A 71,683-nucleotide genomic window follows, 5' to 3' on the forward strand; every position below is an offset into this window, starting at 1 on the left:
ATACGTGCAGGTTTTAGACTTTGAAGCTCCACAACCCCTCTTGTACATGACCTCCTGAGGTTACCAAGGGAACAGGAAGTCAATCAATCATTTCCTGACACTGTCTTATTGCGGTGCTTTTTTCCTATGTCTCCTCTACAGTTTGTAATCTTCTAGTTACACAGGGACAGATTCTTACCTGGAGTTAAGTGTGCAGGTCAAAAAGCTGACATAAAGGAATGATGGTTAACCCAAGCAGAGTATCTAGCTTGTTTTACTGCACATTAATGAGAGACATGGCTAAGGAATTTCTGCTACCTCTCCCTTCTTAACTGTGGAATAGCTTTTTTCCAACAAATAAATCTAATCATAGGATTTTTTGTTTCTTTCAAAGAATTGAACTACAGATAGAATTACTGAATTTATTTGAAGTCTTCTTACATGTGCAGCTAACAAATATTCTGTTGTTGCTATACAAAGCTAGCAACTCACATTATTAATTAGTTTATCTGCTTAAGTACTTCCCCAAGGATAAGGGAAATGGTAAAGCCTTTACTGTATGTTCCCCTGGTATCATAAAAAAGACATGTAACACTTCATTCTTAGCAGTATGTATCAATGGTTATATGAAAATAGTAGTAATTAAATAGACCTAGTGAGAACAAATTTGGACATTAAAGCTGTCTAGAATGCTACAGAGTTTGCAATTAATTAAAAACAGAAGCTTCTAGATAGCCTTTTCATAAATCCGGTCTTCAGGAAAATGTAATTCTTCTCCAAACCATCTAATTTAATAGAGTATTATAAAGATTTTATTCTTCTGGTAGAGGTATATTAAGGCATTGCATGTCCTTATATATTTTGCAAGCTGTAACTAACAACCGAGGCAGAGATCTGTTGGTATGTTTGAAAGCATAAATCAGAAGCTGTCACACAAAGCTGACTTAAAGCTTGTGCTTACACTGCCTTGATCCCAGGGTTTCTTTGAAGATTTCTTTGTAAGGCTGCAAGAGAGCATTCTGGGGGTTAGTCAAATGCACGTAATGGCTACAGATGATGGTAACTCCAGTGCAGAATTAAGTAGCAAAATTTGTCATTTCTCAAACTCCTTTTTGTGTAACTACATTTCCTTTTCCTTTTTAGCAGGCAGAGAGCAGCAGTTTAGCTTGCAAGAAGAGCTTTGGCACCAGTGGTGTGTGTGCTTTTGCAGCATGGGCTGCGCAGCCTCCCCATCATTTGCAGGCGAGACAGCAGCAGTCAGACCATGCAGTGCAGCTGCTTTGTGAAGAAGTGTCTGACCTCAGTGTTGAACTTCCAGTGACGGTGATCATCTTGATAATTGCCATACTCTTTTTCACAGCACCCTTCTTTTTTTTTTTTAAGGTTTAAATCATCTTAAAAATAGCAGCACTGCAGGAGCAGAGGCTTTTATTTCATCTGTTCTTCTTGAATTCTGAACAATTTGGAGACTCTTCTACTTGAGCAATTACCTAACAGGAGGAATCAACACCGATCCTTGTCGACTGACAGGTTCCTCTGGGAGATTTCTGCTTCTCCCAGCCCCAGACCACCTGTCAGTGCAATGGGCTCACTACAGACAGTGCTCTGAACCTACAGGCAAAGCCTGAGGGTACGGTCCGTGTTAATTAAAAGAACTTTATTACCATTTCACATCTATATATTTATTTTGAAAAATAAGCTCTCTAAAGGACTTCTACCAAATATTGAGTCTCTGCACAGTCCAGTCCTGCACTTGGCAGCAATACAAATCCAACCAAAAAGATGGGGAGAGAGACAAAGGGGTGGTAAGACGCAGCGCGTGGCTATTTAGGGATGCTGGCATTGCAATAACCTTAATGTGATGGCAGGGAAATTATCTTCTCCTCAGGGGACAGGTTTCCTTGCCCGGCCTTGATTCTGAACCCACAGAGTGATGGGTTCTGTTAACTGGATCTGATCCCTGTGCTTTTTTTTATTCATTTTTATTGTTAGATGCTATATTTTATATTCATTTAATTAAAAGGAGAAAAAAAATAAAAGGACAAATGGAAGTGTAACACTGGGGCTGGAAACGGAGGATACTGACATGGATTATGTCATGAAGGATATAATCTTTTGCCAAACTGAGACAAAGCTAGTGATTCCAAGCCAAAAAAGAAAAGTGAGATCTCTTACCAGCACTCCTGAGTGCTGCACCTTTACTAAATCCATCATTCTCTTCCTTACCTAGAGTAATATGGAAACTAGGAAAAGGGGACTTGAAAGGTTTTTCATGAAGATCTCTTACATCAGAGTATTTCATAATGAAAACGTAGTGAGCTGATACGGACTACCTTTTAAGTCAAATTTGCAGCTGTTTTGAATATTTATGTACCCATGTCTCTGTGTGGGTATGTGTGCATATATAGCTGTGAGCAGTGAAATACGCTTTATATTACACACAGAGAAGGCATTCTTCTTAAGGACTCATTACCTTTGTATGCTTTTTTCTGACAGAAGGTTGGTTTATTCATTCGCTACTTCTATTACATCTGAAAAAAGCAGGACACCTGCAATCTCCTTTTTTTTTCTCCTGATGCCACAGTGCTGCACATTCACCCTTTCCCCTTCGTTTGTCAGAGATAATGCCTGTAAGTCAAATTCTGATCTCAAAGTAAATCTAGAGGAATTTATGAAAGAGATTTAAAGTGAGAAAAATTGAATGGCACTTTTGATCCAAAGGTGGCTTATGGCACTTGTGAATCCAGCCGTTGCAGTAGGTGTTTGCTTGCTGACTGACACGACATCGGAGTACTGCACTGCAGCTGGAATTGCTTAGGGGCTTTAGTTCCAGTATTACATTTTTTGCTCTGACAGCTTTTTAAAAATGCCATGTAGGACCAGGCAGCGATGTGACTTTCAGCCATATCCCCTAATCAGATTCAGAATGCTTTAAATGTTGCTGTAAAGTGTGAAGCCTCCTCTGGGCTGCTGTTCTTCCTTTGGCACTATTTCCACTGGAAGCCTGCCACCTGCCCAACACAAAAATAGGAAACTCAACCTCTGGCCAGACTTTAATGCTTTAAAACAACTCCTAAAAGAGAGAGCATCAGTGAAGGTGAAAGGCAAGCAAGAGAAGAGTGAGACATGACAGAAAGGGAACTTGGAGGATGGAGTAGGCAGAATTACTGGTACAGAAAAACAGCTAAAAAGATAAATCTCAGATGTAGAGGAAAAGAAAACAGGGAGAAGGTTGAAAGAACACATAAAGATGAGAATGAAAAAGGGAAAAAGAAAGAACAACCAGGAAAAGGACAGGTACCAGAGAGCGAAAGAGGGAGCAAAGTAGGAGAAATAAAGGCAGATGATGAAATTAGGGAGCAGACCTGAACAGACAGCATTGAGAATGGGCTATGTTTTTTTCTCTCATATAGCCCTGAGGGAGCTTGGCCTGCCAATCAAGGTATGCATGTATGTGTTCACCCCTATAACCGACTAGATCTTATGCTGATGTCAGCAAGAACTGGCAGCTGAAGACAGAGATTGTTTCTGTTTAAAGGAGCCTCTGCAATGCATACCCATTCCTCCACCACGGGGTGCTCCGGCTTCATCCAAATTAACACCCCTCAGAAGAGGATGTAACATATACTACCTCAAGTCCTCCTGATGGGAGCAGCCAGGGAAAGATTTAGACCCAAATTTAAATAGGTGATACAGGCTGCTTCACTGCAGTTTCTTTATCCCAGAGATCCAAATCTACAAAGGCTAGTGAGCCTGCTGCCTTTATAGATGGTTCAAAGCAAGGCCCCAGCTTTACCCCTTTGAACCATTTGCCCTGGAGAAGCCAATCTTTCACCATTTGTTAGGACAGAAACTTCCACCAGCTCCTCAAGTCCAGACACGGGGTGTGTGAACAGCTTTCCTGTGTTTGAAGCCATCTCTTTGCATAGCTTCAATTCAGCATTCACAAGCACTTCTCTGGGGCACAAGCACCTCTTTTAGCACACTCTCCTGTGAGAGATACGATAGAAGAATTAAGTATCAGTAGTATTTATTAACCATTTTTAGTGACCTATCTGAAATGAATTACCATCTTCAGTCTAAAAGATTGGTATGTACATGACCATGCCTGGGAATCACAGCAAAAGGACCAGAAATATTTAATGAGTGCTGAGAATGTTCTTTTATTCCTAGCAGTGATCCTTCACACCTCAGATCACCTCTGAGAGAGGCTGAACGGAACAAGTAGGGAAATTTCTAAGAGTTTTCTGTAATGAAGGGGAGAGATTATAGAGCTGAACACTCTTCATCTTTGAAATTCACTGAAAAATCTGCAAGGATAAAGGCTGTGCCCAAACCAGGACAGTGAATGTGAAATAGGCAGTAACTGAAAGAATTATTTGATAGTTACCAAGTGTCTGAATATTAAGTGGTTTGATAATTTCATTCCAGTCCACAGAGGACAAATATAAAACATTACCACTATGGTCAATTTTTTCTTGATCCTACACACACGAGTACTGCTCTTATGCTATAACCCGTGAGTGCTCTATGTACAATCCTCTGTGTTCAGAGCCAAATTAACACAAAGAGTCAAATTATGGCCCTAGAAAGACTCCTGGACTTACTTACCTCCGTGATACTCCAGGTTCATGAGAGCACATCCCTGCTGATGGCAGGGGTATTCTAACTGTGTGAAACCTGAAGGATATGGTGGTAAGCCAAGTCTTGTGAATACAATAGTTCCCTAAAAATTATTCGATGTGTTTAGGTCAGGCTTGTATACCCCCAATAAAGTACAAACTCTTTTAAAACATGTTTTAGGCTCTTTCAGGTTACAATGTACTCTATATGTGGTTCTTCTCAGCCCCAGCCCTTTCTAAAGCAGAATTTCCTTCTACTGCCTCCACACATTAAGAGAAGCATGGACTGCCAAGAGCTACTGATGCATTTGTGATGGCTTGGGCTGACCCCAAGGCTGAGGCTGGACAGGCAGTTCTCACTGTCACCAGTCTTACTGTCTTTCTTTATTAGAGGGTCTGCAAGTATCTTTTACTTTTCAAAGCTCTGATTTTTTTTGTTTGGTTGATTGGGTTGGGTTTTTCTGCAGTGCAGTAGCATACAGAAGCCCAGACAGGACTTGGGCCTCAGTATACCAAGTATGTTAAAAAACCTCACCAAATTCCCATGAAGAGATTTAATTGTGTTCATTTTATTATATTAGTACAACCCAAGCAAAACAGACACATTGTACTGGAATAATGTGTATTTGTTCCAGTGCAATTTTATACTTACTTAGTTTTCCTTTTTATGAACAGGGATTAAAAGATGGTTTATCTACAATACAATGATAATTGTCTTTATGGACAGTTTTTTAAACTCAAGCAGTGATGAATCGATTACTTAATTGCTCAAGATGCTGGTAATGCATCAACTGGCACAGGTTTGATGTGCACAACAATGGTCCCAGTACTGACTAACTGGCATATCTTCATATGGATTTACACAGCAACAGCCTATTCTTAAATAACTGTATGTGAACATTTTTTTTCAGGAACAACTGTAATTTTCTCTGCAGCAAGAATTTTCACACAAAAAGATACCTAGAAATTGCTACCATATCCTTTTACATCCTTTTTTAATACAAATAAATTTTGAAGTGAGAAGTCATGCATGCAAGAACATTTATACCATAAGATGTTGAAAATATTATTAGACCTTTAACTTCCACAAGCTATCAGCATATCATCTTCAATATCATAATCATACCATGAGCACTTCCCTAGTACAATGCTATAAAAAAGTCAATTTTAAGATAATAAGAGACTGAACACTAGCTAGAGAGCTAGTGCCTGATGTACAAAGATACAGTTATATTGCCCAGACCTTCTGTGGTAAAGATGTGTTTACTTTAGCTCAGCTGAATTAAAATAGGGTGCAAATAACTATTCTGGAACAACTGTACTTCTAGACAAAATCAAACATAAACCTAAGGGAATTCAAAATAAAGGCTCATTCATTCCCTTTCCCTGAAACATTTCTTTAGACTGTTCATACTGATGCCACCAATTTTGTCACTCAAAGATCAAGGTCATGTGCTATATATTTAGCAGTAAAATATGAGTTTTCTAGGTTCACACAGGTGAACCTAGACAAAACACCCGGCTATGGTATTTTCAACTTTTAAGTTTGCAGCAAGTCCTCCTAAATCTCTTGATTAAGCATTAGGCTACTGCACACACATGTGCTTCCCTGCATTGGTGTCAAAAGATGCTTTCTAGCACCACTTGCAGAGATTACATGGGATGGCTTGGTGCTTTCACTGCTGTTCTCTTGCGCTCCTATTTGAAGACAGAACAAGGTGTGAGGAAAACCTTTCCTTCCTCTTCAGTGTTACTCAAGAATAAAACCCATAGGCACCATAGGCAGCACTACGACCCATCCTCCTGACCTTTCGAATGCACCATCTGAATAACCTTTGAGCTCACTAAATAAGGATTAGTTGGGAGTTCATGGTAAACAGGCCCAATGATGCTGGGAAAACACCAGGATCCTTGAGTGGTTTGGGTGATGGCCATGCAGCAGAAAGTCTGGAACACAACCACTAGAAAGATTACTCGGCTGTTAGGGATAACATTTGTGGCTGGCAGTTGCAATTCCTCCTGCTGATTGGAAACAGTTCTCTCCAAGAACGGTTCCTGCGGGATTACAGCATATCCCAGCATTTTGTAACCCTCAGTGGAAGTTGTTTTGTTTCGCACAATCAGTATGGAAAAAGTAGACTGTGACAGAGGAAAGGTCAGGAGGTTGTTTCAAAATAATTGCTTTCTGAAAGTGGGTAAATAACATGTTTGTTTATACGGTAGAGAGAGTGCGCTGCGGAAAAGGGCACAAGGAGACAGGTTTCTCCACTGCTTCTTGTCTAGTGATTTCTACATAGCATGAGCTTCAACCACAGGTGAGTTACCGCATTTAATTCTGTAATTTTAAAGGGTAGATGTGCAGTTCTGGACTACTGGTGCAAAGCTCTCTTTACAGTCAGTGGAGAGAAATGGTCCCCATAAGTGAGAAAATCGCATGTCTGTCTTGGCATCAGATCAATCACCTTTGGCAGAGGCCTGTTCCTCCCCGCTGGGGGCTGGGCCTAGGCACTTCCTTCATACAGATGTCTAACTACACACCAACTAACCCAGGCCAGCTGTCTGTACATGGCGTGGCCCATCCTTGGATGTGCAATCCATCCATTTCATTCATTATTTACGGAAGGCTCTATGAGAAGCATAAGAGAAGAAATTGCAATAGAGAAAGAACGGAAAAGGCAAGGCAAAATGGAAAAAAGTAGGTGATGAAAATTACAATACTGGAAGCAGGATGTGAACACAGAAAGAAATTAGGGTAAATGGCCAACCACAAGTAAGACATACTACACTGGCATCCAACTGCTGGCGTGCAGGATGGTTAGAGAAACACAGACTGAGAAACTTGTAAAAGTATTAGTACTTTTATGTAAATGTAATGTTCCAGCTAATGGGTCTTTCATTGCTTTGCTAAGAAGACTTCAGGCTCTTTACCTACGTTTTCTTTTACTTCATCATAGCCCTTTATTTCTAGCTGAAACAATGTCTGAGAACTTTGTTTTCAGGAAGTTTCTCCATTGTCCACTTGCTTAATTTCAAAGGCGCCTACATCTTCATATAGGCTTTTTCAGACACTTGGGTAAAGCTCTCCTCAGGCGCATTTTGCCCTCAAAACCCCACCGTTCCTTGACAAAGACAATGAAGCAAAAATAGCTTTGACCCCTCTGATGCTGACCAGTATCATCCCCTTGTCTGCTTGCATTCTGCCATCTACCTGTGCCGATTGCCGCCTTTTGTTGTGCACTTCGGACATGTGCTCTTTGTTCTGTTTGTACAGCATCTTGCAAAATGGCATCCTGGCCTGTGGCTGGGGCTCCTGTGCACTAAGATAATACAGGTAATAAACACCAGTGTTTTGTTTAATGTGGCTACGCTGCAAGCGATCCATGTTGTACTGGTAAGCTTTTAAGCGCAGAAGCCCCACGCTGCACAGAGGCACTGCGTAACACCGCTCTCTCCTGTTTTGTATGGGTACCCATCAAGTTCTCCACTCGCCTCAGGCGAACGGGCTGGTTTAGCCCAAGGTTTCTAAGCAGAACCTCCTGGTTAGTTCCCCCCCCGCCCCGTCGGATTCTTTCTTACTGCAAAGCACGGCCTGAGGCAATTTCTCTGGGGAGGAGACCAAGGTAATGTAGAGGCTACTGCAAGCAATACCGGCTGCTAACAGAAAAGCAGTTCTCCGGAGAGCCCTGCAGGCCAGTTTAAATGGCTCGTACTCGCAGCCAGCTCGTTTTGTCCAGCACCCCCGCACTCCCACCCGCCCGGGACACCACTTCCGCCGGTTCCCCGACGCTGCCCTGGCCACCCGGCGCGTCCCTCGGCCCCGCCGCCCGGGCCGAGGAGCAGGGCCGCCGGCTCCCCGCAGCCTTCCCTCGGCCTCCCAGATGAGGCCCGGCCACCGCCTCCGCCCAACCTGGGAGCCGCGGGACAGCACTCCCCGGCCAGGCTCCGCGTAACCCAGCCGCCCAGCCCGCCCGGCCTACCCTGGCACCGCCGCGGGGCAGGCCCCCAGTACGGCCTGGCCGCACTCCCCACCGGGACAACGGCCACAGGGCGCCCTCACACCAACCGCCGCCAAGGCCGCCCTCGGCGCCTGCCCCTTCCCGCCACCGCGGGCCCGCCGCGGCTCCCCCTGCCCCGCCCCGTCCCGCTCCACCCCGCCCCCAGCAGCCCCCGCGGCGCCCCGGCTCCGCCGCCTCCCGGCTCGCAGTGCCCGAGCCGCCGGCGGTTGCGAACCTGCCGCCGTGCGCGGCCCGCCGGGCGCCGCGGCCTGCGGGCGGGCGCTGGTTGGCGGCGGGGGGACACGTGAGGGGGGCGGCGGCGGCGGCGGCAGGAGTTTCCCCGACAGCTGGAGGTTGCGGCGGCGGCTCCTCCTCCCCGGGTCCCCGTTAGAGCCGAGAGACCCCCCGCGCTCCTCCTTATTGACAAACACACAAAGGGCCGCGCCGGGGCCGGGCCGGGGACGCGTCTGGAGCCGGCATGGGAGACAAGAAGAGCCCGACCAGGTAGGGGCAGCGGTGGCGCGTCCTCTTCTCCCCGGGCCCTCTCCGCGGCGGCCGGGTGCGCGGAGCCGGCTGCGATGGCGCCCGGTGGGGCGCCCCCGGGGGGGAGACGGCGGCGTGCCCGGTGTTGCCCCTGGCGCGCGTGTGTCTCCGCAGGCCGAAGCGGCAGCCGAAACCCTCCTCGGACGAGGGCTACTGGGACTGCAGCGTCTGCACCTTCCGCAACAGCGCCGAGGCCTTCAAGTGCATGATGTGCGACGTGAGGAAGGGCACCTCCACACGGTGGGTCGCCGGCGGAGGGGGAGCGGGGCGAGCCGTGGGCAGCCTCCCGCCGCCCCGGGCTGTGAGGGAGGGAGGGCGGCGGTGGAAGAAATCGGGTTACGTTTACCGGGGGGTCCCGGCCCAGGCTAGGGGGTGCCCCGGTAAGCGTGACCCAAGTCGGGGAGCGGCGCCCCGTCGCGTGTGGAAACGGGGATAATAGGCACCCGGAAGGGAAGGATCTTCTGCGCGGCCTGACCCCGCAGGGGCCGTGCCCCTCACACCCCCAGGAACCATCTCTTCTGCGGCGTGCGCTAAGGCACTAGCCCTCCCATGCTTTTTTTTTTTTTTTCCCCTTTTAAACTATTTTTTTCTGTGAGTTTAACTTTGCCTTATAAATACCTCCGTTTTAAAAATTGATATTATTTTAATTAGCTTTTAATCACAACACATCACTGTGCCAGTTTCTAGGGGTCATAAAGGTGGATAAGACCCTTCGTCTGTTTGGGGAGGGATTGTTGATTGTGCTGTGCAGAAGTGCTGCCCTGCGTATCCCTGACTTCCCAGGAGGACCTGTTCCCTGTGCACTCGTCAGAAAGCTTGTGGTGGATTACCTGGTCCCTGTGTCTGGCGGTGTCTGTCAGTATTGTGGCCTAAGCGTGTGTGCCTGGGGAACGGAGGGTGTTTAAAATGCCAACAGGAGTGCGCTTGTAACCGTTGCGTTCTCACTAAGGAAAATATTGCTACAGGATCCTTTGTTACAGTTATCATACCTATGGGTTTATCCTGTCAGCAAGAGAAGTTTAAGTGGCAATAAAAGTTGCAATCTGATCAAAACCAGCAATTACATTCCAGATACAGGTCAAAGCAGTGCTGAATATGACTTGCAAGAAATGCTGTATGTTTGAAATTGTAAGGGCAGGGTTGGGTTCAATTACTTGACAAGAATGATTCATCTTTACTTCTAGACTTGATTTCCTAGACTTCTGAAAACCGGAATGAATGTTGAAAGGACTTGTCATAACTTAAGGTTTTGAATGCTAGTTGATTTTTTTTTATCTTGTTACTTATTTTTTAAACTAAGGAACTTGGTGAGAGGAGTTGCATCTGTCCTGTATAGCGTGGTTTCCAGTTACAACAATGGTACTGTGTTCATATCACGGATAGATGAGTGCAGATTGGTAATGCTCAGCAAAATAATGCTGCTGAAATAATGAATGTAAAATCTTTTAAAATGGCACGAGTAAAGCTTCTGAAACCTCCAGTCAGTTTGATAGGTGCAGTCAGTTGAAAATTACGTTTTGCTGCATTGGAAACTCGGTTGGGTAAAAGCAGTGAAACTTAAAAAGACCCAACAACCGAACAAAAAAGGAAAGCCAAACAAGCTGGCAAAGAAGTGTGGAAAAAATAAAACAGTCCTGAAAAAGCAGTGTTATCATTGCCTTCTTTTTTCCCCTCTTGAGTATTTCGTAATTTTTTAATACTTTAGCAACAAAATGTCTTTTTGTTTGTTTTTGCTTTTTTTTTTTTTTGTTTCCACTTTGTCCCCCACAGTGGTCTGGTAGGCAGACCTTTATCTGATACATTGATTTTTGTTTCTCTGCCTGATTTCTGAAACAGTGTGTAACTGAGTAGGTTTATGGGTTTCTTTTTTTCCCTTAGGTTTAAATGGCTTGCATTTTCAGATGTTTGTAGAGCCCAGGATGTACACGCCGGATGAGATAACTGCAGGTTGAGGTTTTAGGCCTCAGTTCAGAAATCAGATTTGAGCTAGTAAGCAGACCTTTGTGTCTGTGGAGGGAGTCATCAGGGTGCCAGAGAGACACAAAAGGCCATTTGGATGGATTGTTTTCTTTTTTCCCCTAAGGAGCTGGAGTCCCAGACACCAAACTGGGGCCTTGTTAAAACATTTTCTGGTACAGCCTGTACAACAACGTGTTTTCCATCAGTGCTGGTCAGAATAACAATGCTGTGGTGTTTTGATGACACGGTGAATTTGGCTTTTTAAGTCTTCCATTTTGAAGCTTAATGTTAGATTAAGTTGATGCTTCAGCACAGTTCTTAGTGTGCAGTGGTTCTTCAAAATTTCTACTGTGTTTTTTTTTTTTACTGAGAGCTTTGTCTATAAGACAGTGTGAAGTACTGGGTTTTTTTTAGTTCAGAGAAGTCTTTGGGGTGGATGGTTTGTCTGCTTCTGCGCGTTAAAATTCACTGAATGGGACCGGATTTGCAGATGGAAAAACAGGCAATCATAGTGAAGTTTAGTGGTTTTGAAGGCCCCTGGAAATTAAGTGCAAAGTTCATTAAAACAGTTGTCTTATAAATATATATATATATATATATATATATATGCCATGTCAATTAACAACAGAAATATTGTCAGGTGTGGGTAGGGTTTGTGGGTGTTTCCATTGTTGAATAATTCCTTCTCTATGAAAGAATTATCTTTTATGCCAGAAGCTAGACATGGATTATGATCTTTAACAACCAGTGGAATTGTTAAGATTAGTGGAAATAATTCTTATGATTTCTTCATTGTATTTTAATATGCTTCTAGACAACCGAATTTTCAAAGCAGATAGGATCATGGTGTTAATTAATTTCGTCCAAGGCGGTATCGCCTTGAATGGTTAAACCAGGCTGTTCTTGGATGGGAGATGTCCAAGAGAAATCCTGGATGCCGCAAGAAGCAGTGTGAGTAATCCCCAAGGTGGCAGGCACTCTTCTGTGTGTTAGTACTAAAAGAGTGCCCCAGCATGGTGTCAGTTGGATGTGCCATGAGTCGGATATAAACTAAGATCCTATCTGCCAGCTGGAAATCCCTGGACCTTTTGCTGTAGAAGTGTTGTCAGACTTTAATTTGGTAACGTTACTGAGGATCTAAATTCTCCCTGTAGACATGGCTTTCTTATTTACTTTCTAACCTCAATTGTTCTATATTGCTGCTTGGGTACTGAGAAATTACTGTGTTCCTCTTGATAGAAGACTACTGAATATAGTAATTTTCTACATGTGACCTTTAAAACATTGTCGAATTCTTCTAGATGAAAGATGTTGTATAAATGTAAGGAACCTAGGGTTGTAATAATCATTCCTTACTTGGACAAATCTCCTGCTGAAGTTCATTAGACGCATGAATAAGGAATTCTGAATATGAACCCTAACATACTGCGTTATAGAGGGAACTGGTAATGAACTCTATATTTAGGTTGTCTAATAGTTTCCATTATAAAGAAATTGTATGATCTCTTTGAGAAGCTCTATTGTTTGCAAAAGCCATTGAAGGTTGGCAAGAGGAAGAGTCCTTAGGCTAAATAAGTGGTTTGATTTCCTTGCCCCATGAAATTAGGTTTTGCTGAGACATAAGCACTTGAAAATTGTGATTCCTTCTCTGTCCCTTGTGTTGTACAGAAAAGTAAAGTGATTGCTAGAACCTTAGTAAAAAAAGTAAAGTGATTGCTGGAAAAAGCCCACACCAGTGTCACTGTAAAAGCAATCATGGAAATTATGTTATGCTGAAAACCAGGAAGAGAATTGTTTGGCTCCTGAGAAGGTTATAGTGGGGTTGCTGAATTTGGTCTGACTCTCATGATACTGCTTTGCCAAAAGAAAGTTGTCTCCATGGGCACGCTACCATTTTTCCTCTCTCTTTCCTTCTGTTCTTCATGACGTTATCTGAACCAAGAGAACACCAGTACTAGCTGATCTTCAAGAGCTGGGCTGGATCCCTGGGCAGACCTTATTGCAGCATTTGTTCCCAGTTTGTCTGTCCTTCAGTAGGTAGTTGGGGTTTGGCTTGTTTTGTTTTCTTGCCAACTAATGGGTTAGTCATTGTAATTTAGATGTGTTATTAAAGATTAGGAGTTCCGGTGCTGCTCGGAAGAGCTAGCAAAAGGACTAGCATTCTTTCTAAAGGGATGTTTGTTGCTCTCTTCTGTTTTTTAGGAGCCTGTGTTAGTGCTCCATCACCTCTTTGCTTCATCTTCCCCAGATCATATTAATGCTGTTGTTATTCAGTTAGTGACAGCATCCAGATTTAAAATTACTTGTTGCTTTGCTTTTCTTGGTGTGTTTTTTGGTGCATGTGTATTATGGTCTGGTCTCTAGTTGCAGGATGCTATTCTTTTTTCTATGCTGTGCTTTTCCATTGTTCCAGTGTGAAGGAGGAATGTTTAGGGCAATGTAGTAAGGACCTACAGGAGGAACTGCAACAGCTTGCTCAACTTCTAAATGCTTGGCATGATACTCTGCTGTGTAAATAAAGGAAAAAAGGGGGGCCAGGAATATGTGATCAATTTCCCCTTTTTGGAGTCGATAGCATTCTGTGACTTTCAAATTAGGAAAAAGAACAGAATTCCAAAGGATATTTTCACTAGTAGGATTCTCTTAGCTAATAACAGGAGAAGGTTTGTTGTACAATGTTGTAACTATTTTATCCTTGTTATGGTTTTACTTAATTTTTAGAACTGCTTTCATTGCTTGCTTTGAGTTCAGTAAAAACTTACTCTTAGCTATAGATCTGTGAGACTCAGTGCACACTATTCAAGCCCAAAGTATTTTCCTTTTAGCAGGGGCAGGGGGAAGGAGAGTAAGAAGATAAATTAGGTAAAAGTGGTTTCTGTGAAGATTTTTTGGGGGGTTAGGGTTTTTTTGTTTGTTTTAGGCATTCCTTTCTGATATATGTTGGGTGAGCTGCTATCTATCATTTACATAAAATAGCTCCTGAAATTTGTAGCCAGAATAAGAAAACCATCTCGAGTCAGGATGAATTTCTGTAGATTTGTAGTGCTGAAGTAGACACATAACAAGCTGAATGGAGGGGCATGGCTTCCGTGTCCTGTGCCCTATTGATTTCCATTACCGCATCATTCCTTTTCTCCCAGCCTAAGGTATGAAAAGCCAAGTTTAAATCATACCAGACATAAGAGTCAGGTATAACGAACTGGGATGCCATCTTTGTACATTTGCTTGATATTTGGTCTGTGCTCCTTGATTGTGCCTGAGAGTGTGGCCATTCAATATGCGCATGTATTTTATAAGCATGTCTGACAGCCTCCTAAATATATGAGATACAGGTCTCTACTTGAAAACTGTCATGAGTTTGTTTTATGCTTTGAGAAGCATAAATAAAATGTTTAATTTTTTAACTTGGATATCAAGGTCATTTTTCTTCAGAAAACATGTGCAATTTGTTTAGTCATGTACCATCTGGATGTTTATAAGCACAAATCAGTTACATTTAACCAAATGTGGTTATTTGTATTTCTGTTGAAATGCAGTGCTGCTCGGGACAGGGAGTTGGTGCTTATCTTGTATATCTGGTTTAACATGTCTGTTTTACAACAGCTTGTTAAAGACTTTCTGTTCTGCCTTCCAGTATGCAGCCTGCGTGCACACATGCGCGCTTATGTGTCAGGGGGAAGGCTGTGAAGGAGAGAAAGAGGAAGAACCACCCGTCATGCTGATTTTACAGATACATGACTGAATCAAGCTTAACAGACTGAGGAGCTGTTCCTTACTTATGGTAGTTTGGAGGAGGAAATATTTGCAGGAATGAAGTGAGTGGAAAAGTCATATAATACAATCCATATTTTACCAAGCTCTGTATTACAAGTTTTATGTTTAAGCTTAAATATTAAATTATGAATACAATAATAAATAAATAATTCTCTTTTACTCTGCAGATAGCAGGCAGGAAATCTACTCATTCTGAGCTTCCAGTCTTTTTAAAAGGAGTTTTTTAAAGTATCCATTGGAATTATTTAGGAATTTATTTAGGAATTATTTTCCCTGAAAAATATAGTGAAACTTAGGAAGTTTGCACACGTCAAGTTGAATGAGGTTTTTTTCTATCTAAAACAAGATAGTGATTTTTATTGACTGGGGTGGTTCTCTGATGCTGTTGATAGGTGTAGCTTGTATGGGCAACAGAGAATGCAATGAGCAGCCAGTCAAAGGAAAATGAAGCTTATATTTTAGAAGTTGGTTTTGGTTTGGTTTGTTTATTAAGTTCAATCTTTGTTAAATCTACGTAGTTTTGAACCTGACAGGTACTTTAATTCATTTTTCTAAACAGCTTATGAAAAAAATGTGCTTTTTCTCCTTTTAAGCATGAGCTCGGTATTTTTGGTTTGAGGTTTATTTGGGTTTTTTCTGTAACTCCCAAATGAACAGTATTTCATTTGATACTGATCTAAGACTTGTCAGGGTCTGTCTGATCCAACTCTGATGGTTGATTTAAACCTAATATAGGTGTTTCTTTTTGCATCATATTGAAAATAGTAGTTGTATCAGCAGTTGTCTTTGGCTAGAAATTTATGTAGCTGTATTGTTCTATGGGTATATACCTTATATAATTAAAAAAAACCCAGAAACCTGTTGCTTTCTGTAAACTTTTTCTGTTCCCTTCCTATGATAACTAATGATATCAAAGCTGCTGAACAGGAATAAAAACTTCTCAGCACTCTGTTTCCAAGATCTTGAATCTGATCACAGGTTTAAAAGATACACTCTCTGGAAGGCCAACTTTATTAACAGGCACTGCAGGGTCGGATGTAGGTTCTGCAAGTTAAGAGTGGCTTGTTCAACTGAATTGTACCAAAGCCAAGCAAAATAGGTGAGCATTTGTTTTCCACGGTTACTAAAATAGTAGCAGCTCTGAATACATCTGAGTTCTTTACAGGGGTGGTTCTAAGAAGGCTAACATGTTTTACTTGGCTTATCCATGTTGCCCTAGGAACTCGCACTGAAAAAGGTCTTCCGGTGAGCTAGACCCCCGATACTGAAAGAGAATCAGTAAACCTGGGCAACTTGCAACATAATTTTTGTTCTAAGAAGTCTCCAGTGAAAGAGACTGTAACCCCCTTTATACAGCTTATTTATGGTGCTCTTTTTGCCCTTGATTGGAGATATTCAAGGCCCCCCTGGACAAGTTCCTGTGTGATGTACTCTAGGTTACCCTGCTCTTGCACGGGGGTTTGGACTAGATGATCTTTCGAGGTCCCTTCCAACCCTTGGGATTCTGTGATTCTGTGATGCTTTTCCACATATCTAACCTTTGTGTTCACTAAGATAAGTTGATTCATATTCTCCCTATCCCAGGGAATTACCCACTATATTTGCAGTTCTTTTGTTGCTGGGTTATGGTTTCCATGTTCACCCATTTTCTCTAAGTCTTTCTTAAGGAAGCAAAATTTCAGCAGCCCTTTCTTATAGGTGTCATTTTTCTTCAGTTTATATCCCAATTCTTTATTCTTGACTCTTCAGTTAGTAGTGGCCTAGAATGAGGACATACCTACAGCTGAGTCATTGCCAGTTTAAGGTGTAGTGAGACTGTACCTTTCCAGGATTCTGCTAAATAATGATGTTGGTGCTTCCCTGAATGAGCCTTTTCTTCTTGCACAGTAGCATCACGATGTTAGTTTCTTCATGCCTTGTGATCTACTCGATTCAGTACAGTCTGGGGTCATTTTATGTTCCACTGTTACTTAAGTAGGGCTTTTTGTATGCAGTTGTGGGGCCCATGGTGCTTTATGCTGTCTTCCTTGGATTTCATTGTTTTAATTTTTGAGTCTTGTTAACTCAGGATGATTTTGGCAGGTAGTTCTCACCACTGTTCAGCTTGGTGCTGCTTGTTTATTCTATTCCTTATTCTTTTGTCCACAACATGATTTAAAATATTGAATAGTATACCTGTAGAACCTCACTATAAATACTATCCCACATCTACAGCTGACGGTTGAGAACTATTAAAACTGAGCAAGCAAAATCTAATTTTGAACTTCATTCTGCACAACTTTGTCCCAGTCAAAGTCTAGCTTGAGTGGGGAAATGTATTTTTGATTTCATTGCAAGTCAAGACTTGGGCCGTGTATTGCTTTTCTTCTAGTTGCTAGGACAACTGGTCCATTCAAGAGAGAAACTAGACTGTGTCAAACCAATTGTCTTTATTTGTTAATGCTTCCAATTGTTAAATAATGTTATTCTAGTATCTTTCTTAAATCTGAGTTAGGCTGTGACTCATCTACTACTTCCTGAAATTTTATATACCATTTTGGGTTTGCCTTTTTACCTTTTTTTTCACTCTTTTGCAGTACTTGATGACATCTTTCTTCTTCCTGTAATTCTCTAATCAATTTGTTTCTTAGGGTGAATTTCTTTAGATGCTGTTGACAGTCAAATATATAACATTCAGTAGCCTGGTCTGTTTCTTGTTCTACTTTGTACTTGCATCCCCTTGTTTAATTTGGTTACACGGTATTAAACTTCTGTGTGAAGACTGAAGCAAAGAAGCCTTTATGCCATCTGGTATTTGCTTTCTTTCCATGTTTGATAATGGGTATACTTCTTTCTATTTCCATGTTCAAGTACTTTCCTTTGGGCCATAAGTAATGCATGTTTCAATATGTTTAGCTTTTTTATTTTCTTTCTTTAGTGGAAATGTCATCTTTGTTTTTAGTGCCACCAGTGGTATTCTTGCTCATTGTGTCTTTTCTAGGGAAAATGGTTAGCTGTCCTAGACTAAAAGCTACTGAGATTTGAATAAACACCTACAATTAGATTAAGTATGTTAAAAGAGAAGTCTAGCTGATAAGAAAGCTTTTATCGCCTGCAGAGTGATGAGAAGTTTGCATTTTCTGTCATATAACTTTTTGTAACAATTTTTCCTTTACTGTTGTGACAGCCCACTGTGCCTGTTCCTGTGATAAAGTGTCTGTACGTTTCATCTTGAAAGTCAGGTTAGGATAGTATGCTTTGCAGAAAAGTTTCTCAGGGTATCAAATGATGTCTAGTTAGCTGATTCAGCCAGCTACAAAATATTTTCAAAGTAGGCTAGTGGAACAGAACATTAAGTGATCATTTTTAATGCTTTCATGCAATAGCTTATCCTAGTTTAAGTAGGACAGAGAGATCCCGAGGATTGTCTGTGATGTGCTTTCCACTGGTATGTGGTATGTTCAAGCAGGCTTGAACTTGGAGAGTTCAGCTGCAGAACGTTATTGGTAGGCTTTCAGCTGGCAAACTTTCCATCAGAAGTCAGATTGAAGAGTACAAGATACAACCTTGACGTCCGCTACAAGTCTTTTCTTGTTTTCTTAAGAGTTGGGGGGTGGAGAGGAAATGAACGATAGAAAATGTACCTGTTTTAATTTACTAGAACTTTGGGATGTCAAACTTTTCCATAATCCTTGAATATACTTTATCTGAACTGCACAAGTCAAATGACAGTGCTTGGTAGAAAAAAAAACCGCGAATGAGTGGGGGGTTAAATTTTACTTTAAAAGTAGAGTTCTTGACTCTAAAAGCTGGAAAAAGGTTGCTTTGACACGTTCAGCAAAAGGAAGGTTGTTTCTTACAAACATTCTGTGATGAGGGTTGCAATCTTGAATTCTGTAGCTGAATAAGGGAAAAAGAAACGGTCAGGGCTCACAATTGTGGCATCTTTTTCTAATATACATCTTTTCTGGATAGCTTGCGGAGACTTTTTAGGCAAAGTGTGTAGTGTTTTCCCCTGCTTAAGGAGGACATCGTGACAGGGCTGACTATGAATGGAAGAAAGTTCTAGAATGCTGTAGCCTCTGGAAAGATCACACATAAGTGCAGAACAAATAAGATGGGTCAGAGGCAAGCTCCTTCCTGCTTGGTCCCAAAACTAGTTGTGCCAAGTGTTCACCGTTTTGTGCAACGGTAACTATGCTGCTGCCTCAGTACGAACCTCATATTTTGCGTGTTTTTGCATACGTGCAAAAAGCACCACTGTTTCTACTGGAACAGGACAGAGGAGCAGCCCGGAGGATCCAGTCAATCCTTTGTGGGACTGGAAGTTGGGAGAGGTCGCTTCTGCATGAATCCCAAGGATCTAGGAGTCAAAACCACTGTAACCACTGCCTTCTTTGCAGACTTCCAAATGCTGCCTCCTCAGGGGCTGATGTTTAGGAAATTGAGCTTCCTGACCCCTGTTTATATGTAGCACGTTGTTATCTAGGGAATATAAATTGCTTGAAACCCATATGTTTCTCAAACAGGATATTTTTCATATAGCTGTGATGCTGAGCATCAGTGAACCACAGTTTGTGGCATATAGAGAAGAATTTCTCACAACAGTGTGCAAGAGGTTGAAGCCTTAAGCCTGGTTGCTGGAAATGTAACATTTGATGGCTGCTTTAAAAGCTATCTGTGAAGATGAATTTGGGCTTTATAAAGGTTCTGATATGGGTATTTCTTCTAAAGGCAGGCTGTTGTGCAGTGTACCAGTTGTCTTCAGGAGACTTGATGCTGGCCTCATCTGTTAAATGTCATCTGGAAAATAGGGCATTCCCTTTAAGGGAATGATTAAATAGGGACAGTGCCTCAAGGGGTAGTTTTCTGCGCATTTATACAGTGACTGATAAAACCATATGGGTTTTGTAAGTCTGTTCTAATTGAATCAGCTTTTATTGAAAGACAGAATTGCTAGAAATGCACTGAATGGATGAATTCCAAGTAAGTGATTCACACTGTAAACCAGCTAGGAATATGAAAACACTGGCTGAAAGTTCGAATACAGATATACATAGAAGGTGTAAAACCTGCATTGTTACTCTGCAGTATGCATATGGATCTATATTATGTTTTCCCGTACAGACCACTAGCTCCACTGTTTGCGCTGTCATAATTATTCAGTTGTATTATTTGTGGAGGCAGTGTAATGTACTGTTAACATTCTAGGATATGACAGAAGGGATGGTAATGAGGAAAAATAAATTTGGATAAGAATGTAAATTATCAGTGTTGAAGATGCATTTAATCATGAACTGCTTCAATGGAGAAATAAAGACTAGTTTCTCACAAGATAGCTTTGTGTGGTGATTAGTGTGAGCATATTCATGTGACACTGCAAGCTAAACATAGTTTAATCTGATAGTTTTTATTCTATGAATAGCTTAATGGAGTCCTGATGACTGAGGGAGGGTGAGCTGATCTGTGTCAGAATCCTAAGGCTGCTGCTTCTGCTAGTGATTTAATTTAATTGCTAGCAATCACTGTATTTGCATTACAAGAACGGGTAATAGGAAATATTCTTTGCTTTTCATAATGTGATTTCAACTGCTAAAAATCAGGAGTGGTATTACATGACCTGTTAAATTCTGTGTACACCACAGTTTGCAGGGTCTAATTGGGCACAGTGTTTGCAGTACTACTTTGTATACTAAGTATACTTAGTTACTATACTGACAATTTCCTATTTGCTTAAAACAGTATTATTGATGTGGTTATGCAGAAATGAACATCTCCCCCTTCCTCCGCCTTTTCTGTCTTCTTTTTTTGGGGTTGGGAGGTTGTGGTCTGGTTGTGCTTGTTCACAAAAATCAGCAATGGTAATGGAACAAATGTTTGTGCTGGGTTTTTAGTGAAGTTGAAAAAGCAATTTCCTTTGTTCTGGAATACTGTTTCCTCAGTACTTTGGCAGCACCTAGAAGCTCTTGTTGCACAAGGTGCCATGCAAAGAGCTTGTGGAATAGGTGTGATACTCCATTAAAAGATAAATGTGATTAAAATAGTAAATTTTTCTTATGTATCGAGTCTAGGAAAAAAAGGTTGTTAGGTGAAAAACTGCCTGACGGAAGAAAATAAAGTCTCAAAGCACTGTAGCTAATCTGCAAATATGTGGAGGGGTACTTGTGTTTTGTAACTATTCTCTCTAATTATTTGGGAATGAGTGTTTTGCATTTCACAAGAATAGTCCTCCACTATTGAAGTCTGAAAAATATTTCACACTTTATGTGTTTATAGTCAAACTACCACTTGAAAATATCATTGGCTTCTTGAGATGTGAAGAGAGTATCAGTGAAAAAGATACAGAAATGGATAGGGTACAAATAGGGAATTTTTTGTCTTGGTTTTTGTATAGCCAAATTGTGTGTGTTTACACCTTAACAATACAGATTTGTGCATAAACTGAGATGAATGGCCTGAAATGAACTGCCTAAAATGTAAGACTTAAACTTTTGCCTTCTTCCTTGAAGTTTATTAAGATTCTGCCATTCACTAGATGTCAAATGGACTGTTGGCTCTCTGGATCATTATGTGTGGACAGTGCATGTGTCTCTGTTCTATTGATTTCTTTCTATATTGGAAAGAAATTAAGTAACAGTTTCTTGACTCTTAGAAAGTACTTCACCTGTGCATTTGTAAGCCGTGATAACAAGAGGACCATGCTAAATTAAATCTGGTTCCATTTATTTTATTTAAAGCTGTCAACACCATTGCAATGTCCATATAAATACAGGCCTCGGCCTTTCAACATTTTTCATGGATTCCTAGTCTTTAAAAACACCCAACCAGGCAATCTCTTTGAACTCAAGCCCTTTGCAGGCAGAGGGTGGCTCAGAGCAAAAAAGGTTTGGGTAGCTGCGTGTATGTTTAATTTTTCTGTCTGTCAAGGTGATGTTGCTTACATTTGCTATTATTAAAGCCAGTTACAGTGGGAGGGGAAAAAAGGGGGGTATAGATGCAAAAATCATTAGCGTCATTGTAACCTGAGTTGCAGGAAGACTTCTGAAAAAGAGAGAAAACATGCCTGAGGAAGAGGGAATGTTAATTACTTGATGTTTAAGTAACTTGTTATCAGTATATAAAGGTGGGGGAGGGATATAGCTGTTAAAAAGAAGTGGCTAGTGGATGGGAGGAAAGTTCATTTACTTCTTAGTAACTTCTACTTCAAGGTATTGTGTTCTTAGAGAAACTGAATTTGAAATGTATATGTGTGCATGTGTGTGCATATATATATATTCTGGAGCCATTTAGACCTTCTGGCATCTAAATCTGTATCATCAGTCCGTCATGGAAAAGTCACATTCCAAAGCTGCTGGTTGTAACCTGTCCTGTGATCTTCAGAGTAAAAAGCTGTCTAAGCTGTGTAACAGTTACGGTTAGAACTTTGCATAGATAATGTCTTTTTGAAAACAAGCAGGAAGCGTATCACACTAAAATGTTGCTGCAATATTTAACTATAGCTGTGCCCTGTAAAAGTTCCTGACATAAGTGCCATAAGAATGGCTCAGAACATTCATACCCAAGTGAAGATATTCTCCTAATAGCGTGTTACAAGAGTAGTCTTTCATGTAGAAAATCTCCTACTTAAAAAAGCTTTTTCATATCCTTTTTGTCTGTTTGTTTAAAAAGCTGTTTATTGTAAGATCATGCATCTCTCCGGCTGACTCCGTGTGTACATCTGCTTGCTTTGGACAATAGGAACAACTTTTTGTTTTTAAGCTAATAGCTCTAGTTACTGTGTTATGTTATATTTGAGAATGTAGACCTTTTCAGTTGTAGAAAGGAGGACGTGGTGAAGGAGATGTGAGCAGGGACTAGCAAGAATATGACGATGAAGTAGAAAGTATGCAAAGATAAGTTTTTCTTGAGATTTCAGTAATGACCATGAGCTAGAAAAACGGAGATTAGAGTATTACTGTGGATATCAGATTTCTATTAGCTCCTTGAGACATTAATACTTAGGATAGATGTGAGTGGAAAATGATCTTCAAATAAATTGTAAGATATTTAAAGCCTGTACATTTGTACTGGGAAATGATCCAGTCTAATAATGAAAAAGCAGAGTAGGATTTGAGTGATTCAACTTTGTTCTCAACAAGATTTTAATGTGCTTAACTGTATTCTGTTTAGAGTTTTAAAAGATCTGTATGTTACAAACATCAGCAAAACAAGATTTTTATTAGGACTTCATTAAACCTAACCTTATTTCTTCTAAGACAGAAGGAAAAATCAAAGGGGTATTAATCAGACAGACAGTGGATATTGGTAACTCTTGAAACACCCTGGAGAGTGAAATTCGGGGCACTGGTTGACTAGATTACTGGCAGAGTAAGTTCCGTCATGCCTTGGTGGTGGAACAGAAGAGATTGCAGAAGTATGAATGAAGCTGATGTTCAAAAACATGCTGGACTTACTACTTGAGTCTTGTGCAGTGAGGGCCTTAAAGCAACAAGAAACGAAGTAGAAGACTGGGGAACTTCCGTTAACTTAGAAGCATTTATTCTGTCCTCTGAATCAACTGAGAGGGAAGAGTACTTTGAAGAATAATGTGGATTTTCATTTTTGAGGAAAGGATTCTATGACCAAGGGCAAGACAAAATCAGTAAAGTTTCTGTTCCAGCTATTTCTAACCTCTCTTTTTTGAGGGATAAATCTGCTGTCTTGAACAAAAGTTCAATATCTCCCTGCAGGGAAGAGAAGTTTAGATCAATGTTACTGCTTATGGATTAGGAGTGCCTTTGAATAAAACCTCTTTACGTTTCTGAAACCTGTTTAGGTTTGTTTGGGTTTTTCAGTCTTTTACAATCTTTTTCCAATCCGTTACAATGGAAGGAAGGACAATTTGTGTGCAAAGTTGAAATTACAGAATGTATGGGATACTGTGTAAAGATTCTACATAAAAGCAAGTGAAGAATTTTGAAGAAATACCACAGACTTTGTTTTGCTCAGGAGCTGAGAATGAAAATATGATGGGAGACAAGATATTTCTGATCAGCCTGAAAGCTCAAACTGTTCAGATGAATAAATGAATCGTGGTACATAATAGTTACCTGTTTTGTTTAATAGTATGAACATCTTATCTGTTTCATTGAATCCTTCTGTCATTCAAAAGACAGCTTCTTAGTATCTGGAAGAGAAACCCGAAACAGATCAATGCCGTATTGGGCAGCTACATTACATCCTTCTGTAGGAGTACTGTTTCATAGGCAATTTCTTCCTGATTTCTAGGATGGGGCAAGATGTGTATAATTTCATAAGTAACCAGGGAGTAAGAGAAATTTGAAAACAGAAATTTATCAACTAAGTTAGGTAAGTAAAACTGGACTAGAATGTTGCTCTGGTCATTGGAGGGAGCGTGGCAAGTAAAGTGATCAGAGCTCAACAGCAGGCTTAAATATCTGACTTAACATGGTATTGTAAAGATTTTTACATATGTTGCAGGTGACACTTTCTTTACGAAACAGATGGTTTGCGCTGCAGACAGGATAAGCCTTCAGCAAGGGCTTTTTGTTTGAATTGGAACCAGGAGGTGAATGGACCTGAGAAGAAGGAAAGGAAGGATCACATTAGAATGGAAGCTCTACTTGACAGATACTATTCTGGATCCAGGTTATCTGTTGAATATTTTTCAGCTTGATTGAAAGCTGAGGTGACAGCACTTCCTTAATTTAGACATGTGCTGTTAAGATTGAGAAACCGTAATTTTAATACTTCTACAGTAATAAATATGCAAAGCAGAGGAGATGTAGCTTCAATAGTGTGCCTTTGAGTATGTCTTGGTGTCTTCAGAATATCTGGGCTCTGCAAGTCATGCGTTATAGATGACAATACATTTTTCCCACAACAGGTTGAAAAGGTGTTATGTATTCAGCATTTGGATTTAATTATAGCATGTCTTTCTGTGCAGAAAAGCATAGGTTATATTCCGAGGTATGTGGCTGCAGAGAGTATATGGGTACTGGTTCTGTGTGGACCAGTCCAAGTCCAGCATGGCTCACACCAAATCAAAGCTCAGCTGTTGGCTGTGCTATTGGACTGTTGGTGTCTCTGTACTGTGCTTCTCAGCAGTCTTACTAGCTTGGCTGCACTGTGTGCTGCTTGGCAGTCTTACTTGGTTGGCTCTGTGTTTTCAGGATATGCAGAACCAAACAGATGAATCCTCTCCTGACCTTCCACACAGGGGTGCATTGTGCTGACGCAGAACTCGCTTGAGATGTAGGTAGATTTAGGGTTGGTTCATGGAAAAATAACAGTTGCCCACATCATGCTCTTAGTTTCCAGACTCTAGCAGATGGACCCTAGAGCTGGTTTGACAGATAAGTAGTTGAGGTCTGTCAGAATTTGAGCTTATACTCTGAGCAGTGCAGGAGACATGAGACTGCTTCATGGACTCGTGATGGCTGTAGAAGCAGCGCTGTGCAAATGTAGTTGTGCTCTGAATAAATTAAATAAACTCAGACAGACCCCCAAGATGCGTCGGCATTGAGCCAGTTCAGTTGTCTGCATGTTTGATGCACAGCTTGGGCGACTGAGAGCTTGCTGTGCTTCTGCTGCATATGTTGATTATTAGTATGGTACATCATTTTTTTTTTCTGCTTTGTGTAATGAGGCCAAGTTATTCCGTCATATCAAATTGGTCAGAATTCTTTTTACACAGGCTATTGGGGAATGCTAGGTGAGGGAAATTAAGGAATCATGTACTGCTGTGAGATGTCTAAAATGACTTATGAGCAGGAAGGTGCTGTGTTGAGCTCTGGGAGAGGGAAATGACTTGGGGCAAAAGTTCCAGATATCATTTGGTCTAGTGCACTGCATGTAGTCTTGAATGTGTATTGTTCACCTCTAAGCATGTAAATGGCTATATTTTTGTTAAATAATGCCAACAGTGAAAACTAGTCTGTCCTTCTCAGTATTAAATATTTGCTCCCTTTGAGACCATCAGTGTTGAATGAGTTTCTTCACACAAAACATAAACAGACAAATCTCTGCAGCTTCTGTAAATATACTCTGTAAAGCAGATCAAATCCTGTAAAATAAAACGTGGTCACATCCAGCAACGAAGAATAGAGTTAAAATTATGACATCCTTGTCATTTAGCATTAATGGAAATTGCAGAGAAGACAAAAACTGTATCCTTGAGTGTTTGTATTACTGTCTGCTTTTTAAAAAAAGCAGAAATGTAAGTTTTCCTTACTTTTCAAAGGAGATTATGAAGTGAGTAGTTGTATGCCAGACCTTGAAAGCAGCATTGGAATTAAATAATTGATAATGGATGAGTTTGGAATAGAAATGTAGGTAGAAGTATGGCTGATACTGATGTAGAAGAAAGGTAACACTGGCTGTAAAGAAAATAAGTGATAGAGAAGGAGAGGCATAATTTTTGAATTTGTGATGTTTAGTGATCTCTTGGAAGCTCAGGAAATCAGTTTGTTGGTACAGCTGCAGTGCTTAGGGGCTAAACCATAAAGCTCACCTCTGTTGGAAAGAGTTGATAGCTCTTATCTTTTGTAATAGTGTATAATCTCTTGATAAGTGTTCCACTTAAAATGATTGAAGTGAAATTAATAGATAAAAATGCAACGTTTTGAGGGGCTAAGCAATATGTATTGCATTTATGAACATTTCTTCCTCTAGTTCTAGCTTCTTCAGTTGTAAAGTCACTCCCAGTGACAGAGGCAAAAAATTCTTGTAATCATAATGCAGAAGTTTAATGAGCTTCTTTCTAAAGAAAGAAGTGCTCTTGAGTATGCTCAAAAAGCAGATTACTGTAAACATACTGATAAAGTAAAAGGCAGTGTTAACATTGTCTATATCTACTTAATCTGTAGCAGCCTATTACAAGGAGTCTTTAACTCATTTTGAAAACCAGTAATTTAAAATGTTGCATGTTGGCAAATCATCAAAATCAGTTTCCTGTTTACAGGAATAGTTTTTCTTACATTTATCTTGTCTGAGGGAAAGCTTTCTTTCCATGAATTCTTTCATGCTTGAATGACATGATTCAGCTCCTGCTAAATCATGAACAATTCTATCAGACTAAAGCTTCACGAGTGGTAAAGTTATCTCCTGAAGCCTGCATGGCTTGCAAAGCCCTAGGTTTCAGTTCAGTAGCCCCTCTTGAGTACCTGGGGCAGGGGTATAAGGAAGGCTTGAAAGATGCTATCAGTGTTCAGAGATGTGAAAATCTTTTTTTCTCTCAAATTTTTAAGATAAAACCATTGAGTGCCTCATTTAAGCAATCTGGAAGTGACAAAGCAGGTAAGAGATTGTAGGACATAGATATAACTAATAGAAAGCTGTAGAAATAATTGACAACAAAGATGACTGTTTAATTTCAAGGAATACAATATTTGAGTGGAATTCTTTGTCACCGCAAAACCACATACATTAATTTTTAATGCATCCTCCCAAATGTGATTTCTTTGTGGGTTTTCTTTGTCTTAACTGACTTCTGTGTCTTATGGGAAATATCTTTTTTGTCGATCTCATTTGGTTAATGGCACTAGAAAAAATTGTTCTAAACCTAGAACTTGGTTCTAAGCTTAATTTCCTAGCTGTACTCTAATAGAAATCGTCTAGTTTGTCCTCAAGAATTGAAATTGTTGCGAATTGAGAACTCCTAAAATAGTTGGCTATGATTTTTTTTTCCTCTCTCTAGACCTTTTTAGCAAGTTTCCATGATCATGGTGTTGTCCATAGTCCTGAGCAATAATTAAGTCTATGTTGAGAAGTTCACTGCTGTCTAACTTTATAAGTAATGTGTCAGATCATTCTCTCAGATCACTTTGTAGTAATGACAGGATTGTCACTTGACCATCACTAGAAATATTAACTCCCTGTCTCTTGGACCAGTCTTCAAGACAGATTATCAGTTCTGTTCATATACCACAAGTGTTTTCCACCTGAAATTATAATCTTGTGCAGCCATTGCACTTTGGTGGTTCCTGCTTTGTTGTGACAAAACATCAAAACAGTTCAGAGACAAGTTTTTCTAACAATGTCCTATGTACTCTGTTAATGTAAATAATTGTAGTCCATTGAGACATTTCAGTGATTCTGGACTCTCTATACTGTGTGTTTTCCAAGGTCCTGGTTGCAGTGGTCTCATGAAAAGCATGTAGTCATATGTTTGCCAGTTGATATAAACTGGGTAGTTTTCAGTAAGTGACCTGTTGCTAATCTTTGTCTCTCCATGAGTTAGCCTGGGCTTAGTTCATGCTAACTATGAACTGGTAGAGTTGTATATGGCAGTCTAGGTTTTAACCTAAAGTTCTAATGTGTTGACAGTTTCAATAGTCTTTATTTTTACTTTAATTCATGATGAATTTGCTATGAAGAGTTGTGTAATCTCAGCTGGTTTCTATTAACCACCTTTCCCACACTTTATGGATTCTTGTAACTTGGCTTTCACTGTGTAACATGAACTATTGCAGTCATTACTGAAAATAGAACTTGCTAATGGGACTTGCCTTGATTTTTCTGCTTTTTTTTTAATTTATTTTACTCTTCACCTGAGCAAGAAGTGCTGGTAGTGTGATCCTGTGGGTCGGGATAAATGAATATGTGTAAGACCTCATAGCTTCTGTTGCTCTAGTAACTGGTTGATATTTTTAGACTACCACAGTGCATATAATTTGTGCTTTTTCTATTTAAAAAACCCAACAACACAACCCAGCTAACAAAACCCAAGAGCCTGGCAGAGTAAGCGCTGTTTTGGAGAAGCAATTTGCATCTTCAAAGTCTCAGTAGAACCATGGAATCTTCTTTTGTATATGTCATGACTTGAAATTTCCTAATTCCAAGATCTCAAAATAAATGAACACATTTGCATTGGAAAGAGTGAAATGTTTCATTTCAAATTAGAATCCGTGTATTCCAATACAAAATTAGACCATTTCAAAATATTTCAGGAAATGCAAAGAGAATAAACTGTTGAAATTCTTCTGCCTGCTGCTCCTCTTCCCACCCTGCTTTTTAGCTTGGATCAAAACTTGGAAATGAAACCTCCACTATGTACAGTGGTGGAATGTGGTTGGAAGTTTCTGTTGCCAGCTTTTAAAGTATGTATGTTCTGATGATTGCATCCCCCTAATATTAGTGCAGTGCATTTTTTACCAGTGAACAGCTTGTTAAAAATGATATACAATAGGATTTGCTATTGCTTTCAATGAATTTGTTTGAGCAGAAAACACTGAAATTTTACTCTACAAGGCCAGCAGGGGCTTTAGCTCTGACACCTGAAAACTCAGCTTTTTCATTTTTGTGGTATGGATTGTATACTTCTGTACTGGAGTACACTCAAAACAGACTCATCATTTGAGAGGGCTGGGGGTGAATGGCAAAGTATTCTCTCTGGAAGCTTCATCTTTTGAAGTTCAATTTTGTAAGTCTCTGCCTGGATATGGTAACTGGGAAACGAGGGCACATTGCAAAATCTTGTCTCTAAATCATTAAAAGAAGTATATAATCTCATTTGTTGGTTATGCAAGTGAAACAAAAGGCTGTAATGGTTTAAACTGATACACTATTTAATGAAGCATTAGCAAGAAGTGTTAGCAGTATTTCTTTTTATAGTGATTGTTAATAACTGAAGTGTAAAGAGTTTGAGACTTGTAAAATCTAAGCATTATGCGTGTCTATATATGTGTGCACACAGGAAACCTCGACCTGTCTCTCAGCTGGTTGCACAACAGGTTCCTCAGCAGTTCGTGCCCCCTACCCAATCAAAGAAAGAGAAAAAAGACAAAGTAGAAAAGGAAAAAAGTGAAAAGGAAACAACAAGCAAAAAGAACAGTCATAAGAAAACCAGGTAAAAATTTTAGAAACTTTTGCAGTATTAGTAAAACACAATTTAGAAAAGAAAATGAGAAAATATTCCATTGTTTTACAGCTTTGTAAGTGCTGTGGCAAACTCTTTCAACAATAAGGTTAAATGTGTGTGAAATTTCATTGGATTAGGATGCCTACTAAATGCAAAGAAAACCTGCAGTTTGTAATTTTGACCAGAAGATGGAGACCAGCTGAATATAAAGAAAAGGACTTGGCTATTTTTATTAATGGTTACAGATGTATTTCTCACACCATCCAAAACTGTAGATAGTCAAATGGAAAATACTAATGTCTGGAAAAGAGAGGGGACAGTAGTGACTAGTTTTTGTGTGGAATAATAAAGTGAACCAGTGACAGACTGCAGAAGAGTGGTAATGTGGTTATTGCTATCCTTGCAGAACTGGAATAAACTTTGAAGGGCTGAACTAGGGTATAAATCAGTGTGACAGAATAAGGCACGTGTATTACCTAGTGATAAAAGTCTGTGTTACATCTGGGATGCTGACGGAAACCTTGGACTCTTAGAACTGAAAACATGAAATATTACAGTACAGACAAGCTGTTGTAAAAGCCTTATCCTGTCCAGGTGGAAGGAGGGTGCAAACTGCAAAACAAAAGCAGCAAGTTTAACCCCTAAATCATTATAGTCTATGCATAAAACTAGTGTGGCAAGAATGCCGAATGGCGTGCCAAAAAAGTTGAGAAGTATGAGAGACGTGTAGCCTAATCAAATGTGGGAGGAGCTATTGATTTTTTTTTTAATTATTTTTTAATTTTTGTTCTTTTTATTGTTATTTTCATTTGCTGGAGGCACTCCAGAGTAGTCCAGCCAAGGAAGATCGTTTGGATTAGTTATGCAGAGAAGTAGCAGATGCTTCTCTTGTGCCTAAAATAGGATCATCAGGGTAAGAACCTGGAAGAGATTGAGAGTCCAGAAAGAGCAGTCATTAACAAAGTCATGGTTAGGATTAAGGACACTGAGATGTTCCTTCCTTTTTTTTTTTTCTTTAATGCTCAAATTTACTAGTTTGCCTTATGCAGCTGAAGTACTTCCAGTTATGAAGTATTTGAAGTTAACATCATATTAACTAAGCTAGTTAAATATTATAAACTGAAGTATTGATGGGTGAATTGCAATAGGACATTAAAAATGCAAAGGTAAGGTAGGGAAGGAGGGGAGAGCATTTGGCAGATAACTAAAATAAAAATCTTGGACTGAAATGCCAGTGTTGAGATTTGCATTAAGAATTGTTATTTGAAATAACTAAGCTACTTTTTTAATGCTTCAAATAGTTCAGTTTTTCACAGAATTGATTCACTAGGTAGGATAGAAAGTTAGCAATGCTTGATTAGTTTAAGCAGTTTTCTTCAGTGTCTTCTGGGAAAAGGATATTCTTTTCTCTTTGCCTTTAAACTTGTACATCATTCTGGAAAGGACCGTAAAAATCTGCATGCAAACTCAAGATGATTAATAAGCGCCTGGCATGGCGCTTATGCAGGTTGATAATGCTGAGTTTTTCTCTCTCTTCCCATGTTTCAGAGTACCAGATTTTCAGTTTTCTCTTGAATTCTTCAGTCCTGCTACTTCAGCCTCAGGGGAACAAGATATGAAAGCCAACCTCTATTCTAGTGGAGGAAAGGTGTGAGGTGGTTCAGCTGAAGTGAATGGGAGCCAATTTTACTTCAAACAAAGTCAGATGATAGGGTAAAGTCAGGGCTTTGCTGTTAGCACGCCTGCTAACATGTGATGTCATTTATTGCAGCTTGAATCAGGTCAATGCATAAAGCTATGCTGTTCATAACAGCTTGTCTGGTGACAGTTTTTCATGGTAGTCAAAGGAAAGTAATACATTGGAAATACTTTATGCTTGTCACTAGCAAAAATATGATGGTAGAATATAAGTCAAAGTGTTCTTTGGTGCTCTTCATTGTGAAAAATCAAACAATTGAAAGATTAGATGAAGAGACTTAGGCTGTTAACACTGAGTTAGCACTCAGCTCTGTGCATAATTTAAACCACATCATATGCCAGGATATACCAGAGTTGTGCTGTGAACAGAGTCCAGCTCAAATAATACATGAGCAGTCCTAGTGAAGTTTTGAAATGAAGTAATACTTGTTGCAAGTTAACGCTGTGCTGTTGAATTCAAAAATCAGAAACCAATGTCTTCATTACTGAACATCATTCTCTGTTTAGAATTGTTGCTTAAGGTCACTGCAGACATGGATGCTTCCTCTGGATCAAAATTAGAACTTTCTATAGCCATAATAAAGACAGGCTTAATTTTTAGAAGCCTTTAGAAAACTTCACATGTGCAACAAACACATGCATGTTGCTTCACAGTTACATTGCTTATAAGGTCAACTTTATAATAATCTTAGGAGAAGGAAATGTGTTACTTTCAGCTACTTTAATGTAAAACATACTAGGCAACAGTCTACCATAAATACTTGTGGTATGTTGTTTTCCTATGTATTGCATGTTGCACATAGCAGTCTTATGTACACATACATGTTCTCCAGAGCTCCTAATAAGTAAGATAATAAAATGGGGTGTGTGCTTTTAATATGATTATTTGCTTTATTTAGGCCAAGATTGAAAAATGTGGATCGAAGTAGTGCTCAGCATTTGGAAGTTACCGTGGGAGATCTTACAGTCATAATTACAGACTTTAAGGAGAAAACTAAGTCACCACCTGCTTCCAGTGCTGCTTCTGCAGATCAACACAGTCAGAGTGGTTCTAGCTCTGACAACACAGAGAGGGGAATGTCCAGGTCATCCTCGCCCAGAGGAGAAGCGTCATCACTGAATGGGGAATCTCATTAAAGTTTTATTTCCTCAGTTTCTTTAGTCTCTTCCCTTCAAAACATGCAAATACATAACTTCTGTCACCTGTTACCACATTTTCATGACAGATTGTTCATGCACAATTGGTATGTTGACTGGAACATAATTTATGCAGTTTTAAATAAAGGAAAAAAAGTGCAGTGGTAGAAACAATAATTTAAATTCAATCTACGAATGCTTACAGACCATTTTCAGACCAACTTTTTAATCTTCATGTGTAAAGGTGCCATGAAAATGTGGTTTGAATGTTCATTATGCAGTGTTACTGGTAAGTCCATTTTCACTTTTAGTTTAGTGAATTCTAACACAACTCTTGGAGTCTTTACTATTGGCATGTACTGAATTTAAATTTTTATAACATAGTTCAAGCTGCCTAAATATGTATTATTTGAGAATTGTGAAACATAGTTATATGTATGCAAGTCAAAGATCAACTTAATCAACTATTGCTGCAACAGAATTTTCATAATAATTATCTTAAAAACACCTGCTGGTACTTGGTGTGGTTAAATAGGGAAAATGTTATTAAATGAAACGTTTGTATGAATTTTTGCCAATGTTTGACACGTTTTACTAGATTTACTGAATTATGTTGATGGGTTTACCAATATTTTTTCACACTTTAAAACACTTATTGTAATGTTTACAAGCAAAATAGAAAACACATTCTAAGCATTGATTTGTTAACCTTACAATTCAGGTAAAGTATGACATTGTCACTGTACACTGTTATTCTATGTTGTGTAACAAATATTGAACCTCAGATGACGGTGAATTTGACAAAACCCAACATTTGGAAATATGAAAGTTTGGAAAAGCTTTAAAATAGCACAAATGCAGTTCTCATTTCTGCTTAGTGCTGTTTCCTTGGCCCAAATTTATCTAGTGTCACATAGTCACTTATTTCATCACACGAATATCAGGTGTTGCACAAGAATAAGGAAATAACAGTACTATTAATTTTTTGTTCCTGAATCAATTTCTTTAATGTTGATTTGGCCTATTCGAATATATTATGTCATAAATCATATTAAAAAACTCAGTACCCTACTTTATGGCATAAACTGCCAACATTTATGCACTTAGCAATATACTGATGCAGAGCAGAACTATTTACAATCCCATCTGGTATTATGTAAAATTACTAATAAAATATTTTTGTGAATACAGATTTTGCATTTTTGTTTACAACCAATAAGTGTTTTGACACACACATGCAATCCATGTATAGATTTTAAATTATAGATTCAGGTTCAGTACAAATGTCCATTTAGCTCCTTTTAGTGAGGTAGTCTGCTTATTCCTATGATTCTTTTCTTTTTCATTCAAAGTAAATATATTTTTAAGCCCATGTAAAAGTTGGATAGACCTTATTGGTAGTGAATCCAGCCCCAGATTATTACCAATATATATTACCAACGTATGATATGTCTCCTAACAGCTGAAGCAATGGATTTTTGTAGCCCCTGACAATTGTGATGTTTGGTGGTTTCTTGTAGTAATGTATTTTTCTGTTTTTAATGCAGTACTTCTACAGGCACAATGGTACTGTTCTATTTTGTAAGATGGTAGTTGTGAAATACAGTTAGTTGCATAAAATGAAAGTCTGATGTGATATCTGAGAACATACATACCTCATTCCTTGGTGTTGCTGTTTAAACTTTTTAGACATCAAATGTTAATTATAGGCTATTTCAGATGGATAACTACTGACCTGTTTATTATGTATCCTGCTTTATCTTACTAAATAGGATGTCTGTTCATTGCCATTACCTGGCCAAATCTTAGTATCTGTAAAACAATGCATTTTAAGGTTCTTAAATGTTTTGGGGGCTGGGCTGGTATGCAGAATAACATACACTAGTTTTTGAAAGAAAAAATACATGCTTCTGAACTTTATTTTTTTTTATATATTTTATTTTTAGGTGGGACTATTTGCAGAATATACTGATGTAATGGATTACAAGGGAGCTGAAACTGTTTAAGCAGTTTAGTGGTAGCAGATCTCAGTGAAAGATGTTTTATGAAATGTGTTTCTAATTTAAAATGTAATGAATGCTAACGCATTTCAGAATTCCTTGCAAACAAATAATAACCTATTACCAGTAGTTCACTAAATGGGAAACGTATTTTCATTTAACTTTATGTGAATAAGCCACCCAGCACTGCCAACAAAGAGGGCTCTTTGTATCTTCAGAAACGAGCTGCCATTTGGTTTGGACGGAAGGGAGGATGGAGTGGACTTTACTATGATTCAGCTGTTTCCAGAGATTACTCTCAGAAATGTGGTATAAGTATGGTTATAATCAAAAAAGAATACAGAAAAGTCTCACTGTTCTTTATGGAATAAGGCATAGAAATGCAGTTTCTAATCAGAGATACAGTTGTAAAATCTCTAATTCTAGATCCTAGTCATCTAGGATCTAAAAACTGAGCTGTGGTGGTTTTGACTGAACTATTATGTTGCCAGCGTTTACATTGCAATGATGCCTGTTTTGGCATTTGTTAAGGTAATGTTTGCCTGTTTGTGATAAAGGGATGTGACAATACTGACAGCAGAGTAGATGAATTCTAAGTAGAATATGGCATTTGGCTCTGTTCATGTTATAATTTAAATGATCTTCACTTTCATAATTTCTAAATATTTTTGACTTGTAATCCTAAAACCTTTTTCTAACTGTAAATATATTTAAAAGCATCCTTACTCCATTTATAAAAGGTGGAAATTTAATGTTGTAATGTGTTTTGATTAGCTATTTTTCTCTGTGACTGCTCTCTGCATACGAACTGTTATTTGTTAAATCTGTACATGCACCAGTTTTCAACAGCCATACATCCTGGGTTGTTCATGAAGTGGTGACCCAACAAAGACAAGTGTGATAGTGTTTCATGTAAATGAGTTCCTTTATGTGCTGATTGATTGTCTGGTTTCAGAAAGGAAAAAGGGGGAGAAATGAAGGAAAATCAAGTATAAATAGTTCATTGATACAGTGTACAATAATACAGTCTCTTATATTCCTGACTTTGCCGCTAATTACAGGTGGTGTAAGGAAGAGAACAAATACACAGCTGCAGACTGTGATCTACTTTTTTTTCTGAATTTAAGTTTGCATATTGGAGATAAACAAAAATTGTTCTACTTAGTAGCAGGTTAAATTATGCCATAGAAGATCATAAATAACAGAAATGGTAGTAAAAAATCCCAGCGTTAAAAATGTTAAAATTCGTGATATTAAAAGTCTTGAGATTCCGACTGAAGTTTTAACCTATTACATATTTCTCTATTTGTTTTGGGGCATAAATTGCAGAATCTCAAAAATGGCATGATTTTATAATTTGTGCACTTTACTCTTTTTTTAACATTATGGATAGCACATTTTTAGGTAGCTGTGAGAGAGAATTCTTTTTATAATTTCTTTCCACCAGTTCACTGTAGTGTTCAGGTAGGTCTTCTAAATTTGGAACGAGTGTATGGCTCTGCATCTTAAATTCTTTAATTTTCCTCTTTTCTGTCTCAGAAACCTGACAGCTTCCCACATTATGCTAATTGATAAAACTTCTGTTACACAGGATGGATTCAGCATGGAACTGTCTTTTGTATACTTTTTATGTACATCCAGGGTTCTTTAACTGTATCTGCTTGGGTTTTTTTCTGTCACATGCCTTTATTTGACCCTGCTCCCTGCTAGGGAGTCCTGGTACACTTCATTTGAAATATCAGAAACTATATGGAGATAGAAATACTATTTAATTTAATTTCTCCAAAGGCAGCAGCAAGTGATGTACTTGTAAGTTTGGCCTGTGCTTACTCAGGAATAAGATAAAAAAGTTAATGGTGGTTTTGGCTAGTGGACCAGTCACATATGCTATTTTGAGAATGCCTATTTCTCTGTTAAGAGTTGAGGTGCTGGAAATGCACTTTGAGCCTTTGAAGGTTTTTCTTAGTTGAAATTATGCCCTGACTTAATGTCAGCCTCTTTGAAAAGGTGTAACTTCAGAAACTAGCAACAGCTGTACAGTAAAATCAGGCAAACTGAGGAAGCTCAGCTGGTTTTCTTTTGTACTGTCAAAGTTTTAGTATGAGAAACTGTTTAAAGAGATTTGTCTAAGGCAACAAACAGATATTGCGCTTAGTTTGACTAAGAAGGACCCATGTTTTAATAAGAATTAACAGGATTTAACTACTGAATTAAAATTGGAAAAGTACTTCAAGTTAATTACAAATTAGTGCTTAACAGATACTGTAGACACTTGTCTAGAATGGAGTAAATGGTGCAACAGCAATAGGTAGCTGCACATTTCCTAGAAAATGTTGTTACCCAATGGCAAGTGATGTTTAAGTGACATTCTTGAGGCATTACACAAGAATATTGTGATATGCTTATGAACAAGGCCTAGGAGTCCGGGTGTCCTCCCCCCCGGCCTAAATTATACCATTTAATTCAAACAGTGAAAGAAAATGGAGCAAACATAAAAATTCCTTTCAGATCCTAGCTAGTAGTGCAGGAGCTGTTTACAGCTTCTATTTAATTGTAGCAATGAAAATTAATTAAAATGGGCCACCACTGTACAATGCTTCATCCCTCGGGACATTTGCGATCTTATCTTGCCCTTTTTGTCATGAGAAACAGAAAAGTAATCTGAAAGACCTTGCTCTTCCATTGACAAAGGATTTTAAGAGCAGACAGTTTAACGTGCACTGGAAGTTTTAACTGTATTTCTAAGGGGTTAAACATGGAAGATGAAAGGCAAAATCATATTCCATAGCTCAAATGAATATTACTAAGAATGGTCAAAAGAGATTGATGCACCATGTGGCATTTCTAAAACACAGTGGTAACATTGTCTAATTAGTCCTTGTCTTAAAATGACATTTTTAAAGAGAAAATCACCACCAGAAAAAACTGTTCCAGTAACAGTGATTTAAAGAATAGTTCCAAAATGTGAATTCCTCTGTGGAAAGGATGGCTTATCTTGACAGAGGTAGGAATGTCTGAGCAAGAAGCCCTTCAGGAGTACATTTTCAGGATCTAATCCACCTGGAAAAGTGTAATCTTTAATTGCACTGTTCTCTGTTTATAAATACTGATCTTAGTCAAAGTGGTTGCAAAGTGAAGCAGCTCTTGTAAACGTTAAGATTTGAATAACTGTGGCTTTAGACCACTGGTGCTCTAATTTACACTGGAGTTATTGAGAAGACAGCTGAGGAAAAGAGAGGTGTGGGGTTTTTTTAATTTATTTTTATAACCTGCTAACCATGTGCTCATAATTTTCCTCTATGAAGTAAAAGTATGCAGAAAAAGGAACTATTTGTAACCAGAGCTAATGAAATTTGGCTCTTTACCCACTTTCCAAGCTCACTGGATTCTACAAACTACAAATTCTCTTTGGTTCAAAGGCTGCCATGGGTACTTTGTCACTAGAAAAGGATGGAGTTCAGTGACTTGGCATCTGTTAGTTAAGACAATTGAGTGGTCAGGGCAATTCTGCTTTCTGAATGCCCACTTGGGAATACAGAGATCTAATTTGCATCTAATATATATCTACCATCCACAAATAATCTGTTTCAAGCTGATCCTTCTTTGCACAGAATAAATCAAAATGCTTCAATGCCAAGCCCAGTTCCTGACAGCACAGATCTCTGGGCAAGAAAATCTGCCATCTGACTGATCATGGCTTACTGTAACAGCCTTCAGCTGAAGCTGAATTAACTCATGTTAATCTAAGTAGGGGAAATCTCTTACAGTTACATGTATTCATTGAGTATCACTACTCCCCCCTGTGAAGGAAACACATTCTGATTCCTTCTTTCTTTTCTCTTTTGTTCTCTTAAAGTAAATCTATAGTTTAGGTGGATGTAGTGAGTTGGAAATAGTTTATTATGCCTGCTTTTCTAAGTGGGGAATTTGACTACTATTCCCAGTCCTTCAACTCTGTCTTGATTTCTGTAACACCAACAATAGTATGTGGAGCTGAGAGGTCATTATCAATTTTGTCAACAATTTCTCTTTCCATAGAATTGATTTACTGAATGGATTCTTGCAGAGGAAACTTACTTATACTGATCCTGCACCATTCAAGCACTCTGGCTGAGGTTGCTGGCATTCTGGGATGCCAGTTTCTGGTCTTCATATCTGCATTGCTGCAAGTGGTCTGATTCTATTGTTGGGAGGCTTCCAAATGTGGAAAATGAGCAAAATGCTTTCCAGCTGATGGAGGCATAATGTTGCCAAGTAACTTGCAGTACCTGGAGGCTTTTTGAAAGGTGCAAGAAAATGCTCTCGGTGCCAGCTGGAGAAGGATGTCTGAGGAGCAAGCACAGATACCGAGTGTTTTCTCAGCTTTCCCACAGAAATTCCGAGTAGGCAGCTTCTGTTTCTAAAATGTCAAACACCTTCAAAAACCCTCAGTCCAACAAAAAGAGGATAAGGGGGAAAGGAGGGAAGAACAAAGAAAACGTATTTTTTGAGAATAATACCTAGAAAAGCCACTATATAACGGCTTCTTTGTGTGTTTAGTATTCCTTTCTCTGTGTACTGTATTGGAAGTAGGCAGCATCCCATGCTTACAGATGTATGTTGCTTTAATCCTTGATGCGTGTTGGTTCAGTGACTCTCGGTCTAAAGATAGAGGTAGGGTTTGTGAATTTAATAGTAAATACCATGACCATTTCATTCTTGGATATAGGTCATTTATTGAAAGGGTAGAAGTTTTGATTAAAGAGCTAGTCAGGAACAAAATAAATTCCTCTTTTACAGTTAGACACTACCCAGTTTTAAGAGGTTTAATTCCTGAATTACTAGAAAAAGGATAGCTTTATGTTGAAAGGGTAACAAGAACCCAGACTGGAATGGATGTGGCTTCTGAAGAGTTTTGTGGCCAGTAGTTCATATGGCTGTTTTCAGTGATTATTCCACACCTTAACCCATTAATCTTGAAGTGTTGGTAGGGCATCCTCACAAACAAGTCAAAACTATCAACAGCACTGTCAGATGCTCTTAAAACTTACTAAGTGCCTTATACAGAGCATCAGTGAGGCAATGGTTCATTTGAATGGAAGTTTGAGAGAAGATTTGTTCCTCTGAATGGAGTCACAGATGATCAGTTGTAACCAAGGTGATGTTCTTGGTTATAACATGCTAGAATCTTACATTTTGTTGCTGATACAAGTACCTAATAAAAAACAGTTCAGAAATCTCTGAGGCTTTCAGTTTGTAAAACATGCATTCTTTGGAGGCGTTTTTTCCTTCTATTTGGGTGTGATAGCCTACTGGAATAACACAGAAGTCAATGAAACTTCTGAGTATTTCTGGATGCTTTCCCACTTCTCAGTTTCTCAGTGAAGGACAGTATTACCTTTCTTGGGAAGGGGTGCATAAGTTGGTTTTATTCATAGGGTTTATGTTTATCCAACAGTACTTTTAAAGGATTTTATTGTCAGAAAAAGGGCTTGTTATTGTGAAAATAAAAATCTTACCTGCCAGGTGTCTTCCCCAAAATGAGTAAGTGCCTTTTCTGTTCTGACTCTTAGAAGTATTTACTTTGTCAGATTGAATCTGAATGTTCTGGATAAACCAACTGTAAAGTACTGAGTGTTACAAATGGCTTGAAATCCTTTCACTGAAAGAACGAGAGACAGAATGTAAGCCACTTGAATGATTCTGAGAGCTGATGTTATCAGAAGTGTATAGCTGCTCTGAGTAGTATACTTCTAAGAACAATGTAACTTTTCAGGAACTTGATATTGATAGGAAATAAATATTTATTAAAAGAAGTATATTAAATAAATATTTATTTACCATTTTAAGTAAGAGAAAATGTCACACCATGGGGGCAATGGTCTTGCTGTTAGCAGTCCTGACTACTTAATGAAAAATAAAACTGAGGCCCTGAACTCTGACTGTAAAAGAATGTGTGGTATTTGGTGAGAGGTTGGGACTGTGAATCTTAGGTCCACATTTGAATAAAGTAATCCTTCCTACCTAAGTTTCTACTAATTCTCAAGCAGAAAAGAAAGCATGAGCAGATATCAGTAAGAGGCCCTCTGGTTTTATTGGTGCTGCTTCCTATCTCTAGAGGATTTTTTTTGTTTGTTTGTTTTATTTTATTTTTTTTAAACTTTGCTCAGGACTGGTACAGCTGAAAGTATATTTCCCTTCATTCTTAAGCCTAGACTTTGAATGGAGTTTCTCTGAGACACTTTTGTAGTGAAATCATATTCCCTACAAACATTGAAGACAAAAATAAACATCTCTGTGAAGCAAAGATTGTGTGTGGTTGTAATTTTTTCATGTATACAAATTTATGATAAAAAGGTACATGAAAACATAACCAGTATGTTGGTTTACACTTAGAAGTCGCTGTGTAGCAGTCAGAAGATACAGTTTGGATCATGAGCTGCTAAAAAATTTGTCTGCTGACCCGTGTTCAGTTCTAGTTAAGCATTCCTTTAAATACAGATGACAATACATAGCGTTTAGCCAAGTATAGAGTACCCTATTAGGATGCTGCCTTGAACTGACCCCTTCCTGACCTCAATTCAAAGACATTATTAAGCAGTTTAAAATTGTGAAAGCTTGGCAGAAAAGCTTAGGAGAAGTGTCTGGGGAGAAAGAAACAGTCGGAATCACAGTGCAAAGATATTTTCTTCCAGAAGAAATGCTACATAATTAATGATAATGGAATTGTTTAAATATTAATTCTGTGGTTATTTCACTTTGTTTGATAACGTACAGTTGGTCTCAGAAGAGCGTAAATAGATGTGTTTGAAGCCCAGAATAGTGACACGTATTGCAATGCCTTCCCCAGGGATAAATTAATACTTCTTGCCTGTGAGTAATCTGATAAGAAAGTATTTTTGGTGAAAACTATTGTGGGTGCACTATATTCAATTTTGACTGGCAGTGGTGATGCTTAGGGTGTGTTATGATAAATAAAATGATGAATAAAGTTATCAAATTATTCAGAACCTTTCTCTGAATGTGTTATTTGTACTGTCTAGGAAAAAGTGCAAGAAATACAAATGGGCAATTTGGGGATAAACAGCAGGCTTAGAAGGTTTGATCTCAAAATGCCAGGAGGCTGGTTGTCTCAAGTTATGTTCAAGCTACACCCAGTTTCAGTGTTCAGTACTCTGGATTGTTTGTGTTGCTTTGCAGTGTGAGGCTAAGATCCTACAAGGCATTATTTACAGAAACTGCTTCCCTTGTAAAAGACTACTGGAGTTTGCCATTTGTGTAGCACATGACTGAGGTGTTGCCCATGAGTGCATAAACTCATCCTGACTCCAGGGAGGCTGTGTAAGGCTGATACGTCCTTGGGTGCAAAATGCTTTTAATGCCATCCTGTGTTGGGCATAGATTCCGAAGTGCAGGCAGCAAGTGCTAGCAAACTGTTGACCTAACTGCCAGATTTGGTTCTAGGAGAAATACTGACATGTAGGAGATACCAGAATGGGGCTATTGTCAGTAATTAAGGGAGTCCTATTTAGTCTACTTACTCATCTATTTTAGAAGAACAGAAGGAATGCAAAAGAGGAGAGCAAGTTGTAAAGCCCCCTATTATATTAATTTCTTTCTTCTGTTGACTATTCACTAAGTGTGCTACAAAGCTATGGGGCTGAAGATCAAACCTCTTAAACTCCACACAAATGTTTTGGCAGCCACGGGAGATCACAGCCTTCCACTACAGGCCTGGTGCCTGGTGATCACTTGGGGCAGCGTCCAATTTTATTTCACCTTTTCTTGACCTGGGGGGAAAAACAAAAGCAAAAAAAGAAATCTGTCTAAAGTTACAGATAAAAGATAAAAGGAAGGCTGAGTAATGTGTAAATGCAGTTATGAGTTAGCAGCACTTGAAGTTGCCTTAGATGTTCCAAGCACAAAGTTTGGTACAACATGATATCCCTACTCAGTGACTGCCGCCACTCATGCAGTGGAATAATTTGAGAACACAATTCTAATGATACCTTAGATAAATCATAGAATGGTTTAGGTTGCAAGGGACCTTAAAGATCATTTAGTTCCCCCCCATTATATTCCAGTCAGTCCGCACACTCCAGGGGCTGGTACAGGGCTATGCAAGGTAAACTGCCTTCTCACCATAATTACTTCTGTGAACCTCAGACATGACTGAGAGTGTTGTCCAAGTACGAGGATACTTGGTACCTGTTATGTACCTTAGGTGTTTCTTAGCTGGCTGTTAAATTTTAAGAGTAGCAGTCAATACAAAAGAAAATATTAATGTCTTATCTCTTCCTCCTGATAATTCAAGCAGTAAGTGCTTTAAACAGCTAGCACATTTGACTGCTCTAATCTGTCTTTTGAGTAAGTAATTATGGAAATAAAGCAACCCCTAGAGAAAAGGATGTGGAGAGACAAACATAAGCACTTTGTTTCTTTATCCTTGACATGTCTTTACATGGGTTTACAATGTTAAGCCCTACTTGAAGAGGAACAGGGAGCAAAAGCAGGGTACAGATAAACAAAAAGGTAAAACAGCAAGTGGCTTGCTAGGAATTGACAAAGCACATCGACTCTTCACATGGTTTGACCAGGTCTTTCCAAAACCTCTCCTTACTGAATGCCATCTTTTCCACTCCAGGCTATGCCTCTGTTTTGAAACAGGGGCAACTGACTACCTGGTTCCCTGCCTCCAGTGCATCACCTGGCCTGAGTTGAATAGCTCTCGGTCCCTGACAACTCAAACCTTTGACACCATAAATAAATAAAACGCATAAAGCATTTATGTCAAATATACAAAAACAAAACAAAACCAAACCCCACAAAACTAAAAAAAAGGGCAGTGTTTTTCAGTCTGTGGTCTGAGGATTTCTGGATGCAATACTTCTAGCGGTCTTCAAAGAAGTAACTAGGATGAGCACATTTACTACAAATAGTATTGAATTGACTGTAGAGTCTGCACTACTACATTGAAGTGGAAAATATAGAAAATACAGTATTATTTCCAGATTATTTGATATATTTCATCTTAAAAATAAAACTTTCAACCCATAATGCAAAGTTGTTACTGCGTATGATTACTGTTAGTAAATATTTATTCCAGTACAAGAAAAAGATCAATGTTGTAGAAATCTAAAGGCCTTGATCTGGGTTTCCTGGGACTCAAAGCACTTGATGCTGTAGCAAACAATAGGACAAGGTAAGGACATTTAAACTTGAGTATAGTTATATATAAACAAAGAAACAAAAGCCAGGCCTGCTTGCCTTATTTCTACATTTTTGTACCTGGTACATATTTGCATAAGTAGATAAGTTTGCTTTGACTCCTTCCAGGAGTCCTTTAATCACTAATAACCCTGCCAGGTACAGTCCTTGGAGAATTTTAGATGAGGCAAAAAAACAAAAGCCCAACACGAAGAATCCCTTTTGGACTGATGTTTTAGAGCTCCATATTTATAAATCTTTACAGGAAAAATTAAAAAATATGTTTCGACACAAAAATACAGAAAAAGAGAGAAAAAGAAAATTCTCTTTATGCTCCTGGAAAGCTTTCTGCTTTTTTAATTGTACTGAAGTGCTAAAAATTGTGCGAGTCTACATATGTAGGTGTATATTTATTTTTTTTAGGACACAGAAGTTGAACTTTCTTAATAGGAACAACAAAAATACTTCTACTCTCAACTGTTTAATAATTTAGAATTGTTCCCAGAGAGTTCCTTAAATAAATTTTGAAGTGGACTGTACTCTTGATGAAGAAATAACCGATTCAAATTAGAAGAAAGTAGGCATTCTGGAAAGTATCACACCACTTCTCAAACCGCTCACAGTGCAGTTTGTACTATTGTCCTTAGATGTTTGTGTTGCTGATACCATGAGTAATTGCAAATTCCTGCTTATGGTCTAAATAGGTTAAACACACACTACAATGCAAAACCATGAGAGCTAAAAAGGGAAGGAATGGGGTAAGGCAATAATATTTTGGTCATCAATAAAAATTGATTTTGAGGGTTTGTGTTAACATTTTTATACACTGAAGGCAGATGTAGGGAAATTTGAAGAGTAGATACCGTAAGAGTGGGAGGCGCTTGTACCAATCTCTTGTCTTAAAGTCCTTGTCTTAAAAAATAATAAGGAAAGAAAAATGATGCCTGGCAGCAACAGAGTAGGGACATTGCACTAAGAAGTCTGATGATACCATATGCACAACACATGGCAGTCAGTTTCCTCTTGCTTACCCAACTTTGCCATCTATCATAGTTAAATGTTGACACTGCAGGTTGCACAAAGGGCATGTGAACATCAAAGGAAGTGTCTTTGCCTTTGAAAAACCCTTAACCGGTCTGCATTCGAGGCAGCATTGACACAAATCTGTCAGCACAAAATCTTATTGCTCTGCCAACTTAACTAATGGTTTAATGTCCTGAAAGAACAAGACCAGAAGGAATGATAAAAATGTATCTGACTAGGACTGGGGGGTTTAATTAGCAGAAAGTTGGAGTGGAAATTGATTTGTCTCTTTGTTCTCTCTGTTGCAGAGAATCCCCTTCCATAATTGTGAATAATTCTCTCTTTTTTTTTTTTTTCCTTAATCGATCTGATTTATCCCTGATCTATTGAGTTGTTAAGAGTTTCAGATTCATTTTCTGGCACACAGTAACTGCGCTTATGACCCATGAATACACTTGCAGAAGGTGCTGATTCTTTAAAAAACTCAGTTGTCCTAACTACTTGACATCTGTAGTTCACCAAGATTTTCTGGATCTCAACAATTTTCTGGATATAGTATATGGAATTGAATCCTAAAGATACAAAAGTTACCATGGCTAAGTAACTAAATTCCAGTCGAGAAAAGGATATCAATATTTAACATTGGTAATAAATGGGGAGAACCTTGCAGCTGATTGTAGCTCTTCATGTGTTAAGTTTATTAAGGACTAGTAAACGTTATAGCATAAAACGTTATATATTGTTCATTAACTGTTTACGGTGAGTAATAAAGATACATAATTATTTCTCTGTAAAGAATTTTAAAAGCTTACTTAGGTAAATGAGATACCATCTGATGGTTTTCTTCAGTGATACACTAGCCTAGGTATGACATTTGAGTCGCTTTTGCTTATCTTTGTTATTCACAAGGCTGAGTTTGCACTGAGAAACATTTTATCTTTTATCAGACCAACTGACAGATTAAATGGACAGATTCTGCAGTGTGAAAAAAGGCTTGTGTGTGCGTAAGTTTATCTGGTTTTTCTTCCCCAAACCATCAGATACCTTTAAGAAAAGACACTAACTTTCTCTCTGACCTTGCCTCAGTTATATTTTTAGAGCACTGCAGATAGTCACTCATTAATTATTCAGGCATTATTGGACAGCACTGAATAAAGAGAACTCTGTGAAAACTCCTACTTGAGAAATGGTATGATTGATAAGTAAAGAAAAAAAATTCAAATTCTCCCCTATGTCATCTCTCTAGGATTCCTTATTTCTTCTTTTTTTCATCTAAGAATATACTTCCTTCTTCTGAAGCATGAAAGCACTATTGCTGCCTAGCTGCCACATTCATTCTCGGTCCCTCTGTAACACCCTTCAGACCTCATTTTCCCTGACTGGAATGCTCTTCAATACAAAAGGCAAGTGTCACACCTCAGTAGGGATTAACTGGTCTTCACTTTTATGCTCATTGTCAGTAAAGACTCCATTGTATCTCTCCACTCTGAGTCTCGTATTACTGTATTACTTATTCCCTGTCATATGGATTTGATAGTATAGGTAAGGGGTTGTGAAATGGGACAGTGTGTGAGTTCACAACAGGATGGCAGACAGATATTCAATGAGAGCAATGAGCTGGGTTTTGAGCACAAACACAAATCAGGGAAGCTGCATGGCGATATACATTGTGGCAGAAGGCACAGAGGGACAGAACACAGAGGGGCAGAAAGCCCAGCTAAGAATTTAAGTGTCACTTTTGGAGCTGGTTCTTTCCATGATGCATGCCAGCATGGATCTTGCTAACATAAATTTCCCTTAGTTCATTAAGCAAATTAGTTCTAGACAGTCCTTACAAACCCTGCCCCACCTCACTATGACTCGCATCATTACCTGCCATCTTTGGCCCTGAATTGTCATCATTGCTCCTCATCCTTCCTAGTTCCTTACTGCTCTTGGATGTTATGACTTTTCTCAGCCCCTATTTCCCTGCTTGTATCTCTTACTAATCATCCTGGTATGTGTACCACCAAGACAGCCAAGTATCCTGGATTTTCTGAGATTTTGTTTTATTCCTCATTTCTACTTCTGTTTTGAGGAAGAGGTGACGAACAATTTTGGCAGGATAGTTTTGGCATTACTTCTCTTCTAGCTACTAGTGTTGCCAGCTGGCATTCTGATTTCCCCCTTCTTTTAAACACAGCCAAGAGCAGCAGTAAGCTATGGCTCAGGTTTTATGGGCAGTCACGTATGACATGCAGCCTCAAGAATCTATAACAGAACTATTTTTTTAAGCTTTATAGTAAGTCATTTTGGCATTTTTCTTAAAAGGCGGGATCTTGAATTCATGCGATTAAGTGGGGATATCACTGCTTATTTTAAAACAGTATGTTCCCAGTTTGTAGAGAGAATGTGAGCCAAATGCACTGTAAGGATGAAAAAGAAAGCAAAATAATTTCAAAGTTTTCTTTAAAAATCCCCCCAAAATGATGTCAGGAGCTGAGGAAGAAGCACTGACTGATGACTTTAAACTACTTACCTTGGCAATAGTGGGTTAGGCTGTTAGGCTTTGCTCAGCAGACTGGGCCAAAGAGGGGACAGGATACTGTATTGGATTGAGCTGAAACCCAACCATTTCCCGTGCCCAGCAGAGCACACTCATAGAATCATAGAATAGGGTTGGAAAGACCCTTAAGATCATCTAGTTCCAACCCCCCTGCCATGGGCAGGGACACCTCACACTAAACCATGCCACCCGAGTCTCTGTCCAACCTGGCCTTGAACACTGCCAGGGATGGAGCATTCACAGCTTCCCTGGGCAACCCATTCCACTGCCTCACCACCCTAACAGGAAAGAATTTCTTCCTTATACCCAATCTAAACTTCCCCTGTTTAAGTTTTAACCCATTACCCCTTGTCCTATCACTATAGTCCCTAGTGAAGAGTCCCTCCCCAGCATCCTTGTAGGCCCCCTTCAGATACTGGAAGGCTGCTATGAGGTCTCAGCACTCCCATCATTTTTTTCTCTTCAGTGCACTTCCCAGACCTATTTCTTCTTGTCCAGAAGCATGACTTAGTGAGCCGAGGTCACTAAGCTTCTCCAGCCTAGCATCCAACTGGCCCAGCATCCAGCAACTCCCCTGGCTGGCGTGCTGTGCCTGTGTGCCAAGGCTGGAGGAGGGAAGGGGCTGTAGCCCAGAAGGATGTGCATGTTCGGACTGTGCCTTTGCAAGGAGGATGGACACTTGTGCAACCCCAGCTGCCTAAGGAATGTGAGGGAATGCCCTTGTGAAGAGGCAGTGAAGCTTTTACATGGGAAGGCCAAAGATACCGCAACAGAAACACTGAGGGGGGGGAAATTAAAGTGTCAGTTTTGGGGTCTTAGCCTCACTTTGCCCTTAATGAGGACAAGGCAAGCTAGCCTGTGCACTGAGCCTGTGGGCTTCCAGTTTGTAAGCAATGGTCTCTGCCTCCGCTTGGGACAGGTCTCTCAACAAGTGACAGGACAAGAGGTAACAGCCTCAAGCTGTGCCAGGGGAGGTTTAGATTGGATATTAGGAAAAACTCCACTGAGAACGTGATTAGGTACTGGAATGGGCTTCCCAGGGAAAGGTGGAACCGCTGTTCCTGAAAGTGTTCAGAAACCGCGCAGGTGAGGCCCTCAGTGACATGGCTTAGTGGTGGTCTTGGCAGTCCTGGGGTAATGGTTGGATTTGATCTTAAAGGTCTTTTCCAACCTAGTTGATTCTATGACTCCCAGGGACATGTTCCCAGACGACCCGAGCAGCTGGTGAGACAAGGCTGAACACAGGGGCTTTGGGTGAGGCCGGCAGCTCCTCATGGCCCACCCCAGGGCACCGGGCCCAGCCTGCTCCTCTTGGAGGAAGCAAAGCAGCGGCGTCCCCCTGAGTACAAGCACCGGTAAAGGGGCACTTCCAGCTTTATTCACGTTTGGGGCAATCGAATCGTGACTTCCAGCCGCCACAGCGACAGCTCCCCGCCGGTGGCACCTGGTTCCCTGCGGGCGCCTCAGGCCTCGCTCCGCCCCGGCAGCTCCGCCCTGCTCTGGCTCAGCTCCGCCCCTCGCATGCCGGGGCTGGCTCCGCGGGAGCGTCGGTTGGGTCCCTCGCTGCCGGTGGAGCCCCGGCTGCCGCCTGGCGCCGGGGCCGGCGCGAGAGGATGCGGCGGTTCGCGCGGGTGGCGCTGCTCTGCCTGGGCTGCGGCGTCTGCTCGCTGCTCTACGGCTTCAGCCAGCTGGCCCTCTCCCTCGAGCAGGAGCCCGGCGCCGGCCGGGAGCGGCAGGCCCGAGACCCCGCCGCGGACGGAGCTCGGCGGCAGGCAGGCGCCGGCCGGGAGGCGGCGGCGAGCGCGGGCCGAGGCGAGGCGGGGGCCAGCAGGTAATGGAGAGTGGGGGCCGGGGCCGGGCTGCGGCGCGGGCGGGGGGTAGTTGTCCCGCATTCCTGAGGGGAGGGCCGGGGAGACGCGGGAGCGCGCTCGCCTCTTTCCTCCCTCCTTCCCGCGGGCGGAGCGGGGCTCGGAGCCCGCCCTCGCCCCCAGCGGGCGCCTCCGGCTGCTCGGCGCCGTCCGGCAGCGTCCGGACGACGGCGAGGACGCGGCGCGGGCCCGAGGAAGCGCTTTGGGAGGGAGCGAGGGGGTGCCGGTGTGTGCCTCGGCATGCCGCCTGCCGCGGAACTGAGGGCGAAAAAGCCTTAAACCCAGAGTAAACTTTAAAAGTGGTGTGAGGGGCTAGGCGGTGGGCGCAGGCGGCACCCGCGGCGGGAGGGGTGGCTGCGCCGCTGCGGGAAGGGAGACATCGAGAGCAGGGAGTCTGTCCCACTGCTTGGGGAAGTGTCTGCGGCTTGCGGTCGTCCTGTGCTGAAGTCAGGGTGCTGCCCTGTTGGAACAGGGGCGTGGGTTTTCTTCTTCCAAGCTGAGAAACTTTCAGGCTGTTGCTCAGTTCTGAAACTTGGTATCTTCATGATCATCAGATACAACTTTAAACAAAAATACTTGCCATGGGATACTTCAGTCTTCTCACAGGGAATTGTGAGTTCAGTTCTGCAGTTAAAGTGGTGTAAATCTGAGCGGCTCACGCTGTGCGTAGCTGTGTGTTTCTGTTTCCTGCTCTTCCTGTCCACAGAAATTTTCATGTGGTCAAGCAGCAAGTGAGATTATAGAATGGAAAAGTACTTGTTTTCCTTTAGATTTATAGCTTCATGATGCTGTTCACTTGTGGCTACCAGAATGCTAGTGCCAGGAAAGGAGGAGTGACGAGAAATGTGTTGCTAAAGCTAGAGGAGAAATTAGGACCAGGCCTTTCTGGGCCAGCCTACCTATAGCAGTTTAAAGCTGTGTTTGATGACTGTCCCTCCTTCCCAATGATGGACATGCTCTGGCACCCTGCATTCCTTACCCAGCCTGTACTCCTTTGGTCACAACAAGTGTTGATCCAGCATGCTGACCTGCCTGAAAACTGCCTAGGGTTTGGCTAGCTCAGCACCCTGAACAGGCTCATCATGTAATTATGAAAGTGGTGTTGCTGCTGCAAAGGAGTTATGGAGGATGGCAGGATGACAGAGCTCTGACTTAATCATCATAAAATACCATGAAACAGCATTCTGAGTTGCTAGGGGTGGAGTCAGCTGAAATGTGAAACTCAGCTTTTGACTGGTCTAACTACTTCAGAGAATGTTGGGGGTTTTTCCTTCCATGCTTTTGTTTTAGTGCAGATTATGGCCTGAAAAAAAAGTGAGGATTCTTTGTTTCTCATGTCCAGATTATGATTAAAAGTTTACTATGAGAAGCTGAAATGTGGTAGTCCTAAAAACATAATAACTGGAATTAACTTCAGTTAACTGTAACAGTTTTATGTGAGATTTCATTGGCTTAATAATCACAGAATCGTAGAATGGTTTGGGTTGGAAGGGACATTAAACCTCATCTGTTTCCAACCCCTCTGCCATGAGCAGGGACACCTTCCACTAGAGTAGGTTTTTCCAGTCCCTGTCCAACCTGGCCTTGTGAAGCATGGAATCAGACTCTATAACTCAGAGTTATAAAGGAGATGTATTTATTACGGGCCTGGGTGCAAGGGGGATCACTCATCCTAACTTTCACACTGAGGGGTTAAGCAAGCAGGTATTTATTACACACAAACATGCATATTCATTAGGTTCCAGAGAGTTGGGAGGGGATATTACAATTAGTTTAGGTACTCATTATCATAAGTCTCCTCCCTTTTGGCGCTTGTGCACTGCCCTCCGATGGTCGTGGGCAGGGGTCTTCAAGATGAAGTAAGCAGTCTTTCTCACAGTGCACTTTTCACCTTTGGCACAGTTGGATGCCCCAGTAGTCACAAAACTAGCTGAAACCAGCCGTATCTGTAAGTTTCTGATAGCTGGCAAAGATTTAGAACAGTGTGACCTTCATACAAAATTTATTGCAAGCAGAACAGGATGGGCAGACAAGGAGTGTCCTAAGCTAGCAGATGTTCAGGAGGCACTGTCTCCAAACTAACTGATAATTAGAAGGATGGTAAGAAATAATTCACTCTTGTTAGTGAGACTACTAAATTCTGTTATCACACCACAGACTTACAACACAAACACTGTTCTCTTAGACCTAAGTTAAAAGTATCTTAACCCTATGTTTTCCAGGCACTTGCTTTCCTTGTATCACTTGAATACTGCCAGGGATGGGGCAACCACAGCTTCTCACCAGTGCCTCACTGCCCTTGTAAATCAGTTTTAAATAAAAATGCTTGGAAAAAATCCTATGTATGATATTTGTTTTACTAAAGAAAATATGCAGTTTACATGAAAAAAAAAACCAAACCTTTTGTTGGGTAAAAGACAATCTAAAGAATTTGTTTTTGTAAACATTGAAATTACTTTCAGGTGCATCATGCTCCTGGTTAGCAAAAGAAGAACCAAGCCTATTTTAAAAGCTGTACTATTCTAATGTTTGTATAAAGTGTAGTTTCTAAGTCAGAAGAATTGGTGGGCAAGAACCCCATCAAGGTACAAGAATATTCTTACTTGCTGCAATGAGGTGAAATGAGATATAAATTTGCCCTGTGTTTCAATGTGGAAAAGCTTCACAAACAGAGAAGGTTATTTTCCCAAGGACTTGAGTGCCACAAATAATTCTTTTGCATACATTTTCATGAGGTCCTATCTTCTTGTAAAATCAGTCTGTTGACACCTGTGTGGGAATTCTTTATCTATAAACTTCTGTCAAACTGGAGGCTCAGAATGAACATCATCCTGTTGTAAAGTACTGAAGTTTTATATGCTGTTTGTGCAAAACTCAGGTACGAGTCAGTCCCTTCAATTCAAGTCCTAAAAAATTTGTTTAAGGAAGAATTCTGTCCTGTGGTGGTTAAGAAATGCCCCACTGAATATTTCTTTAGATCCATACTTCAGTTATTCTCAAGCATGAAATCATGTTACACTCACCTGTGTTATTGATACACACATCTTTGTGAATGTATTGGGGGTTTTATACCTTTATACTTCAGCTGTTTCTTTAGTGGAGTCTGAGCATGATAACCACATAGCTGTTTTATGCCCACTTCTGACCATCCTGTGATCATATAATATTCTAAAGACCTTTTAGAGTAAATTATGTTTGGGTAACCTTCTAGTCCTTCTGAAGTTTAACATTTCATATGTGTTAATGGTAACTCTCAGTAATAGATTGCTTCAGCTGTTTTCACTGATAACTTTAAAATGCAGTTTAGCAAAGCAATTGTAACTGCCATCTGAAGGCATTTACGCACTCAGCAGTGATTTTCTTTTCTTTTTAGCCAAGAAGGGTTTTGTTTGCCTGAATAATCTAGTTATGTACATGACATAAGGGCAGAATGAGCTCAGTCATACTCGGGGATGGCAGAAGGAGAAGTTGAGTTTTCTGGTAGTTTTCAGAAGCATGCAAACATGAAAACTGCAAGCTTCAGAATACCACACCTGGAAGAATTTTGCAATAGTGTGATGTTGCTTATAAGTAGAGAATCTTTAATTAGAAAGGAAGTACGGTATTGAAACTAGAATTACAGGTTCAGGCAAGGTCCTCCAATAAACAGCATAATTCAGGGGAGCTTGTTGGGTAATCATGTTGGTAAGGAGTTGTTTCAAAGGCTGCTGTAGCTTGAGTTACAGGAGGACAGGAAGCTGAAGGCTTGTGTCTTGAAACTTGACAGAAATAGCTGAAAAACTTTATTAGCTAAATCCTAAGGTTGGATTTCAGCTGTGAAGGAAGATTAGTGTTAAAGGTAATCAGTCCTCCTGATTATTCATTCCAGTTATCAAAATAGTAATGAATAGTCATTACTAATAATAACTGTCATATAATAACAAAATGAACAATAGATCTGAACTTGAAAAAAGGAAATACTGAAGTGTCTGCTTCCAGAAGATACAAAGTCAGTCAAAAGTCAGTACATGTAGTCACGCTTTTTTCTTTTGCTGTTGTGATTTATGGATGAAGAAGGCAGTTGTTAAGAAATGGAAAAAAGAGCGAATAAATGCATATTTGCTACATGTATGTCACATAATAGCGCTATAATCTGCTGTCAGTGGAGTATCCTGTCAAGTCTTTCCCCACATGCTTTCAGATGAGTTAATTAGCAGGTTGTGCTTATGAGAAGTGAATCTTCTGTTAATTTTATCAATATTACCACTTCATTTAGAGAGATAATGTTCATCTTTCTATTCAGGTCCAGGGAAAGTGCTATCCTGATGACAAGTTTGAGAAGTACAGCAGGAATCAGTCTGTCGTCAGTTCCATGAATTCAGTGAGGTCAATGGATTTGACCCTATTACAATGAAACGTTTTTTTCCATTATGCTGTAGTTTAGCATTTTCATGCAGCCAGCTATGCAGTTCTGTTGTGTGTGACACTGATACCTGACTGTACCTCTCTCTTGCTCTCTAACTGTCCTGGCAAAGGGAGAGTTAAGTGGATCATAGTGCTTGGAAAAGTGTAGGAAGTATAGCCACAGGCTTAAGACAGCAGAGGGGGTTGGTTGTAATAGGTAGTTCATTCTTTCCGTGCACTGTAGGCAGCTGTTTTCTGTCTGTCAGAGCTTAGCCAGCAGTTTCACAAGCAGTTTCTTAGCTACTCTTGTGGCATAAGAGATTGGTCTAGAAACTGCCTAAGCACTTCAGAATAGGAGTAAAACTTTTAAAAGGATGAAACATTGAACAGTTTGAATCACAGAATCATAGAATAGTTAGGGTTGGAAAGGACCTTAAGATCATCTAGTTCCAACCCCCTGCCATGGGCAGGGACGCCTCACTGTAGACCATGTCACCCAAGGCTCTGTCCAGCCTGGCCTTGAACACTGCCAGGGATGGAGCATTTACGACTTCTTTTGGCAGCCAGTTCCAGTGCCTCACCACCCTCACAGTAAAGAACTTCTTCCTTATATCCAGTCTAAACTTCCCTTGTTTAAGTTTTAACCCATTACCCCTTGTCCTATCACTACAGTCCCTAGTGAAGAGTCCCTCCCCAGCATCCCTATAGGCCCCCTTCAGATACTGGAAGGCTGCTATGAGGTCTCCACGCAGCCTTCTCTTCTCCAGGCTGAACAACCCCAACTTTCTCAGCCTATCTTCATATGGGAAGTGCTCCTGCCTCCTGATCATCCTTGTGGCCCTCCTCTGAACCTGTTCCAACAGCTCCAAGTCCTTCTTACGTTGAGGACACCAGAACTGCACACAGTGCTCCAAGGGGAGTTGAAAGTTGAAACTTCATTTAAAAAAATCTGCTGAATTTGTCGAGCAGTGAAGTTGACTAGAAAATGTTATTTTTCATAGAAATGTTGTAAATTAATGAAACATTATCAAGGTTTTTCCAGTTAAAAAGTTGTCCTGTATCAGACATTTAACATTACATCTGCTGTTTCCTGTCTAATAAAGCCATTGCTTCTCTGACAAAATACATCATGAGAAATTTGTGATACTGCTGCAGGTGTTCAGGAAAAGCTCTTCAGAAATTCTCAGTGCATTTGAGAGTTGAATTGAGCATCAGTCTTCCCAAATTTTCACTTCTGTGATGATGAGCAGGAAGGAACTAAAAAAAATTCATCCTTCCTGTTTCCTTTCCTGCACGTTGTGCTGTGGCAGAGGCACCAGTCTGTCTGTCAGTTGTTTCTTCTTGTTGATTAGGCTTTGGTTGTTAATGCAGCGCTGACAGGGAGGCAGTAGTCATGACTGCAACCCTCCCTTTGGATGTAGTGCTAAATTTGCTGTGAAGTTACAGCAGGATAAAAGATGCCACACAGACTGGAAAGTATACTTGGAAACTGTGATCTCCATTAAAGGCAAGCCCACCAGTGCAGTTAACGAAAGCACTGATGTTTGGGGCGTTCCTTATGGTTGAAACTTAGATTCACAGAATCATAGAACAGTTAGGGTTGGAAAGGACCTTAAGATCATCCAGTTCCAACCCCCCTGCTTTGGGCAGGGACACCTCACACTAAACCATGCCACCCAAGGCTCTGTCCAGCCTGGTCTTGAACACTGCCAGGGGTGGAGCATTCACAACTTCCCTGGGTAGCCCATTCCAGTGCCTCACCACCCTAACAGGAAAGAATTTCCTCCTTATATCCAATCTAAACTTCCCCTGTTGAAGTTTTAACCCATTACGCCTTGTCCTGTCACTACAGTCCCTAATGAAGAGTCCTTCCCTGTTAGCGGCGAGGAGAAGCAAGACACGCCAACCCAATATGGGTGATAAGCAAGCTCCTACTTTATTCGTGGCGCGCATCTCTTATATCCGCGTGGTGTTAGCCACGCCTACTAGTCACAACAGTATTGGTTAGTTCTACACGGCTTCCTTCACATTCTCCTCCCATATCCGGTTTCCAGTTACCTGTGAGGCCTACACCTTGCTTTGCTCACACAAGGCCTCTAAGGATCCATGGCCTTGCTCTTGGAGCCATTCTGCAGCACTTCCCGAGCATCCCTATAGGCCCCCTTCAGATACTGGAAGGCTGCTATGAGGTCTCCATGCAGCCTTCTCTTCTCCAGGCTGAACAGACCCAACTTTCTCAGCCTGTCTTCACACGGGAGGTGCTCCAGTCCCCTGATCATCCTTGTGGCCCTCCTCTGGACTTGTTCCAGCAGTTCCATGTCCTTTTTATGTTGAGGACACAAGAACTGTACACAGTACTCCAAGCACAGGGCTTCAGTCTTCGTCAGTGTGACTTGTGCATTATTGTGTAATTTGCCTACAAAATTGTCCCTTAATTCTGAAAAATGTTTTTCTTTTCAGGTCACAGTATAGGTACCTTTGCTATGTCTGCAAGACTAAAATTTTTACTGTCCAGTGGTGGAGAGGCTAAATTAGAGAGAAACCTGAACTGGCAAACAGATCTTTGAAAATGCTTGTCTTATACTAGTGATTCTAAAAAACTTTTATTTGTTTTATATTTTTGACAGTCATTTGTGTTAGGAGTTGTCCAGCCTAGTAGCCTGATGAAGGTGAGGTTGCTGCAGCTCCATGTCCCTGGGTCCATCTGGTAGCAAAGCTGAGCATTTATTCCCAATGGACATACATGCCCCCAGTGCATACATACGTGACTGGCCACAGAGGAGACTGTGCACAAACAGCAGAAGAATCCTGGTTAGGGTGAAAGGTTTTTAAATTAAAATATATTACTGTATACAGTGTGGTTCCCTCCAGTAACCAGCCTTAGACACTCAGGCTATCCAGGAACAGGATCCTCTGGTCTTTTCTGTTGCTGGTTTGAGCATGCAAACCCATTAAGCTTGCAGCCCAGTTCATTTCTGCTACTCGGACCCTCTTGGATGTGCACAGATGAGTACACTGTGGATCTTTCAGTTGGCCATGGGACTGCAGGTGAGTCTTTCGAATAGCTGGTCCAGACCTATGGCCTTAGCATTAGCCGACCCTCAGAGCCTCTCTAGTGGCTGGCTTAGACCTTATGACCCTTCCAGTAGCCATCCCTAAGGCCTTTGTCTCTTGTAGTTAGGTTGAGAGACTCATTCAAGTAGCTCAGACCCTCTGATTGCTGCAGCCTGGTTCAGCCTTATGACCTATATGATACCTGGCTCCCAAGCCTCTTGCTCATACTTGCTGGCTAGTCTGGTTTGATATGTGCTAGTGATGATGTGTACCGACATGCACACCTACACACTGTGTGCACACAGGTCTCTGCGGTTTCTGACACTGCAGGCTCATGGGCCCCTGTGATCTGCAACCATCTTTGCGTTCACTGGCATTTCCACCTCTGTGCATGCACATGTACATGCGCATGGAATGGATCCCACCAGTACCCAGGAAAACAGAAATTGAGTTTAATGAGGAGACTGATTGTCAGGCATGCAACGTAGCCAATTGTACTGACTGGCCATGGGTTTACATGTAACTGGACCCTCTTCTCTCTGTTTTCAAATTCTCATTCCTCCCCAATTCACCTTGGTCCCACAGTGAGCCTCACACCTATGTAGGCATCTGGTAAGCTGGTCTGGAGAGCCTCGCTTGTTTTCTCATCTGGTGGGCCTTCTGCCTGGCCCATTGACTGACTGCTCTTCTGCATTGGGGCTGGATCAAGGTGCCCTATGTTCCTGGGTTTCCCTCACCTGACATTATTTCCTGCTTTCTGTTGATGGAGACTGGCCTTTAATCACATAACCTGTAATAGGTGTGAGCAAAATATCTCTCCCTGATGCTGAAGGTGACTATTCCTGTCTGACTAGTAACCTTGCTCAGGTAACTATTAGTGTTCACATTTGATGAACAGATACAGTGCATCTCCCTAGCTTTGTAAAACACTTGTGATACTTATTTGTAGTCTAAGCTTTCCTCAAAATTTATTTCAAATGAAAATAAACCTTCATGAGTGTCATTTTGAATGATTTTATTGTGAACGACAAGAAGAAAATGCTGTCCAATGATTCCAGCCTCTTAATCCTTTGTACGCAAAGCTTTGTGGAATATGGTACCATATGGTCAGCTGAGAGAGAGTTCTCTGGAAAAAAAGGCAGGAAAAAAGTCTTAGTCTGACATTAGGTAAATTACATATATGTGTCCCAGTAACATTTTTATTTCAAACACAAAATTTATGAATCATATCTAAGGCTGACAACCTTGTTATTGTGGTAAATGGGGCATCGGAAAGGCCTAATGTATCAGAGAAAAGACTTGGGCAGTAATTCAAGCTTGCCTCTTGCCTTGATAGTCTGGGTTGGATAGTAGCTCAAGGCAGCTAGAAAAACACAGCTCTTGACAGTTGGAAGAGGAATCCCCTGTAATAATAATAGTCTTTCAAACCAAAAAACTGTTTCTGAGAGAGAGTCTATTAATTTATCCTAAAAGCAGTGGGACAGTTAATTCAAAATGCTTCACGCTGGAGATTGTAAAGATGTTTTTTCAGAAAAGCACAAGATCTTAATGTGCCTTGAAGTTTTTAAGAAACTTCAAAAGCCATGAAGATTAATGTATGAAAGAATCTGGCAGACAGAACTTGCAGTTTTATACTGTTTGCTTTCCTCGGAGGACTGCAGATATTCCAGTCACAATCTACATTATCCTTTTTTGTACCTGAATATCTATTTGTAGAGACCATTCTTAAGTTATGAGATAGAATGACTTGACTGATTCTTGCAAACACATGCAGGATACCAAAGAACTAGTCCAAAGAACCATAGCACTTCATGAGCTTTTGTGAAACACTGTTTACCAGGTCATTTTTCTCAAGTGTTAAAAGAAGACATTATACAGCTTGCCGTTTTTTGAGACTACGTTATTCTAGTAAGTCTGGTATTTGAACACTTTGGCCTTCACAGGTACCAGGTCATCGCACCAAGATGATGCTGATGCATTTCAAATTTGCAAAGCCAACTTCCCGTAGCATTCTGAACTGTAGTCCTTAAATACCTTTTCATCATCAAGCTGTTTGGGGGTTTTCTTCTTGCGTATCCCTTTCACTTACAGATACCAACTTTCAAAGGAGGATAAATATTATTGGCATTTATGTCACCTGTGCAGGAAGAGGGAGCAGAGGAGGTCACTTGAGTATACGCCTTGCTTTGCAGTATTGTACTTGCTCATTTAAGATTTTAAATCTTGATGTTGATTTCCTCACCAGAGCCTCTGAAACACACTTCTGTTGCTCTTTTAAAATATTTCCTATATTACTGTTGCATAAAATGTAGTGGGGGACTATAGTTAAACCTGCTTTTTTAGTGTGGCACAAGTCAATAAATTATTAGTCTTGTCATTAGTGTGGAGAAGGAAAATTGCCAGCTGCGGTGATTATTTTGGTATTGCATTAACCTTTTGTTATGAAACAATGGAATTTGTTGGTGTTGCAAAGCCCTGTGTTTTGTTAAAAATCAGCTTTGCAGGTTTGCAGTGAATAGGGTCATGGATGAATAGGAATTGTGTTTAAATAGACAATGTAACTTTGAAAAAGAAATTATCCGCTTGTTCCTCTGCTTGAAGTAGACAAAGGCATTGCAAAGGTGGAGATTTGCCACAGAGTTGCCGTTCACTGTATTACCTATGGACTTATACTATGACAACACCATAGAATGACCTTCAGAAATCCCTGCCCCTTTGTTTTTTTTTCACTCTGAAAATACATGGAGGGGAAAGGCTAAAGGATGGGGACCAGTCTTCCTTAAAAGAATCCTCCTGGTTGGCACCTAGTAGCTTCTCTTTTGTAGTACCCAAGTTCTGTCACGTAGCCAGTCTTCTGCCAGGTAATTAACTATTCAAGTTATGTTAGAGCTAGAAAATAATCCTTTTAACTTTGCCATAAAATCAGTAACACTTATATAGGTTATTTTTGTCTTATCCTGTTAGGTGTAAGAATTTGTCTGTATCTTTCTGGAATTCCTATTGGATGCTGCCCTCTGATGTTTGTGGAATGAACTGCTTTTGGGAAGCTGCTTTTAGGTAGGATCTATTATTAAATAGTACTTTATTATTTGATTGCAGGCAGGTGTAGCTCATGAGTATTTTTGGCTATTTAGCAAGGTAACAAGCAAAATACTTTGATTGCTTCACATGCATTTCACCTGTGTATATCATGGTTGCCTTTAGCTGGGCTTTCTCCTGTTCTATTATATTTGTAAAACTGTAGACTCAAGTGTTGTTACAAAGAGTAGGTTTTTTTTTCCAGTTATGTTGCTTCATTAAATAGAGCCTTGCTAACATTGTTAAAAAGTCCATCTGAATATTGTCTGAAAAGTTATTGATGCATTATTTTTGATATCTAAAACTTGCAGTAATACCCACGATGTAACTTTCAATAAAATTGGCAGATATGCTTTTAGTTAAGTTTGAAGATTCTTAATTCAAGTTACAGGTTTTATAGAATATTGAGGAGGCTAATTCATCCAAAAGCACCAAAAAACCGTTTGGAATGTGCATTAAGTTACACTATGTTAAAGAATAGACTGTGTCCTTAAACTTATATCTTTAACAAGAAGTTTATATGTTTTGATGTGGTTGTTCAGATGCTTTAGGCTGTCAGATTATGGAAGTAGCATGAAAAGAAATGGAAGAAACCTTAAGCCACTTGACAGATATGCTTTCTAATCTTCATGGTTCTCTTGAGTGTATAACTAAAGTTGTAAATCAATTTTTCTTCTATTCAAAATTTTACTGATTGTCCTTTGGAATGGTTATCTTTTCTTAGTCTGAAACATGACTATTTCTAGGTAAGCAAAGGAAATAAAAAGGTTTAATTTCACAAGACAGTGTATTTTTGAAAATTGTGTTTTTGGGAAAGACTTCAGGTCTGTTCCCTATTCCTCTCTGCTTGTGTTCTGTCAGTGCTTTTTAAGGTCATCAGTTGCCGGAAGTTAAAGAGATGGCTGAGATTGACTTTTAGTCAGTTAGTGAAATGCGCCTGTCATTTGGGACTGCCAAGTCTTTCTTGCTCCGCTTGGTAGCCAGTGTGTCAGTCCACAGGCATTCACCTGGCTGTCCCTTTGGCAGATTTAGCTGTCTGAAAAGATTAACTTTTTTTCTTTTCCTTAAAGGTTAGCTTTTAGGAGTTTAGTGTATGAGGTTTAGTACAGAGAGGGGTAAACCAGATATTAGTGCTGTTGTGTTGGAGGTCATAGTGGCTTAGCCAATGCTTAGTGGAGGGACAGGATGTGATTGCAAGCTTCATTTATCCATGGACATCTGTGCCGGTTGTGTAGAGCTGAGGGAGGAGAGGGTCTCACTCTCTTCTGACTGTGGTGATGTCTATGAGCTCTCCACAATACACTGTAATGGGCTAAACAGGAAATTTCCTTTCTGGATTTTCTGCCAGAGTTAAGGCAGGTAGGACTTTAGAACCAGGAGAAGCCCCATGCAGTTTCTTTGCACATACCTTAACCTGTAACTTGTATTATCTTGTTAAAAATGCCCTATGTGGCTCTGAAGACAAGTCTGTTGAAGAATACATTGATTTTGTTGTTACTCAATGAGTGTAGTTTCTTTCAGGGTGAAACGGTTGTCATTGTGAACCCCTAGTATTTGCAAAATTTCATGTTTATACATTTTTGTAACCGAAAGGAAAAAAAGCTGCATAAATGTGTAACGGGGATGTGGCATTCAGATTAATCAGTTCAGGTTGGGTTTCATTATCAATATATTACTATTAAATTAATCCCCATATATTGTGCTCACTCTGCTTGTTGATTTCATCAGCGAGATGCTCTAACTTCAGAGGGGACCCCCCTTGCCTCCTTCGAACTTCATTTTAATTTCTTTCCCTGTTGTTAGTAAGTTAAGTTGGTTTCAGAGAGGTGCAGTGAGTTTGTGTAGAAGAGGTTGGGAAGATGGCAGAGAGGAGGAGAAAGTGCTTCCTCTTTGGATAGCAGCAAGCAGTTACAATTTCTCAGCATCTGGTATCTATCTGGTATTAGCTGGTATCTAAGCCTCATTTCCTTGTATGTGCTGGAATAACACAGAAGGTAGTTGCAGTTTTATTTCAGCTTTGGATATGAGCTATGATTTTGTTTGGCTCAAAATATGTGCATGGTACTAGGAGCACTGAGAAGGGTTTTACAGACCTTTGGTATCATCTTATGCTTTGAATGTGATACTTGCTCTCAAGTTTGGAGACAGATTTGTGGTGGAAGAGGAATGAACTTAATTCCCTGCAGGTTTATTAACCACAGGAAATGAAGTCTGAGATTGTGTGTGCAGGGCCACTTCAAGATTATTCATAAAGATATGGCCTCTTGAAAGCTTTTTCTGTGAACAGGCAACATTGTCATTCCAAGTTGGGTATCTTTTGAAACAGAAGGGAATGAGACTTCTACCATAGTGTCTTATTCCAAATAATTTGACCCTGGGTTGGCTAAACCTTTGTGTTCTTTTTAAGTGCAGTCATTGTAGAGGTGCAGAATAAAGCTGGAGTCTGAAGAGACTGGGGTAGGGATACAAGAAAAACCTAAGTGTTATACATCTGGTGGGTATCCTAAGATAGCCAACTCCACTGCCTGTAGACGTGCCAACAAAATAATGGGAATTCCAATGAGTTTGCTTTTAATAGAAATGGCAGAGTCAGGTCATTGAACTGCACTAGCACTTACTTGAATCTTCTGTTTGGCCTGGTTCAACTCACTAAAAGAGAACACTGTTTATCCGGATCATAAACCAGTTTGTGAATGGAGATTCTGGTGTTCTATTTTTACTCTTTCAATAAACTAACAAAATTTAGGTTGTTCAGAGGAGCAGATCATGTAGCCAGAATTTCTTTGCCAATAGCTGATTCATTCAGTGTTAGAATGTCGCCTTTCTCTTCACCAGGTAAGTTTTTCAAGCATTGGAAAGTAGTCCTTCAGCTTTTGGATTTTTAATTCTTCTCTTTGAAAAAACTTAGCTTGTTTTCTCTGTCTCTGACTTAAAGTTCTGGTTGACTTTTTGTTTTTTTCCTGGATATCAGAACCACAGGGTTTTGTTCATCCCTGAGAGAAGGAGCTTGGCATAGACATTTTTGAAATGCAGTTTGCTGTGTCATTTCCTCTGAGTGCCTCTAAGCATATAAAGTGTGAAGTGACAGCTAATCTTCTGTGGATTTGTAGGACTCAAATTAGTATAATAGAAATGTTGGACACCTATCGAGTAATCTATAATTTTTTTTAGGAGAGGTGTATATACAGGCTTCAGAATCACTTGCTATAGCTAATTCAACACCATTTTATATAGATGAGCTCTGAACAGCTGCTGATTCTAATAATGGATAATAAGGATCTTGTCTCTTCAATTATCAGTGTAAAATCTCATGTCTGTGCTATATGTAGGAAGGATTTTGGAGCTATTCCCCCACATTTATTGCCATTCTGATTATCAACATTATTGAGACAGGATGTCTTGTACTGTGCTCTTGGTACAGAGTATTTGTTAGCTTTCACTTTGGTAGAGGAAGCATGAGGTCACTTTCACACACAGGGTATAGATTTTATCAAGAATTTAAAAACTGCTGATAAAGGTAACATGAGGCTCAGGTTTTGCATAGTTTAGATGATGCATATCATTTATAATACACCCTTCAAGGTGCTCAGTGTCATTTAGCTGGTATGCTTGCTTATTTCCAACTGAGACCGATTAGGAGACATTCTCGGGGTCATTACTATGGCTATCTGACCTGCCTGATTTCAGTTGTTAGATGTTGCTTCGAAGTGGGTTTTAACTTGCATTACCTATGGGGAAAAAAAAGAGTTCACCATTTTCTGAGCATATTGAAGTTCAGGTTTTGTTGATATCTTGAGATGAATTTTGACAGTCCTGAAAAGCAGGACTTCTAAACTAGTTAGCTCATTGGAAGATGGGGCTTTGGACTTCTGTAGTCAAATTTTAAATGACTAATGTGTTGTAACTTCAAACCTAATATTCTAATTGAGTATTTAATTGAATAGATGACACTTGAACATCATGTGCACTGCATCATTAGCATACTTTTACAAACTAAGCTCTGATTATGAACTATTTTTAATTCAGTACAGTAGCAGAAAGCTAAGAAGTTGAGTAAAAACCTGGAATTTTCATCACTTTCAAATCTGGATAATTTCTGTAGTTATCTTGATCCTTTTTCGAATATATGTGTGGAAATGGTTTAACAGTTGCATTTTAATCAGTGTAGTCTTTGTTGCCTTTTTACTCTACCTATTTGTGTTTCTGATAACTAGAGGCTTCTTGGTTAGGCTCCTTAATGATCGATTTGTGTTTGATTAATTGATTTAGATCAAACACAAAGCATTAAAAGAAAAATGGATGCAATAAATAAGCCATTTCTTTTGTATTTACACAGCTACCATTTGTTTTTCTGAGGTACATCATGCCATGTTTGAAATAACGCAGGTTGATTATAGGAAAATATTTTCCTTGCATATTCTAATGATATAATTTGCATCTTCCATGCTAATTGTCAAAAAGCTTGCATGCGTGAAATATTTGCACTGATAATGCAGGTAGCTTTTCATACTGAAGAACAAAACACATTTGTGGCAGGCTTCTGTTTGTTCTTTTGGGAAGTGTAAACAACTTTGACACAGCTGAGCCTGGCAGCCTAGTCCATTTGGTTGTAATATCAAGGAAAATATAATGATGTTGTGGAAAGACTGAGAGACTGTATTAAGCAACCATGTTTAGGCAGCTGAATATTGCACGCCTCATATGTGTTATAGACCATATGGAGAAAAGATCAAAGAAAGGCAAGGCTGTTGCTCTGTCAGAACGAGTGTGGGAAAACTTGTTTTGATGTAGGATGATTTTTAAACTGTGGGTTTTTTTTTTTTGCAAGCTACAAAATAATCTTTACATTACCATTATGTAATATAGAGGTGGTTGTATATAAAAACTAGTGGTGCAGGTTAGGATGCTGAAGTTTTCTCAGAAAAAGGCAAATGTTTTTATCCTGTTTGAACCAAATGCAATTATACTAAAAACGGTAATTCCTCTCCTCAATGGGCCAGAATAAAATTTGAAAGGACAGCTGAGGTCAATTTATTGCTTCGGTTACTCATACCACTCTTGTGCTATTAGTACCTGGATGCTAATCTTTCCTTCCTTGGCTTCCTCAGCCATGTTAAGGAAACATAGGAGAGGACAGCTTGATTGCCAGGGAAGTTGAGCATGGAGCTCTCTGTTGATCCCTAGTTGTGTTCTTAGTAGTACATCAACAGATGGGAAAAAGGCACAAAGTTTGTAACGCAGAATTAAGGCTGACTGTGGTTTCTTTGTGGCTTTCCATAGCAACAGTGCCACTGTATTTGAATGTGGCTTAAAAGCGGGGAGAAAAATGAAATTGTCCTCAGACACACTGACAGCTCTTTGAACCTGGTACCCAGGTCACACTAGATACTGTAACACTGCAGCTGCTCTGGAAGCCTTGGAGCTTGGCCAGCGGCAGAAGTAGCTGTTGTGCTGTGACTTCAGTATATAGCAGGCTAGGATTGGGACCGGCTTAATGATCACAGATTAGATGGAGTTGTGTGAAGGATTCCTTATGTCTGGGTGTTCCTGAGGGTTTGATACCTCTCACTTGTGCTCTCAATGTGTTACATAAGAACAGGAACAGGAGAGCCCTGCTTTAAACTTACACAGGAGACCCTCTGCTATGGTGCCTTGTGCCAAGTCTGAAGGACAGAGCTAAGATTTTCATGGAATTGAGGAGTATTTTAGAATCAGTACCGTTCGGGTTCTCTCTCCCCTCCCAGGAAGTTCAGCTGGGATGCGGTGAAAGTTCTAGAAGAGAGCAACCTGTCAAAATACACCTCTCAAGCTTACTACCAAATTATTACTTCATAATTTTAATTGACCTAGAAATGCTAGCTTAATATACAGTGTGTCATGGTGTGCATAAGGCGGTGTTTTGACAGACAGGTTCTTTAAAGTCTTGTTGTAACAGCTTCATTGAGTATATCTGGCTATGCTCCTCTGTCAGAGGTTATTAAAGCTACAGCAGAATTAGTCATTGCAGGATGAAGGTGAGCACTTCAGCACAAAGTACTTCAGGCCAAGGCTTGTACCTGGCCTTATGCTGCTGCTGAGCAGCCTGTTTTAAAGTGTTTTTGCTCCCACAGTGTCAAAGTGAGTATCTGAAATGTGTTTTCTAAACTCATGGGAGTATGTGTCGTGTGCTCTCTCAAGTGTTTTATTTTGTTTATTTCTGCTGTCCCTGCCACTGGTGTAATCAGTATCCTCAGGCAAATCGAATTCCCTTATTTGTCCCTAAATGCTCAAATGCTGTCATGGCTTCCTGCTCAGTAACTTCTATTGGATTACAGGTGCATTCTTTGCTTTTCCATTTTAATTAGTGGAATTTGGTGTAGGTTTTTTTGTGGTTGGTTGGTTTGTTTTCCCCCTGCAGCAGCGAGGATTCCCACTTTACTGGAGATTTTTTTTTTTTTTTTCTCTTTAGAAACCAGGGCTGTCAAGTTTTCCTTGTTAGTCTGTTCAAAAGCCTTACTAAAACACAGTTTCTGTTTCACTCTGTTGTTGCTTTTCCCAGCTTCTTCACTAAGTACTGCCACACCAAAACATCAGGCTACTAGTATTTAGAAATATGTATAAAGAAATCTTCGTTTGTATTTTTGTGTTTCCCGTGTTGCCTCTGAAGATTTTTAGGGAAGTGTCTTGATGCTTTCAGAACCTTGATTTTTGAGGTTCAGTAATGGTATTGTTCTCATACCGGAGCTGTGATATTCATGACACCAAACTTGCTCAGGGTCAGATAAACCAGAGTTCTGGTAAAATAGTTTTTATTTTGCTTGTGGTCAACTCAGCTACTGAACTGCTAAAATAAAGATAAAGAAAGAAATGTATTGATGGAAAATCTTGTGTAAAAAATCTTAGTTATACCAGATCCAGGGCTGTGTAAATGAACAAGGTTTTCCTTTCATTGTCTTCTGTTGAGACTTCTGTTGAGGTAGTTGCATGACTAACTACAACAGAGACTGGTGGAGGGAAGATCAGAAAAAGAGAGAGGCTGGAAAATTCAGGAAGGAGAAAGGAGAGAAGGATATAGCTAAGAGAGGATAAATCTGAAAGCAATTAGGGGAAGGACCAAAGTCATGTAAGCATAATATGGAGGAAGGGAGTGAGACAAGTGGATGTGGCATATTTAATATTGAAGGTGAGACTGCAGAGCTCAAGATGGTAAACTCTGCTGGACAACTTAGACTTTATGCTGCTTCTAGTAGCAGGAAGAGGAAAAAGTGATGAAAGATGCTGAGGATTATCAGAAGAGGTGAGTAGTTAGTGTCCCTGGATGAAGATGGGCCAATGATTTCCCTCTGAGAGTGGAGAGAGATGTATATATAGGGTGAGGAGCAGCTCTGAAACCTAATTATTAAGAAGGAGGCTGTGATTGCCAGTGGTATGTATGCAGGGAAGTCAAATGCAGTTTATAATCACTAATGGTTGTCTCTTCATGGAGTCTTGTGTAAGAACTACAATTCATAGAATCATAGAATGGTTTGGGTTGGAAAGGACCTTAAGAACATCTAGTTCCAACCCCCCTGCCGTGGGCAGGGATGCCTCACACTAGACCATGTTGCCTAAGGCTCTGTCCAACTTGGCCTTGAACAGCACCAGGGATGGGGCATTCACAGCTTCCTTGGGCAACCCATTCCAGTGCCTCACCACCCTCACGGTAAAGAACTTCTTCTTTCTATCTAACCTGAACTTCCCCGGTTTAAGTTTGAGCCCATTCTGGAACTTCATAACTTCTCCTGCCATAATATGTCTCTGGGACCTCTTATGCCCTTCTTAGTGAATAGTCCCCAGAGGGAATGATAGCCTGTTCTTTCCAATGGCTCCATCTGCTTCAGGGATAAAGCTTTGTGTTGTGTACTTACGGATTTGAGTCCAGCTGTTCCCCATGTTGTGCAAGCTGAAGTTCCATTGTTACTAGCTTTTTGTAAATACTTTTTTTGCCTTTTCAAAAAACATATTTTTAAGCACAGATTTAAAAAATTGAAGTAATGAAGTCAGAAACTCATAGAACAGATTGTGTGAACAAAATGGCTGTAAAAGCATTATAATATGATCAGTCTATTTTTTGTTGTGTAGCTTGAAGTGTTCTTTCACTCACAGATGTCACTCTGTAGAAATAAATAATAGTCTTTCAATCTCAGTGTGTTGTAGAGCTGCTTTGGCATACTTTTCATCATACTTTATTCATGGAAAGCCATGTGTTACATGTGGTTCAGGAACTTGGCTTTCAGCTGTGCAGTTTGTGTAGGTTGTGTCCTTATTTATCACATGACCTTGCACTATCCCTGTAAGCTCTCGTGACTGCAGGGCTTAGTTATTGTAATTCCTTTTTCAGTGGATTAGTGATGAGGCTAATCTGCTGTTTGCAGCTTGTTCAGACTGCAGCAGTGTACTGCTTACTGGGTTTCGGCTACCCTCATCACAGTCAGCTTGCTTTGTGTTTTTTACCTTAGCTACTTACTACATGGTGCGATGCTTAAATTAGCTTTATGAATAAAGGTCTGAATGGGCATGCCTAGTTACATTTCAAGATTCTATTTTACTTTTTTTTTTTTCTGTTAACCTGAACTAATTCTTCCTTTCCATTTTTTTTTTTTTTTTTTTTTCTGCAAGACTTAGGGAAGGTTTCAGTCTGTGGATTAAATCATCCGAATACAGAAGTCTGTGTATAGGTGTCTATGTCAAGCAGGTCTTAAGCATTCACTGAAATTGAAAGAGCGTAGAGAGAGTGATCCAGGTGACTAGCTATTAAGTTTCTGAGAAATAAATGGCTGGTGTTAATTGAGAAGCACTGTCTGTCCTACACATCTCCTTAGGACTAGTAGATACATGAACTTTGAGACACCCAGTCCTTTTGGACTGGCACCCAGAGGTCAGGTGAGACATTCTAGAGCTTATTAAATGATGGTACAGAATTGGCTTTATTGAGACTTTGGATACAGTCTTGTATGTCAGCATCTTCATTTAGGTGTCCTGTTTTGGATCTGAACCTTACCTGTGAGGTCTTTTACCCATGTGATTTTTAATAAAGCCCCAAACCTTGACTCAAGACTGACTGCACATTCTGATTAAAGCTTTATTAATCTTAAATCCCTGGGATGCTGGAGTTTTTTAGTTCCAGGGCATTAAACTCTTCCAAAACTCAATATTTTTTAAATTCAGCTATTGTTTATGGCATTAAACTTAAGCAGTTTTACAGTGATAACTTTGCTTATATTTTGCCTCATGGAACTAAATGTGTGTTGCTATTCCATGCCTTAAAGAAAAAAAGGCATATTTGCATAACCTCTTTTTATCAACTTAAAGGAAGACTTGTACACATCTAAATGTTTTAGTTACATAAAAATTGGGCGGAGATTACTTGCTAAGAATCACATCTGTTAATTTCTATTTGAAGTGTCTCTCTCTTTGGCGAGCTTCTAAGAATAGTTGCTATGTTTGCCAAGAATGTCTCTACTGTTAGTAGGTTGGTGAAGTATTTTCTAACTTCATTTTATTTTTTCTTTTTTTTTGTCTGAATACCTTGGATTTAATCTTGTAATTTAAACCTTTAGATACTCTTGAGTTCTCTTAGACCCCGTCCTCCCATAGTCCATGCAATTAGCTCGAGCACAGGACATTGTTTTGAAGATTAGCTTTGAGCTGACATATGTTTAAAACCTTTGAATGTTTTTCTGGCCAATTAAATATATGAAATCCAGGAGTACATGGGTTTAGGTTTAGTATGTCCACTGCGTTTGCCACCAGGCTGATGGTATTTACCCAATAACAATTTTTGCCTGTTGTATTAAAATAATAACTTTTGAATGTATCCTGTATGCTACATACCAGGCACTTCTTCCTGTAACTGTTGGACAGCAGCTGTCTTCAGGAATAGAGAAGTTCCCAATCCCCACACCTTGCAGTGGTTTAGCCCCAGGGACACGGGCAATGTGTGTGGTCAGGGTACCTAAGGGTATTTCCAAGAACCACTGGGAGCACCAGGACATCCCACGAGGCCATTTGAGCTGTTAGTTTCCCAGCTTTCTAATCCAGGTTGTACTCCTGCAGGATGGAAGGAGAGGAGAAAGCTTTTTACGTTTTGCCAGTGCTTAGGAGAAGCGCTGAAGCATGGGTTTGACAAAAGGGCAGAAAACAGACAAAGCACCTATATCATTCAAAAATGTTCTTAACAGAACTCCTTAAAAGGCTTTTTTCACTTTTGTTGTTGAGTTTAATTCTGCTATATCTGTTGTGTTTACTTATCTCTGTATTGAGTCCAGGGAAAGAGGAGAACATGAGCTCATTCATAGACTGAATGTCTTTCACATTTTGATGTAACTTCATGTGATCTTTCTTTTAACTGTTTAACTGTTTAGATGGAATTCCTTGCTAATGTTGGATGGCAAAATTACTAAGAAAATAAATGTTTGTTTAGTTTCTGTACAGCTCTTCCATACCTTGTTTTTCCCTCATAGGCTGGCATGATGGAAGTGAATATGAGAATAGTTCAGTTTAAACGTAAGCCCATATATGAGGTGTAATGCTGTGGTTTGTATGTCCTGTTTGAATTGTCCTTTGCTGGTTTAAATATGATAAAGGGTATTTTGTTAAATTACATGCTGCAGTAAACGGTAGAGCTTTTCCTTAAGTCTGTGCTAGAAATCATGCCAAATGAAAAAAATATCTTTGTATCAGATATGATTATATGAAGACACATCCTTCTGAGAAAATGCATCTAGCAGTGGTTGCCTGTGGTGAAAGGCTGGAAGAGACTGTTACTATGTTGAGATCAGCCATTATTTTCAGCATCAAGCCTCTCCAGTTTCATATTTTTGCTGAGGACCAGCTGCATGAGAGATTCAAAGACATAGTAAGTACCCAAATAATTTATTTAATCAATTTGTAGTACAATTTGAGTAATATATAACAATTTCTCTGCTTCTTGGGCAGTAGTTATTGGATATAGTCACAGAAATGCACAGGTCTATAAATGAGGTAATATGCAAGTCTTTCGTAATGTCGGATGGGGATTTTTGAATCTTCATTTCCTGCATAAAAATGCCAGTTGGTGATATCAAAACTTCTTGTAGAGACAGATAAAAAGTTCCTCATTTGTTACCTTGAATCTGTTAAATACTTGTATCCATTGAATACAAACCCAGTGTTCTAAACACAAACCAATTATCTTGTGTGAGCTTCTTTAAAGTTGGCTTTACAAGAGAAAATGGTGATCTGCCTTTTTTTTTGTCCCTGTGCTTACTGTATGAGTCAGCCTTACATTGCCTAAGCAAAGTGAAACATCGGTCTTTGAAAGTGGTAGATACAGTTATGTCTAATTTTAGTAAATTCCATTTAATGGGTATAACGTTATGACTGGAGAAGCAGTATTACAAGCTGACTAATGTATTGCTGTGGAGGAGTTTACTATTTTTGTGCTTAAAATGTCATACTGTTACATTAACATATAATACATACTAATATATACACAGTAATGTCATGCGAACAGTAACTGGTGAAAGTTGGGTAAGGTTATTTTAAATTGAGAGACTTCATTGATATTTCTCCAATAAAAACTAGGTAAGAGGGCAAAAAGCTTTATTTTGATGTATCTACTTTTTGTAAACACTAATTTATTTTACTTGCTCTTACTTCTGTATATGATCTATGGTTTCTTCATAGTGGCCTGCAGGTGCCACTTCCTGTTCAGGTATTTTGAATAGTTGACAGATTCTTGTAGTTCAGGAAGCATTTCTGTTATTGAAGAGTGGTCTTGCAGTTGTGTTCAATTATCAGTTTGAAAGGGGGATTGATTTCTTTTTTGTAATGTAATTGAACTGAAGTAATTTTTATATTGTTTTCTTTTCACGTAGCTTGATGACTTCCCCTATGAAGGAAAAGTTAATTACACATTATATCCAATAACATTTCCAACTGAGAGTGCAACAGAATGGAAGAAATTATTTAAGCCGTGTGCTTCACAGAGGCTGTTCTTGC

General features: G+C 39.9%; 2 protein-coding genes and 1 long non-coding RNA gene across 4 annotated transcripts in view; 2 read left to right on the forward strand and 1 right to left on the reverse strand.

The window, feature by feature from the left end:
- Nucleotides 1-375: 375 nt before the first annotated feature.
- Nucleotides 376-8,681, reverse strand: LOC130607968 (uncharacterized). 2 transcript variants are annotated; one of them, XR_008974402.1, is made up of 2 exons: nucleotides 8,579-8,681; nucleotides 376-2,990 (listed from the first exon to the last, which is right to left on the reverse strand). It is a non-coding gene; the product is annotated as an uncharacterized LOC130607968 (long non-coding RNA). The 2 variants fall into 2 exon arrangements; XR_008974401.1 differs by lacking the exon at nucleotides 8,579-8,681 and adding an exon at nucleotides 4,049-4,501.
- Nucleotides 8,682-8,781: 100 nt separating this feature from the next.
- YAF2 (YY1 associated factor 2) lies at nucleotides 8,782-35,298 on the forward strand. Its single transcript, XM_057425512.1, has 4 exons — nucleotides 8,782-9,100; nucleotides 9,254-9,379; nucleotides 29,547-29,699; nucleotides 32,309-35,298. The coding sequence occupies exons 1-4, from the start codon at nucleotides 9,075-9,077 to the stop codon at nucleotides 32,544-32,546; spliced, it is 543 nt and encodes a 180-aa protein (XP_057281495.1). The 5' UTR covers nucleotides 8,782-9,074; the 3' UTR covers nucleotides 32,547-35,298.
- A 13,515-nt stretch (nucleotides 35,299-48,813) lies between these two features.
- The window catches only part of GXYLT1 (glucoside xylosyltransferase 1), a 35,125-nt gene continuing 12,255 nt past the window's right edge, over nucleotides 48,814-71,683 (forward strand). Inside the window, exons 1-4 of the mRNA XM_057425538.1 lie at nucleotides 48,814-49,131; nucleotides 59,570-59,662; nucleotides 70,385-70,559; nucleotides 71,560-71,683. The exon at nucleotides 71,560-71,683 is cut by the window's right edge and continues 2 nt beyond it. Coding sequence (XP_057281521.1) covers nucleotides 48,914-49,131; nucleotides 59,570-59,662; nucleotides 70,385-70,559; nucleotides 71,560-71,683 — 610 coding nt within the window. The 5' untranslated portion in view covers nucleotides 48,814-48,913. The remainder of the gene's footprint in view (nucleotides 49,132-59,569; nucleotides 59,663-70,384; nucleotides 70,560-71,559) is intronic.

This window comes from Pezoporus wallicus, unplaced genomic scaffold (assembly GCF_028554395.1).
Source record: "Pezoporus wallicus isolate ANWC-B61680 ecotype Strahan unplaced genomic scaffold, APGP_CSIRO_Pwel_v1 contig_4722, whole genome shotgun sequence".
NCBI lineage: Eukaryota > Metazoa > Chordata > Aves > Psittaciformes > Psittacidae > Pezoporus > Pezoporus wallicus.

Bases quoted from the DNA above. Each gene is read 5' to 3' on its own strand.
- YAF2 (XM_057425512.1), top strand. From the start codon at position 9,075: ATGGGAGACAAGAAGAGCCCGACCAG. The intron at 9,101-9,253 runs GTAGGGGCAGCG...GTGTCTCCGCAG, and splicing joins GACAAGAAGAGCCCGACCAG to GCCGAAGCGGCAGCCGAAAC. The intron at 29,700-32,308 runs GTAAAAATTTTA...TGCTTTATTTAG, and splicing joins AACAGTCATAAGAAAACCAG to GCCAAGATTGAAAAATGTGG.